Raw genomic sequence first — 72,089 nt, forward strand, 5'->3', positions numbered from 1 at the left:
GGTGCCATAATAATAGGGGCCGAGGTTAATTCATGTTTCAAAGTATTGAATGCATCCATACAAGCTTTATCAAAATGAAATACAACATCTTTAGCTAACAGATTGCATAATGGACGAGTGATCATTGAAAAGTTCTTAATGAAACGACAATAAAAACCCGCATGTCCCAAAAAACTTCTTACTCCCTTCACGGTTGTGGGAGCTGCCATATTGGTGATGATGTCAATTTTGGCTTTGTCCACCTCCATTCCTTGGCTAGAGATTACATGCCCCAACACAATTCCTTGTTTCACCATAAATTGGCACTTTTCCCAATTGAGAACCAAATTTGTTTCCTGACATCTTTGAAGTACTAAAGAGAGATGGTTAAGACATTCATCAAAAGAGGAACCAAACACTGAAAAGTCATCCATAAATACCTCAATGAATCTTTCTACCATGTCAGAAAAGATTGCCAACATGCATCTTTGGAATGTTGCTGGAGCATTGCAAAGTCCAAAAGGCATTCTCCTATATGCAAATGTGCCAAACGGGCAAGTAAAGGTAGTTTTCTCTTGATCCTCCGGAGCAATTGCAATTTGATTGTAACCTGAGTAACCATCAAGAAAACAATAGTGTGAGTAACCTGCCAATCTCTCAAGCATTTGATCTATGAAAGGCATAGGAAAGTAATCTTTTCTAGTGCTAGAATTCAACTTCCTGTAATCGGTGCAAACACGCCAACTAGCCGTGGGCTTTGTGGGCACAAGCTCTTTGTTTTCATTCTTCATCACCGTGATTCCCACCTTCTTAGGTACCACCTGAATAGCACTCACCCATTTGCTATCAGAAATGGGATATATGATCCCCACATCTAACAACTTCAACACTTCATTCCTCACAACTTCCTTCATGTGTGGATTGAGCCTCCTTTGTGGTTCACGGGTTGACTTTGCTCCTTCTTCCAAAAGAATCCTATGCATGCACATGGTAGGGCTTATTCCCTTGATATCTGCAATAGACCAACCAATAACTGATTTGAACTCTTTTAACACCCTAATTAGTTTATCTTCTTCATTTGGGGTGAGGTCAGAAGTTATGATAACTGGAAGAGTTTCAAATTCAGCTAGATATGCATACTTTAGATGTGGTGGAAGTGGTTTAAGTTCAAGTTTTGGTGCCTTAACAGTGGAAGGGGTTAAATGTGACCTCGATGGTTCTAAAGGCTCTAAAAGAGGTAAAATATTCAAAGGATACGGTGCCAATGCTTCCAAGGCAGCTACCTCTTCCATAAGTGCATCTTCTTCATCAAACTCATCTTGAGATTGACTCAAAACAGTTTGTAATGGTTCATTAGATTGTGCCTGCAAGAACTTAGAGAAAACAAGCGAATCAAGCACATCAATGGCATAACAATCAAGATATGAAGAAGGATGTGAAAGAGACTCAAACACTTTGAATTGAACGGTCTCTCCTAGCACTGTCATAGTGAGGAGTCCATTTTGCACATCAATGATGGTCTTGGCCGTGGCCATAAACGGTCTCCCAAGCAAAATAGGCAATTCTCGGTCATGTGTAGGAGCTTCTTCCATGTCCAACACTACAAAATCCGCAGGCAAGATTAGTTTATCAATTTGAACTAGAATATCCTCTACTATACCTCTTGGATATTTCACGGATCTGTCCGCAAGTTGTAATGAGATGGTGGTGGCTTTCAATTCCCCCAAACCTAGTTGAAGGTACACAGAATAAGGCATTAAGTTGATGCTAGCACCTAAGTCAAGTATCGCCTTCTCTACCTTCTTGTCCCCTATGGTGATGTTGATAGAAAAACTTCCTGGATCCTTGAGCTTTGGTGGAAGTTTTCTTTGCAACACGGCACTTACATTCTCGGACACCACTACCTTCTCATGTGGTCCATACTTCCTTTTGTAGTTGTTTAACTCTTTGAAGAACTTCCCATAAGCTGGCATGTTCCTAATGACATCAAGCAAAGGTAAGTTAACATTTACCTTACTTAGAATATCAAAAATCTCCTTAAATGACTTATCCTGCTTGCTCTTGGCAAGTCTTCCAGGGAATGGTATTGGTGGAGTGTAAGGTTTCTCGGCCTTGTGAAGATTTGGTGCTTCAAACGAGGGAGTAGCATGGCTTGGTTCCTCATTTGGTTTCTCATTTTCTCCTTGAGTAACCCCTGCATTCACATGATCAGATTCATTAGTAACTTCATTGCCAACTCTATTATTGATAACCTTACCACTTTTAAGTGTAGTGATTGCTTTGGCTTGCTCTTGGTTCCTTTGGAGTATCACGGGTTGGCTTGGAAACTTTCCAACCTCTCTTTGGCTCAAGGCATCTGCAATCTGCCCCAATTGTGTCTCCATTTTGGTTAGAGCCGCCGAATGTTGTTGAAGAGTGCTATTGGTGGTTTGTTGGAATTGCAAGGTATTTTGGGCTAACAATTTAACCGTATCCTCAAGAGTAGGTTTTGGTTGGAAGTTTTGGAATTGATTGTTGTTCTTCCACGAAAGATTGGGATGATCTCTCCAACTTGGGTTATATGTATTGGAATACACATCATTCCTTGGCCTTTGATTGTAAGAATTCATGAGGTTCACTTGCTCTTGGACATACTCGGGGTAAGCCTCCCTAGATGGACATTGATGAGTAAGGTGGCTTGGTATGTTGCAAATGGCACACACTTCACTTGCTTTTGGCACCATGTTGAGCACGGATTCAAGCTTCTTTTCTAGGTTAGCTACCTGCAAAGAAAGATCATGATTAGAGCTTGTTTCATATACTCCAACTCTCTTACCCCTTACATCTTTGTGTTGAGCATTAGATCCCAACATCTCATAAATGTTATATGACTCTTGAGCATTCTTTTTCTTCAAAGCTCCACCTGCTGCATTATCAACAGTTGATTGACATGTTTGGGTTAGTCCATCATAGAAAATTTGCATTTGTAAGTGAAGAGGTAACCCATGGTGTGGACATTGCAACAAAAGGCCTTTAAAGCGCTCCCAACACTCATTGAAAGGTTCTCCATCATCTTGTTTGAAGTTGAAGATTTGTCCCCTTAATGTGGCTGTCTTTTGAGTGGAAAAGAACTTTTCCAAAAACTTCTTAGCCACGGCATCCCATGTGGTGAGTGAACCAGGTACTAGAGTCATCAACCAACCCTTGGCCCTATCTTTCAAGGTGTAAGGGAACACTCTCATCCTCAGATTTGCTTCACTTACTCCCTGTAAAGGTAAACCAGTCACAACATTGTAAAATTCTTTAATATGAGCTAAAGGATCTTCATTAGGTAAGCCATAAAAAGAAGGAAACATATGGAAATGTGAAGATTTAAGATCATAGTTTCTAGCTTCTGTGGGCAGCAAGATGCATGAAGGTGAATTTGGTATGATTGGTTGAGCAAAATCCTCCAAAGCTCGAAGATCATCTTGGTCGCCCGCCATCTCTTCTTCTCTTTCCCAATTAAAGTGCTCCGATCCTTCACTTGTTGGACTAGACGGTTTCCCTTCCTCTTCTTCACGGACAATGGAGGAACTTGTTGGCACAAAGCTTTCCAAAGTGTTGCCCTTTAACCGTTCAATTCTTTGGCCTAATTCAGCAAGTCTATTTGACATATACTACCTGAAACAAGATAAAACAAGTTTGAATAAAAAAATCAGAAATCTACTTAAAATGAAAAGAACAAGGTTTAATATCAAAACAAGCAATTATAAGGGACTGAAATCAGTCCCCGGCAACGGCGCCATTTTGTTAAGGGTTTTCCTTCTTCGTGCTAGAATATGTTTAGTATAATGGCACAAGTAAGGGTGTCGAATCCACAGGGACTAATTGGACCTATATAATCACTTGTTTTGCAAGAACTCTATAAGAGAAATAAAACTAATCAACTTAGGCAGATTTGTTGTTGTAACTTGAAAGCACAAGAAAATGAAGTAGACACAAATAAATGAATCAACAACTAATAAAATGAGATAGCACAAATGGAGATGAAGCTAGGGATTCGGTTTCACCATTGCTAAGCCAAGTCCATGCTTGTTAAATCAGATTATACTCATCCATCTACCTATTTCTTGGGTTTGTTTCACTTAGATATGATCAACCATATGATGTGTGGACTTGATCAAATGTTCCTAATCATGAACCTAAGTGTGATGTGCAACTTTGGTCCCTAATCAAGAACATGACACGCACAAGAAACTTTCATAAAACCAAAGGAAACACTCGGCAGGTTGTTTGCAAAGCATTCCCTTCATTCATTCACATATCCACCAAGAGTATGCATGATGTGTGCTTTACTCTTGGCTAAACAACCTGTGGTTAAATCAAATGGTGATCAAACATTAAAATCAACACACAAAGTCACAATTAAATCAGAGAATGAAACAAGAAATAGATGGATCAACTGAGCATTCTGAAATAACTACATGGCAATCTTGCAAGGCTACATCGAATCCCTAGAAAGAAATTAGTTACACTTCATGTTTACAGAATGTTTGATATAAAAATATACAACATGAATGAACATAGAATTAAGGAGAAAGAACCCTTGAAGCAAAACTGATGTCGAAATCCCTTAAGAGTTGCCTTCGGTGTTGGTGCTCCAAGTGTGTTGTAAATGAAGGTGGAGCGGCTAAGGTTGAATGGTTTCTGCGAATGGGAGAGTGTATGGACAGTTTCTGCGAATGGGAGAGTGTATGGAATGGAATGAAGCCGAGAAGAGATTGTGTAGAAATGGAAGGGGATTTGCGGCAAAGGGGAAGTGTTTGTGGTATCTTGTGTATGAAAATGAGATGTGTTTAGGTAATGGGAATGCAAGGGTATTTATAGGAGGAGTGGAGGTGTATATGGCTGTTTGTTTAAGGTGTTTGTGTGTTGGTTTGAATGGTTTAATTAATGGGAGTGCATGTTTGAATGATTAAAGTGCATGTGGGTGAATATGTGGCTGATTTATGAAAGGAATGCATGTGTTGATGAAGTGGAATGACAACTAGGTTATGAGGGGAATGCATGTGATGCATGGCAAGGTTTTAGAATGGGCTTAAAATAGGGTTGTTTTTTATGGAATGGATGGTTCTTTGCATGGCTATAAGGGAGAAAATAAGAGAGAATGGGCTAGGCCCTTTGTTGTATGTCCTAAATTGCATAAATGGCCTTCAATTTCGTCCATCCTTTTGGCTCCATGGATAAGCTATCCAATCCATGCCCAAAAATGCTCCAAATAGCCTCAAAATGCACTTTCTTGCTCCCTAAGCCCTTAGAACCTGAAAACACACAAAAGAAGCATAAAGAACTAAAATAACTAAAGAAACATAACGTAAATGTACGAGAACAAGCCATTTAAGTCGCATGAATATGCTCCTATCATCCAACACCATAAACTATATCAGGTCTTGTGATTGTAAGGTACCTTAGGCTTCCAACCAAGCTTTTGTACACGGTTGAGTTTACAAACTCACCTTCTCCTTCCTTGGACAGCTTCAATCCAGTTGTAACTAGAGTGTTGACAATATTGCTCTTGTCCATATTGAATTTCTCCAATATATCTCTCATGTACTTTTGTTGAGAGATGTAGATACCGTCACTTTCTTGCTTCACCTCTATGCCAAGAAAGTATGACATTAATCCATTGTCAGTCATCTCGAATTCACTGAACATGGATTGCTTGAACTCATAGAACATTGCTTCATTGTTTCCTGTAAACAACAAGTCATCTACATAGAGACAAATAATTAAGAACTCCCCTTTTTCACCGTTCTTCATGTAAACTGAATGCTCGTATGGACATTTCTGAAATCGATTTTGGTGAAGGTAGTTGTTAATCCTTGAGTTCCAAGTTCGTGGTGCTTGCTTGAGGCCATACAAAGCTTTCTTCAAACGATACACCTTATCTTCTTTTCCTTGTACTTGGAAGCCTTCTGGTTGTTCCACGTACACTTCTTCCTCAAGAACTCCATTAAGGAAGGCTGACTTGACATCTAATTGATAAATTTTCCATTTATGCTAAGCGGCAAGAGAGATTAGTAATCTTACCGTGTCAAGTCTTGCAACTGGAGCATAGACTTCATCATAGTCCACTCCATACTTCTGTTTGTAGCCCTTTGCTACAAGCCTTGATTTGTATCGATCCACACTTCCATCTGCAATGCGTTTGATCTTGTAAACCCACTTGACACCAATAGCCTTCTGATTTGGTGGGAGCTTTGTCAGCTCCCAAGTGTCATTCTTCTCGATGGCATGGATCTCTTCTTCCATGGCTTTTTTCCAACAATTTTCTTCCACACCTTCATTGAATGAGAGAGGCTCATGGTCTGCATAGAAGCAGAAAAAATTGGTTTCTTCTTCTTCTTGTCCATAAATCTCTGTGAAACTCCTTAACCTCACTGGAGTTGAGGAGCTGCTTTCCTCACTAGATGTAGGACCACTCCTTGCAATTCTGTGCACTGGAGTTGTTGTGATTGTTTGAGTAGGTTGTTGCTCAATAGGTGGTACAACTTCTGGTTCTTCAAAATCAGTGGAGACGATCTTCTCTTTACTGACTTCTTTGTTGTTCCACTTCCATGTCTCTTCCTCACTGAAGATGACATCTCTACTAACCACTAGTTTGCCAGTTAGTGGGTTGTAGAGCTTGTATGCCTTGGACTCTTCACTATAGCCCACAAACACACACTTCTCACCTCTATCATCAAGTTTCCTCATCTTGGCTTCTGGAACTTGAGTATATGCAACACACCCAAAAATTCTTAGGTGTGTAACATTCGGCTTATATCCACTCCAAGCCTCTTGTGGTGTCATCCTCTTGACACTCTTTGTTGGACATCGATTCAACAAATAAATCGAACAAGTTACAGCTTCTGCCCATAACTCTTTTGGCAAATTCTTCTCCTTAAGCATGGACCTTGTCATGTCAAGGATGGTTCGATTCTTTCTTTCGGCTATCCCATTTTGTTGTGGGGTATAGGCAGCAGTAAGTTGATGCCTAATTCCTTGCTCCTTGCAGTATGCTTGGAAAGCATTGGAGGTGTACTCTCCACCTCTATCTGATCTCACAGCCACAAGCTTGTGGTTGCTTTCAGCCTCTGTGAGTGCCTTGAACTCCTTGAAAATTTTTAGGGCAGCTGACTTCTCCTTGAGAAAATAGACCCAAGTCTTTCTACTGAAATCATCAATGAAGGTAATAAAATACCTATTACCTCCATAAGACATGAGATCCAATGGACCACATATATTTGTGTGCACCAACTGCAGTGGTGCCTTTGCTCTCCATGTATCACCAACAGGGAACGATAATCGTGCTTGCTTGCCAAGCACACAACCTTCACATACTTGGCGTGTGGCTTCAATCTAGGGTAAACCACGAACCATTCCTCCACTTGACAGCAACTTTAGGCCATTGAAATGAAGATGGCCAAATCGAAGATGCCATTTCCATGACTCATCTTCCATTACACCGATGTTGCAGCTTCCAATCTTTGTGTTCAAATTCAACGGAAACATCCGGTTCTTTGACATTCGAACACGTGCAATAAGCTTTCTCCTTGCATTCCTGAGAGTGAGAAGCATGTTCTCCATATGTATAATGTACCCTTTCTGGAGCAGTTGACCAATGCTCAGAATGTTGCTCTTCATACCTGGTATGTAGTAGGTATCGGAGATGTATTCTTCTCTACCATCCTTCTGGATGATCTTGATCTTCCCTTTGCCTTCGACTGGCAACTTTGAGGAGTCACCAAGACTTACAGATCCATAGGCCCCATCTTTGAGTTCGGCAAAAAACTCCTTCTTTCCACACATGTGATTGCTTGCACCAGAGTCCAAATACCAAACATCTTGTTGGCTACTGGAATCATGGTGTGCTAGTAAGACTGTAAGTTCTTCATCAGTATTTCCACTTGATACTGCCATGTTGACATGCTCACCATTTTTATGTGAACATTCATTGGCATAATGTCCATATTGCTTACAGTTGTGACACTGGATATGCGCCTTTCCTCGAGTAGATCTCCACTCCTGAGACTGACCTTGATTTTGTGCATAGCCTCGACCTTTTCCTCGGGCTCGTCCTCGGCTACGGTTGGATGAACTCCCACGACGTGAGTTCCACTGCCCACGACCTCCATTTGGTTTGTCAATATTCAACTTTGACTCCAAAGCTTGCTCTAGCGTTGTGGGGCTTGCATTCTTCTGAATGCGTTGCTCGTGAAATAGGAGGGATCCTAGCAATTCCTCTGTGCTCATTGTCTCCAAATCCTTCGATTCCTCAATGGCAGTCACCACATGCTCAAAGTTGGATGTGAGTGATCGAAGGATTTTCTCCACAACTCGTACTTCATCGAGTTTCTCGCCATTTCTCCTCATCTAATTTACTATCGCAATGAGCCTTGTGTGATAGTCGGAGATGCTCTCTCTTTCATTCATGTGAGCAGTTTCAAAATCTGCTCGAAGTGACTGTAATCTCACTTTCTTGACTCGATCTACTCCTTTGTAGATTGTACTGAGTGTATCCCATACTTGCTTGCTCGTTGTTGCTTCTGCAACCTTCTCGAACGTTGAATCTTCCAAACCCTGGTATAGAAGATACAGCGCCTTTTGGTTCTTCTTTCGTAAGTCCTTGAGAGTGTTCCTTTGATCTGCAGTATATGTGGCTTCTTGCTCGGTAGTGGGTACAACATACCCATTACTGATAACTTCCCATAGCTCTTGTGATCCAAACAATGCTTTGAATTGGATGCACCATCTTTCATAATTTTCTTTCTTCAATGTGGGAATTTGGAGCTGCACTAAGTTGGATGCCATAACTGCTACACCTACCAGAATGGTATTCTGGCTCTGATACCAATTGTTGGTATTCACAAGAGTTTACTAACTCAATACCAAAATATGTGGGTGATAAGTTTACAAACTCTATCACACCTCTCACTTTCACTCTCAATAAAATTGGACAAAGAAATAGAGAAAGGAGGGAAGCAACAAGCTTTGAAAAACACTTGGACTTTGATATATGAAAAGAGAGTTTACAAACTCAATAGCTTACAAGCTGAAAATGAGAATGGGAAATGGGATTTGGATGATCTGCTCTAAGGCTTAGCAAGATGGCCTATTTATACAAAAACTGAAAAAATAAACAATCCAAGAATACATATAATGAATGATGGTGTTCCACATCTTTACACCCTTTCAAACACATGCAGCAACTTTGATAGTTGGCATACACATGCATTGCATCATGGCAGGTTGTAATACCTTCCTTTCGGCTAACACATGGAGGAAACTTTAGTCTTTAAAGTTGCAGCATGTGTGGATACAACCTGTAAAGAAATTAACAGCCATCAGCAACCTTTTACAGCCTGTTTTGAGTTGAATTTCCAACACTGTGAAGCTCAATTTGAGAAGAAATCATTAAAACCATCGTGTGCCATTGCAAGTTTTGTCTCCTAGACGTCGGATTTGGGATTGCCTGGCCGTACAATATGCATGTCGATGTTTGACTCTCGGTCGAGTAATTGGAGTGAATGTACGTAATAAGTATGTTAGTTTGTTTGAATTAAAGAAATTTCTATCTAAACTAGCACTACTGTACTATGGTCTGGTTGTATTCATCATCACTAGTATATCGTTGTATAGAAAAAGGAAGAGAAAGTCCATCCAAGGATCGAAACACTTTGACTGCACCAGTTGATAAATTTTGCAAGAACCTAGAAGCAAACATAAAACACGAGCAAAATTGAGCTTAGCCGGGTTCATTCAAACGATATCCTCTTTCTCTACGTCCAAATTCGAATATTTCATTATATTAACAGATTCTGCTATTAGTAACAATTTGCTAGGTAACAAAACATTTGTTAGACATTCTGATACAAAAGTTTTTATGTTTTGCGATGATAACAACAGATGGAAAAATCCCTCATAGTGAACACTCTTTGTAGGATAAGAACTTATACAATATGCATCACCCTAACAACTTCGTTTACAGTATATTCCTCAGATGCAATTATTGTGTCCCTCTCATATTGTCTATCAGTATGAAAGCGAACTTACCTTATCCTTACACCAAATTTCCTTTTCAAATCTATGCCATATAGACACCTCTTCATCAACTACTCCACCAGCACACATATCACACAGTTGTCTCGGACACACAAGAAACTCCTTGAGCCACAAGGCTTGTGCAACGATAGACTCACCAAGTTGTTCGAATCCATAAGAGTATCTGGGACGCTCAGAGTCGTCTATAAATGTGCAATGAGACACATTCAGCACTTCCAAATCCTACATTTCGCTCATTATAAAAACCAAAGCTTTCTTGTGCACCGTTGTGCACTGCAGACTTAAGATCTTGAGCTTGGGATTGTAGGCAACAATGGCCCTTGCGCATACTACGTCAAACTTAGAAGGGCACATAACTTTAAGCTGAGAGATGTTGCAGTAGCTTCCAACTAGCTTCATGATTTGAAAAGGAAAATCAATATATGCAACAACCAATGATTCAAGTCCTACCCAATTCCTGATAGCTGTTTCAAATCCAGTCAATGTCATCAGGTTCCAGGTTGGTAGAACCAGTTGTTTGAGCCTTGGGGTTCTGCAAGGAAGAGGATATCAGTATTAGTCCCGGATTCAACATTATCAGAAACTTTATGTTTCAAAACAAAACGTTTGTTATTATGAATGCAGGGAAATGGAAACCAATACCTTTCGGCTGCACATATCAAGTGGTCATCGTTTACGAATAAAGAGAAATGGAAAACCAAGGAAGATAAATTTCCACAACTGAGACGCAAAGCACTCTTCAATACTTTCAGTAGTCTTTCGCTTGATTTATTATCAGACCAAGTAGTCAATCTTCGAGGAGTATTACAGATGTTAAACTTGAGCAGAGTCAGGTCAAGCGTTTCCCAAGGGATTGGATTGCAGGAAGCTGCATTACAGGATTTACAAACGAAAGAAACAAATATCACATCCAGAAAATTCAAGGTCATAAATATCCTCACAAGGATATTGTAGTACATATCCGCCCAGTTTCTAACTTTGGATTCGTTGTTCCCTGCCATTGTAGAAGAGATTGTACCTACAACCATCAAAGATCAAAACCAGGTATAATGGAAAGGCATTGAACTCGTCTTCAAAATAGAACTTGAACAAACTATGGAATGCTGTAGCTTAGGAGACAAGTTTTAATACCATTACGATTTTCGGAATTTGACCTTCCTATACCAAAGTCAATATCTTACAGATTTTACTGATAATAAAATGCTAGGAAACTTAGGAAGTCAAAAGGTGTTTATGTGTACGGCATTCAGAGATGAAATTTTTATAAGAAATATCAGATATAGTAAAAAAAAATAGATCATAACCATTTAGTAATTTAGAATTAAGAGGTAATCTGGAACAGGAAAAGTTCTTAGCTAGTTTGAGTTAACGACGACACCTATGTGTTCAGTGTTTTTACTTGTGGGACAAAAATTAAAAAAATTAAAAAATTAAAAAATTAAAAAATTAAAAAATTAAAAAAAATAAAACTTTACATACAAAGTGGGGTTGGGTAGAAAAATGCAATGTTTCCATTTACCCGATTCCAGACTAGGAAACTTTTCTAACTTCAGAAGATTATGTTGAATGCCGACCACGGGCACTCCAAAATGAGCTTTCTGAGAAAACTATAATTTGAAATTGCTATTATAAATAAGGATGTCACAAAAATGATGCCCTCGCTAGTAACTCTTAACCTGAAGGTTCACTAAGCTAAACAAACAAAACATGCCTAAGGGATTGTACCCGAAATGTAGATGAATGCTCAAACCGATATTGATGACTTTGAAATGCACATATAATTCGCTAACCATTTAAAGCAAACAAGTTTCACTCAAAGCCCTAATAGTTTAAGTTACACGTTACACATAACGACATTCAGTATTCTTACACTTGACTTTAAAAAGCACATAGTATCTTTTGGAACAGTTAGGACAACTGTCAAACACTAGTACGTGGACTATTTCATTCAGTATTCATACAAATGATGTCCCCTAAAATGTCAACTATTATAAGGTCAACCATTAATCCGCCTACAAGAAAATCAGCAAAAATGCTGTAAGCATACACATGATTGAGGAGACAGTTTTCTAATCACTTTCTCTTTTCTTTGAAGAACAAAAATAAGAATATAAATAGAACCAAACCACGGATTTCACACTGTGACGCCATGTATGTAGCTATTCGTCAAACATTGTAACATATAAGTTGCCAACGATACTATCATTGTCAACAAACCTTCGAGAACATTCTAAACAAATCAAGATAGAGTTGGAATTTGGTAACAACATCATCTTATAAGATGCCATATTAATGTCTGAAACTTTCTGTTAGAAAATATCTGCATCTTTGTGGCCATTCAACGACTAAATTGAAAGTTTGATTCTTTCCTAAACCTACAAAGAAACTTCATTAGACGCCATCAATGAACTCTATTCAAATTTCAAATGCGACTACCCCAATTAGAAATTCGAATATTCACATTGACGTCACTCAAACAGTATATTCGAATCAAGAATCCGTTAAAACAAATCAACCCCTGGTTCATCCATTTTATGTTCATACATATGACTACTTTAGAGAAAATAAGCTAATTAATAAATTATTTATATCTACCTTATGTGATACTCATATAAGAATTTCGGACAAGCTAAAACTACAGGACTTTTCCTACGTCTAAGTCAGATAAAACTTAAGGTTTTGGATCGGGAAAATTGTGATCTTAATTTTTGATAAGCAAAAACAAAGGGCATCTGTCATTTATATTTCACGATAACCCTGCAATGTATGCAACCTTATAAATCTTAGTTTGTTTTTCCCTGCGAAAAATTTCCCTCTTCAAACTCTGATTTGCATGTAGATTGTGCTTTACCAAAGAGGATATTTAAAAATCTAACATGCAGATTTTGGTTAGTGAAGGAATTACAAAATACAAGAACCTTTTAACTTTTGATCAAATCTACACTGCATTTCATAAAATCAACCCCAAATGTATTTGAGCACAAATAAACACACAGAGAGAGAGAGAGAGAGCAGATGCTGCTTTACTCAACTAAACGATAGCTTGTAAATCCAGAGGTTGATCAATAGAAATGTATCTGCATCAAATTTCACATCTCTTTTCAGCTTAAATTTCAAATTTGCAAGAAACGAAGACCACCTTGTCAGAATATAAATCCAGTGATGCTCTGTGAGCTACGACTACATAGATATTCTAAGGAATTAGAAGAAATTCCAGTACAAAGGTGAAATTTCACCAAGATGAAATTTCACAAATTAATTCAAGTTCAGAGCTTACCTCGTCTCTTGTGCTGTTTGTTGTTGCTCTTAAAACTTTGTGGCGAGACAGGTTCTTATAGAAAACTCGTTTGCTTTGTAACGGCAAAAGTAAACTCACGCTTCCTTTCAAGTAACTTCTGTTGTACATGAAGTCTAACATCTGCATAGAAGAATCCATCTTTTTCACATGGGGCCCCACGGATTTTTGTAAGTTTCTTCCTACATTTAACACTTTTTTTTCTTTCTTTAATTACCATATCTGAGAGATTGAGATCAACCTTAAACATTTAAATAAACAAAATTAAACCATTCTCTCCCTCCCTCTCTCTCTCTCTCTCTCTCTCTCTCTCTCTCTCTCTCAGATATATATATATATATATATGTCAGTATGTTTTACATAAACATGATAAATCTCGTGTTGCTGAAATTAACCCAAAATTTGCCTTGCCATTGTCAAGTTTTGAAATCCCTCATTTGACAGGTTGTGCCATGGCTTTCTTCATGATCATTAGAGACATCCTATTGGCTCTATCCCATTTTTCAAATTTTAATCTTTCATTAGCTGTGCTCGCATCTGTTAAAGTTGCAGGTTGGTTTTCTCTCAATGCCATGTCAAGGTCCATCAGCCCCAAAACAATCTTTACATCCTCTTCCCACTTCTTAAAGTTGGAACCAGTAAGGTTTCGATGTTGTTGAAGTTAAGAGAGGTCATATGTAGAGCTACAAAATACAAAATTTTATATGTGTCAGTAGTTTCTATCAGCATCTTAACAAGTAGTGGGAAAACTTTCACATAATGTTTTCCTTTCTCATCAACAAGCATATGAACACAGCAACATCTTTAGACAGATGTTGTTCAAATTAATTTTGCATAGCTGGAAAATAAGATACAAGGTCAATTTACATGTTTTCAACACTTTTGAGCAGATGAATAATGTAATCTTGTCAATCTCATGGTCCACTGTACATTGAATCGTTAAACAAACTAAATGATAAACACTTTTGAGCAGATTATCATTCAAATACTTTAAACGAGTGACCATCTCAATATGTTTGATTCACAAGTCAAAACAATAAACTAAACTCTTTTGAGTAGAATAGGTATTGTTTTCTTGTTTTAGTTGTTCATGTGTTATCATGATGATAGCATGAACCCTATAGTCTTGCATATCTCCATTAATGTCTTCGAGTAGTCATCCTTGCCATTGTTAGAGAATATGTTCTTGATAAAACTTGAATAAACATATCATCCTGATATATATATATATATATATTGATAAGGAATTTAAAACTTTATTAGTTTTGATGAAAAGTTTGCAACAGAACGACCAAGATCTCAAAAATGTATTCAATAGCGTAAGATTTAGTATGAACCCTAATCATGTTAACTGGCTCTGATACCACATGTAAGCAGTTCAATAAAACTCACAAGCCAGAATTATATCAACTAGGTACTAGGATTACAATACAACTTACTCATACCAAGTGTAATACTATGTATATCAGAAACTGATCATATAAACACCGACTTGTATTCGACACCATGGTTGAGTTGCAAGTCAGTCTTCTACTCCCACTACTCAATAGCTCCGTAGTGTGTGAATAGGTCTCAGTAATATCTTAAGGTTTTTTGCGTATGGGAGTAGGGACTATAACTTCATATGTATATAGTCAAGGTTACACAACCGGCCTATTAACAGTTGTGTATCCTTATCACCTTAATAATGAATGAGTCCTATCATGATTCAATATCTTTGCATTCAATCCTTATCAGGATTTCTTTAAGTTAGCTGCATGGAGTTAAGATTCCATAGTCCATACGAAGTAAAGATTAACTATACCACTTGTATCACAAATAACTCGGGAATCAAGTTAGTTGTTATCCAAGTAATATCAACTAACACTCATTGTCATTCACTAGAACTTTACAATGATACCATGTTAATGTTTAATGTTTGATTTCAGCTATGGTGAAGGTATTTCCAGAAATGTATATGAACAAAAATAAAAGGATGAAAAATTCACATGAACATCTCCATTTTTGTGTAGATGATGATGATGCCAAAACGGCTACATTCATTGGTACCTTCAATAGGGCACATATCCAAACCTAAATACAAGACTCCATGAGATTGTGACACACGGTGATCCAATGGCATGCAAGCCATAAGCTAGGAAATAAACTAACTGGTGCACTTGGCATATGAGCTCAAGGTACAACCCTACACACTGCCACACAAGGAACTAAGGACAAAAGTTATAAAATTTAAACTTAGCTTCAGTACGCTAATTAACACCAACACTAACAACATGCACCAAGAAAAAGGACATTTGGGTACAAAACTAAGGACACAAATGAGATGTTTGTGTCCATTTGAACACCAATAGTGCCCATTCAATAATGGGCACCACATATTGTGCCCAATGTAAGTAATAATGAACACAAGCACATTATTGGGCATGACAACCATAAACTTTTGTGCCTTTAATGTCCATCCATCTTGCAAGTGTCCTTTTAATGTTAGAAATGATTTTTTTTTAATTAATTTTCAATGACACAATAATAACTTCGTGCTCTTAATTTAGTATATTTAAATATAAAAAAATAGGTTTTTGTGTCCTTTAGGTATTTAGCTTCCTCTTAACTCATCCACACCCCACTTTCTCTCTCCCCCCCCCCCCCCCCATAACCCTCTCCCCCCCCCCCCCCCAACCCTCCACCCACACCACACATTTCTCTTTCACGGGGAAGCATCACCTACTCCCTCTCTCCCTTGCCCACATCACCCTCTTACCCACCTATATAAATACAAAGTTTACCCCTAATTTTCAACTAGCCGTTCTCTATGGTACCGTTTGGTACGCAGAAGAGACAAAACGAGATGGAATGGACGGAACGAGATAGGACTAGACAGAACGGGATAGAACAAAGATTTCATGTCATGTTTGGTACGCGCAAGATAGAATGGGACAGAACAGGATTAAATGACTAACTTACCCTTTTTATTTGACTCTTTCTCCCCCGTCTCTCTACTTTCTCTTCTTCCATATGTTTCTTGTTCTTCGTATGCCCAGATTGATCCTAGTAAAAATCAAACTCAGTAAATCAAACCCATACTTTCTCTTCATTTCATTTTCTTTCTCTTCAATTCAAACCCATATTTCTCTTCTTTTAATTTCTGTCTCTTGCTCGCACACCTGCAACAGTAATGGCGAGAATCAAGGTACATGAGTTGAGGCGCAAAACAAAGCCTGACATTTTGGCCCAGCTCAAGGATCTCAAGGCGAAGCTTACCCTCCTTTGCATTTTGGCTTTGACACTACTACAAAAGGGGGCTATAGTGTCGGAGGGTGGTGTCGCTTTAATCTAATATAGTAGCAGATTAGGCAGTTGCGACACTAACTGAACATGACGTCGGATTTACTGTCGCTTATAAGCGTTATTAAATGTTTATGTCGCTTTTAAACCGACGTAAACATATATTTTAATAATTTTTAAATACTAGTGTCGCTTTTAAACCGACGTAAACATTATTTTAATAATTTTTAAATACTAGTGTCGCTTTTAAGCGACATAAAGTGTGTATATCTATATATTAAATTATATATATATTAAATTAAATTTTATATCCCTAAAAACTATAATAATTATATATATATATATATATAATTAAATTTTAAAAAATTGGTGATCATTGGATTGGCTTAAATATACATACGATTCAATTTCTTAAGTGTTATACATACAAAATAAATAAATTTAAATCTACTTAATATATATATATACACACACACCATTGAACTTGATTGGATACGAATTCTATGAAACTAATTTCGACAGTTATAAACGAAAAATCACGATTTAACGGTTATTTTAACTCCGATTTTGATGATTTTTTACAGCTACACTCCTGACCCTATATGAATACAATGAATGGATTCGATCTTCAAATTAAAATATTTACACAAGTGGATACCACAAAATCTTATGTTATACTTAATGAAAGTATAAATAAACTCTAAGTGTTAGTCAATCTATTGTTTTCATGGGATACGAATTCTCCGAAACTAATTTCAACGATCCCAACCGTCAAACTTGTTTGCATATGCTTCGAGATCACATCAGCAAAAAATCACAAAAAACAAACATTCAGAGATCAAGTAACGGGACAAAGCTTTTCGACGGTTATAAACGAAAAATCACGATTTAACGGTTATTTTAACTCCGATTTTGATGATTTTTTACAGCTACATTCCTTGACCCTATATGAATAGAATGAATGAATTCGATCTTCAATTTAAAATATTTACACAAGTGGATACCACAAAATCTTATGTTATGCTTAATGAAAGTATAAATAAACTCTAAGTGTTAGTCAATCTATTGTTTTGATGGGATACGAATTCTCCGAAACTAATTTCAACGATCCCAACCGTCAAACTTGTTTGCATATGCTTCGAGATCACGTCAGCAAAAAATCACAAAAAACAAACATTCAGAGATCAAGTAACGAGACAAAGGTTTTCGACGGTTATAAACGAAAAATCACGATTTAACGGTTATTTTAACTCCGATTTTGATGATTTTTTACAACTACACTCCTTGACCCTATATGAATACAATGAATGAATTCGATCTTCAAATTAAAATATTTACACAAGTAGATACCACAAAATCTTATGTTATACTTAATGAAAGTATAAATAAACTCTAAGTATTAGTCAATCTATTGTTTTGATGGGATACGAATTCTCCGAAACTAATTTCAACGATCCCAACCGTCAAACTTGTTTGCATATGCTTCGAGATCACATCAGCAAAAAATCACAAAAAACAAACATTCAGAGATCAAGTAACGGGACAAAGCTTTTCGACGGTTATAAACGAAAGATCACGATTTAACGGTTATTTTAACTCCGATTTTGATGATTTTTTACAGCTACATTCCTTGACCCTATATGAATAGAATGAATGAATTCGATCTTCAATTTAAAATATTTACACAAGTGGATACCACAAAATCTTATGTTATACTTAATGAAAGTATAAATAAACTCTAAGTGTTAGTCAATCTATTGTTTTGATGGGATACGAATTCTCCGAAACTAATTTCAACGATCCCAACCGTCAAACTTGTTTGCATATGCTTCGAGATCACATCAGCAAAAAATCACAAAAAACAAACATTCAGAGATCAAGTAACGGGACAAAGCTTTTCGACGGTTATAAACGAAAAATCACGATTTAACGGTTATTTTAACTCCGATTTTGATGATTTTTTACAGCTACATTCCTTGACCCTATATGAATAGAATGAATGAATTCGATCTTCAATTTAAAATATTTACACAAGTGGATACCACAAAATCTTATGTTATACTTAATGAAAGTATAAATAAACTCTAAGTGTTAGTCAATCTATTGTTTTGATGGGATACGAATTCTCCAAAACTAATTTCAACGATCCCAACCGTCAAACTTGTTTGCATATGCTTCGAGATCACGTCAGCAAAAAATCACAAAAAACAAACATTCAGAGATCAAGGAACGGGACAAAGCTTTTCGACGGTTATAAACGAAAAATCACGATTTAACGGTTATTTTAACTCCGATTTTGATGATTTTTTACAGCTACACTCCTTGACCCTATATGAATACAATGAATGAATTCGATCTTCAAATTAAAATATTTACACAAGTAGATACCACAAAATCTTATGTTATACTTAATGAAAGTATAAATAAACTCTAAGTATTAGTCAATCTATTGTTTTGATGGGATACGAATTCTCCGAAACTAATTTCAACGATCCCAACCGTCAAACTTGTTTGCATATGCTCCAAGATCACATCAGCAAAAAATCACAAAAAACAAACATTCAGAGATCAAGTAACGGGACAAAGCTTTTCGACGGTTATAAATGAAAAATCACGATTTAACGGTTATTTTAACTCCGATTTTGATGATTTTTTACAACTACATTCCTTGACCCTATATGAATAGAATGAATGAATTCGATCTTCAATTTAAAATATTTACACAAGTGGATACCACAAAATCTTATGTTATACTTAATGAAAGTATAAATAAACTCTAAGTGTTAGTCAATCTATTGTTTTGATGGGATACGAATTCTCCGAAACTAATTTCAACGATCCCAACCGTCAAACTTGTTTGTATATGCTTCGAGATCACATCAGCAAAAAATCACAAAAAACAAACATTCAGAGATCAAGTAACGGGACAAAGCTTTTCGACGGTTATAAACGAAAAATCACGATTTACGGTTATTTTAACTCCGATTTTGATGATTTTTTACAGCTACACTCATTGACCCTTTATGAATAGAATGAATGAATTCGATCTTCAAATTAAAATATTTACACAAGTGGATACCACAAAATCTTATGTTATACTTAATGAAAGTATAAATAAACTCTAAGTGTTAGTCAATCTATTGTTTTGATGGGATATGAATTCTCCGAAACTAATTTCAACGATCTCAACCGTCAAACTAATTTCACTATCAATTGATGGACAGAGTGTGGAGTGTGTGTGTTGTATAGCGCACAAATATGGCCCTCAACTTTTATTATTTTTTTGCTCTTGTGTAATACAAATTCTCAGAAGTATCCTTCCAATTAATTGAAGAGATCTTATTTTGGGACCAGGAGGTATTATACGGAATATATGTTTTCTTTTTTAGAAGAAAAAACCAGGTGGTTTGACTTGTGCAAAAATGGTGCTTTGCACACCCAAAAACCTACCCTTATATGAGTGTCGCTTATAACCGACACTAAATTATTTTTTTAAATATTTTGAAATCCAATGTCGCTTTAAATTAGTTTTTTTAAATATTTTGAAACCCAGTGTCGCTTTTAAGCGACATATTGATTTAAATTAGTTTTTCGTTTTATAACCATCGAAAAGTTCCATAGAATTTGTATCCCATCAAGTTCAATGGTGTGTGTATATATATATTTATTAAGTAGATTTAAATTTATTTATTTTGTATGTATAACACTTAAAGAAATTGAATGGTATGTATATTGAAACTGATCCAACAGTCACCAATTTTTAAAATTTAATTTAATATATATATATATAATTATTATAGTTTTTAGGGGTATAAAATTGTTACATTAATATATATAATTATTATAGTATTTTTTAGGGTTATAAAATTAATATATATAAAATTATAGTATTTGAAATATTAGGCGGGAAATTTCCCGCTTGTTTGAATGGATGGAGAGACTTAGTGTCGGTTTTAACCGACGCTAGTGTCATTAAAGCGACGCTATGTGAATTTCAAAAAGTGTGTCAGAAGTTGGCGTCGGTTAAAAGCGACGCTAGTTTCATTAAAGCGACGCTAGTTTCATTAAAGCGACGCAAGTTTCATTAAAGCGACGCTATGTGAATTTCAAAAAGTGTCAGAAGTTTGTGTCGGTTTAAAGCGACGCTAGTTTCATTAAAGCGACGTGAGTTTCATTAAAGCGACACTATGTGAATTTCAAAAAAAGTGTCAGACGTTTGCGTCGGTTTTAACGGACGCAAACTAAGTACCCATATTTAAACCCCTCTCTTTCCCATTTCAACCGTGCTTTCATTTCTCCCCCAATTTCAGACTTTCTTCTTCTCCTTCCCCATTTCATCTGTGCGTCCCCTTCTTCCTCCTTTTCATTTTTTCCTCAACTCCTTCCCCGTTTGCTTTGGATCACCAGTTTGAAGATCAACATTCTGAAGAACTCCAATTCGAGGAGGAAGAGCTTGAAGGTGGTTCATTTTTAAATTATTATGATTATTAATTTTAGTTTCTATTTTGTATTCTAAATAGTTTTATGCTTAAATTGAAAATTTATTTTTGTTTCTTGGTTTTTAATTGTTTTTTTTTGTATTTATGCATGTTGGATCTGAAGAGCAAGGACACTGGAAATCGCAGATCCATAATTTTTTAAAGGTATAAAACCTGAGTTTAATCTATAGAGATTAGAGCCTTAATGTTGAAGTAGTAAAGTATTGGAGCACTGATCTGATGGCAAGCATGGCAGCATGGAGTTGCTAGTATTATATATGGCACTATGGAGCTACAAAATATGTGGTCTTCGACAAAGGCAAGCACAGGAAAGCATGGAGGATGAATTTTTGTAAATTATATGGAATGTTAGATGTAAAACATTTGTATATTATGGCACTATTTTTCTTTTGAATTATTTTTATTATTGTTTGTTTTGGCCTAAAATTGAAATTTATTATTTCGATTATATAATTTTTTTGAGTTATAATTATTTGAGAACGAATACAGAAACAGATTTCGACTTTTTTTTAAATTATTATTATCAAAGGTGGTGTCGCTTTAAATCGTCACTAGTTTGCATATTTTATTTATTTAATTGTTCTCTAACGTCGCTTTAAACCGTCACTAGTTTGCATATTTTATTTAGTTAATTGTTGACTAGCGTCGCTTTAAACCGACGTTAACATCAGCGTCGCTTTAAACCGACGCTGCGTAGTGGCGGATTAAGCGAACAAAGCGACGCTGAAGCCCTTTAGTGACGGTAGCAATGGCGTCGCTATTCCAATCCGACATTGCAGTGTTTTATGTCGGATTTTTGCCAAATTTCCGACAGAAATCGGGGTTTCTTGTCGGTTTTTGGTCCGCCGGTGATAGCCTATATTGTTTAATTATACTCCTCTAGGTTTGGGCAGGCATGCCTCACCCAAATTGCCTTAAATTTTCTTCGGGTGCAATGATAGTTAAGATTCTGTTGAGGTTTTAAAAATAAAAATATAAAACCAAACACAGAAAAATCTCAAATTGGTTTTTTTTTTTTTTTTTTTTTTTTTTTTTCAATTTAGAGAGGCTTCGTTGGATCTGTAGATTCATTTCAATCAATTTCTGCAACATCGGAGAAGAAGGTGGAGCGCGAAGGGACTGAATCGGCGGCGGTGGAGGAGTTTCGGCATCGTCAACGACGGCCTTGGTCTCCTCTTTGCTATGCGAGTCCTGGGCGTCACTGGGAACGATCTCGTCATGGGACTAGCAGGGGGGAGATGGTGGAAAAAAGCTGGGTTTGGGTTAGCCATAGTTGGGTTGTTGGGTTTATGGTGGAGGAGGAGGAGACTACAGGAGAGAGGGAGGCTACGAGAGAAAGAGGGAGGGTAGACAGTGGAATTGATGAAAATGAGGAGGGTCTTGTTGTCCAAAAAATTATAAATTTGTGTCTCGTGGGCTGGAACAAGTCGTTTCAGGGGGGGGGGTAAGGTGGAACCAAAAAATGAAGAAAAAGCAAGAGATATGTGAATTGATCCATAAAATACGTAGTTTAATTTACATCGCTACTCATTAAGTCGTCATCAACTAGAAGCTTCACATCACAATAATTAACCACAATCCTCTGTTTTTGTAAGTGCAAAATGAAAAACGGAATCAAATATTAAACCCAATATCTTCACAGCACAATGATCAACCCAAAATCTTCACATTAGCTCAAGAACTATATTGTTTCCAGAGCTTTCCAATTTCCCAGCACGGAACGACAAACATAAAAGCATTAAAATAGCTCTAAATTAAAACAATAGGATGAACTACAAAACGATAGAGGAAAGATTAAGAGCTTACCCTCACAAAATCAAAGCTCACCAAAATGGTTACCCTAACCAGAGAATCGTAGAGAATAAATTTGCATCAACATGTAAATCATAGAAAAAAAATTAAAATTTATAAATACCATCATTTCACTACTAATTTGAATAAATCCAGAAACAATACATTGGAATAATCTTTTAGGTCTTCCAATATTAATAGGTTAGAAATTCAGAAGATAAAACACCACAATTCATTAAATTCAAAGTTGAACAATTCATTAAATTCAGAGCTTACCCCTTGTGTTAAAAGTCATGTGATGTGTGCATTTACAGACACCAAGATTTTACATGCCCAAGAAAGGGAATCACTCCATTAAAAAGAGAGGAACTACTGATACTGCAGGTACATTAACCAGACCACTAATTTTAAATGACAGCATATACTCGAGTAAGCGAAAGACTAAAAGACGAAAAGAAGAGGGTTATATACCCGTTTCAATGTCATTGTCAGGGGCCTCTTAAACCTGGTTCCAGAATGAGGATAGTCCAACACTCTCGTAGTGACTAATACTTATTGTGACCTTCACTCAGTTTGTGAATTAGAAGCTTGAAATACACCAAAAATTATATTAATAGCCATTCCCCTAATTTTAACTACTAACAGCGTAAAGAATTGGAAATTACAATTAAGACCAATGTTTTCCCCCTTTTTTTTCATTGCCATAAAAGGCAGAAAAACAAAGGCTTCTAAAACTCAAACCAACCGTCTCATTTCTTCCCAAAAATAAACACATTTTAATCCAACATTCATAAATGCGTGGTCAAACAGGGGAGAAAATTATGTTAATTTGGGCTTCAAATTTACAAACATAACTGTTTACAATAAACATATATAACATGATTTGGTCTGCAGTGCTTTCACCAATAGTTATAAAAAACAAAGATTCTAAAGATATGCATGCAATAGAATGACTATTACCTCCAAGTAAGCAATTGCATGGTTGCAATCTAAGTTGCACACATCATGTTCAATCTGATAGCTTCAGTATAGCACTTGACAACATTATTTCAGGCTTTTCCTTAAATGAAGTATTTCCCTGGGAAAAGATTAGCAAACATAGAAATTGAAACAATACACATAAGTACATTGGTATCCCAGTTCTTTGCTAATAGAAAATGAAATTAAGGGGATGGAGAGACCTAATTTCAACTTTTTGAAGGAGAACACCACACTTCATTCATATCAAAGAACAGCATGATTCCAATTTCAATTTTGAACATAATAAATCACATAGCATTCATATATTACTTCAACTTCTTTCAAATTTACTTTTGTATTTAAAGATTGTATATTTTAATGAGTCTAAATTGACTATATATAAATTATACCTTTTTATATTTAAATAATAATGTACATTGTATAATTACAGTTATAGTCCATGAATACAATTAGAGGCCTTTGAATTTCTTTGCAAGAGAAGATTTACACGGAAAAGCAACTGCAAATATACAGAAGGAGGGAATTTGAGTTTTGTAGTCCATCTACTCAGCAATTTCTTAATATAGATACAACTGAGCAGTGGGAGAGCTTTAGCTAATACTATTCAATTCCACATGTAATTATAAAAAAATAATCACATAATTTCTCACAATAAAAATCAATGTGACTAAAAACAAATGATATGTATCAACTTTGATGATTTCCCTTATTTTCCCTCTCCTTCCCAGCAACCAAACAGGGGCAAAAATTACCAAAAACTGAAAAGATTGAAGTACCTGAGCAAGTTGGAATGCCTGGGTTGCCATATACACTTGGTGTAAAAAAAATAAGGGTGGGCATTTTCAGAGCACCTAAACCCTTCATCCACAAACGTATGTAAAAAATCATACAAAATAATATTTTGAATGCATTAAAAGAGTTCATGAATTTCCATAGTGTACCAAGTTAGTAGAAATGTACTCCAAGATGACCAGGTCAAAAAGAGATTCCTTCACTCCCAATATGGTTTATCAAAAGTAATGTCTTATTTCTTCAAGACAAACATGCAGGACAACACCAATCACAACTACAAATACTAACAATTGTGCAAAAGAGTTATAAAAACACTCATGTACGATATAAGAACAAACCTCACAATTGGTCTTAAAAATTGTTTTTCCAAAGAGACCCATTACAATGCGATCTGAAAGAAAACAAAACATGAATAATATCAAGGAAAATACATTTTCTCTGTCAAGTAAAATCTACGGCAGGTAATGAACAAAATACAAAGTTCTCAGCTTTAATTTAATTATTATCAAATATTGAGGGAAATTAACAACTACCCAGAAATGTTTGCTCAAAATTAATTGATAATATGAATAATTAAATTACACAACATTTACAAAACCCAAAGTTCTTAGCTTAATTTGATCTTACCATTTAAGTGGAAGAAGTAAAAAATTACACATAAATGTTTGCACACAATTAATTGATGAAACAACCAATTGGGCAATCAAACCCCCTCTCTCATATCACCTGACGGCAAGATCTGAACCCTTGACGGGGTAGTGTGGTCATTTTGACTCCCAAACTGTAGTGATCCCCAGCAAAAGAAACTGGCAAACAAAGAAAAAAGAACAAACGATGAGCAATAAAACTCACAGACCATAATACACAAAATTCACTATAACGTAAATTGATAAAGCATTTTACCCAATCCAATTGAATTCCTGATCACAACACATAAGATAAACTAATAAACCATTTTATCCAAATAACCATTTAATTTTAAACATTTAAAACCGAAGAGAACCAAACGCGCATATTTGGAAAAAAAAAATGGAGTGTTTTGAGTATATAAATCTCACCCTCAACACTTTAAAAATGCAGCGGTCCCAATGGAAAGAGAACTTGCAAAACAGTGTCTCAGCACAAACACAACATATAAAACAAACAAACGAAGAAAAAAAAAATTTAAAAACCGATAATGAACGTTAAAATTCAAAAATCCTAGGACACAAAATCGCAAACGACATAAAAATTAATAATAAAAGTTATTAAAAAACAGACACCGCTTGACACCAAATGCTTGACGCCAACGACGACCCCAAAGGCAAGCAAAATCTCAAACCAGTTAAGAAAAAATTAAGAGTCCATTCCTCTGTCATATTCTTTTCCCCTGTTTTGCTACCCCTATTCCCAAATGTGTCTTCGATTCTCTTTGTTCCCTTTTTCTCTCACCCTAATATCTCACTTGCAAAATCTTAACGCTGCTGCCATCCCCCACCACCAAACCCTCAACACCCTGTAATGCTATTTTCTTCCATATCTATAACAAAAAATGCATGCATAAACACGGTAGAAATTTGCAAAAACCCACAACACAACCTAACTAAAAATCTCACGGATTAAAAGTTTCACCCAAAAGAATCCTCCATCTCTCTTATCAAATGAAAACTCCAAAAGCAATTCAATGGTTGATAACAACCCATTTAAAATTGAACCCAAAAAAATTAAAAGCTTCTCTCACATTGATTAGTTGTTCATTCTGCACCTGCATTTTACTAATTCTACGTTAAGAGTTCCATGTACAACTCAAAAAAGCAGATTTTAACAACTAAAAGAACGGACAGTAACACCATATGACCGTGTTATGATAAAAAATGATAAACAAAGATTCGCTCAAAAAGCAAAGCATAAAAAAACTCCCAAAAACAAAGATCGGGATCTCTTCATCTGAATTATAAGTATTGTATATAAGTCTTCAAATACAGGACTAATGTGTTATAAGTATGGTGTGAAAAGTATTTACAGAACGTTGTTCCAAATCAATAGTTGGACAGAATAAAGTATTTACATAACGTTGTTCCAAATCAATAGTTGGACAGCATAACATGATAAACTTATTTTGAGCAGGAAAGTGAAAAACTATCTAGCAACATAATCTATCAAGAGATGTAAGTTCTCTATATACACATATATTTATATCAACTTGTCATATTTTATAAAACTAAAAGCATGACAATAAAGGAACCTTGGGTGCCATAAGTCATATCCGGCAACTGCTTCAGCCACCCCCACTGGAATTTAGGGTTGAGTGCATTTCATTCGAAAATCCATCACTATGAAATATGAAAACAAAAAATCAATTCAAATCCAACATATCCAACAACCCAAATATTATAATAATCTAATCAGACAATAAACAATTAGAGATGAAGCTTAATTACCATAAAGAAATGAGGGGTTGTCTGGTAGAAGCTAGTTAAAGCTTCATCAAATATATATAGGATGATCAAACAATCAGAGACTAATCTCGATTACCTTTCCCGTTCCCGGAAAATCACTTCCAGGCCCACTATGAAATATTAGAAGGTCCGTAAACTCATAAGGCTAATATAGTAAATTAAGTCTCCTTCTATCCCTTGCAACGCAAAGCAAAAGAAAGCCCCTCCTTTTCATAATCCCATACAGGGTGAGGTTAACACTTGTAGAGAGGGAAAATGGCTTATCACTTATGCCATATCTATTGTCTAACATACCTTGAACTGCCAACTCCACCATTCCCTAGGCTAGCAGATGCCATACCGACGTCTAATCACTTCACTACTGCAACACAGCAGATGAGGCTACTACCTCCCCTCCTCGTAACACTTCCTGCTCCTACGTCCACTCCCATCCAAGCACCTACCTTTCTATTAAACAACATAAAAATTCAAATTCAAATTTCTTTCCACAAAAGCATTAATTAAAATTAAAATTCATAAAACATAGAAATTGAGCTGAAATTGCTGAAACAAAATTCAAATGAAAAAATTTTAAAATTGCAGAGTCAATTAATTACTTAATTTAGCTCGGATCCAAACCAAACTCACTCCAATTTTTTAAATTAAGCACCAAATACAAATACAAATTTAAAAACCACCGCCGATCATTCGAAATCAATCGGACTCCAACAAAACAATTAATTTTCGGCATTTTCAAACGCAATACATCCAAAATTCAGAAATCGGTTCGGACGACTGACCTGCAAGCGTTTCGGGGAGGCCTGGAAGCAGAGCTCGCGCATTTTCAATTCCGCTCCGCTCCTGGAATTTTTTAGATTTGAGTAGAAAATTTGGGAAGGAGAAGAATTTAATCGAGAGAGTGAAAATTCAATCTACTTCAGGATCAAACACTAAAGTACGAAACTTTACCTTTTCCCTTCTCAAATCTGACATCTTCGAGAGCTCCGCCCTACTTTTGATGGTCGTATCTGAGTTCATTTGTGGGTGTCGGCGACTTGCAACGAAGGTGGATCCACGAAATGGAGGTTGGTTCGTGGGCAGGAGGAAAATTCGATATGGGTTCGTGTGGAGGTGCATCGGTGATTGTTGAACGTATTTAACTGAGATGATGAAGAGGAATGGGGTGAGCAGCGCTGGGGCTAGGTTGAGAGAAATGGGAGAGAGAAGTCTCTCGAATTTGAGAGAAATAAGAGAGAAACAGTGCTAGGGTTGTAGGAAATGAGCTCATAGAGTGAGAAAAGGAAAGGATGGGCGATTTGATGGATGGTTATCGACAGAGTCGGGAGAGAGAAAGAGGGAGAGAAAAGGCGGTGGCAATTTTGTAAATAAAGTGAAATTCGGCTCAAACACACGGACATAATTACCCCCTAACTTTTAAGAATTACCTTCCCAACCCAGCCTAGATCTGATGGTTTTTGTTGTAAATAGCGTGAAATCGAGGGGCAAAAAATTAACTGTAGCCCAATGAACAGTCAATTGCTCCCTAGTTTTAGAATAGATAATAGTGGCTTACGATACAGAAGAGAAAACTTGTGTAATTAATTGTCCAAACAAAATATATTCTTTTAATTTTTCATTATATGAATACAAATGTTATTTCTTATCCATATTTCCCTCATTTTAATATTCTCAATATATAGTAATTCGGTTGTAAGAATATGAACTTATGCTGCAATGTAGTTATTTAGTTGATGCTGTATTTCATGAATATAGGTCTTTTTGACCTCAGTGACATGCCGACTTATTTTTTCATATCAAACATGCTTCTGAAATGTCTACATGAGAATAACCTTTGTTCTGTGCGTGCAGGCCATTGTTGCCAAGCTGGAAACTTCTGTCTCTGTGTTCAGTGACAAACTGGAGCTGAAGGTCTATGGATTTAACGATAAACTTCCAGCTCTCTTGTCAAAAGTGTTGGCAACTGCCAAAAGTTTCATGCCAACAGATGATCATTTTAAGGTACATGTGTTGCCTTTTGTTTCCATCACTCCACTCTTATGTCTGGTTTAAGTTTGATTTTGCATACCTTGCTTGTTTCTTTTGGCTTGTCCATTGCTAATTGACACTTTAACAGGTCGTTAAAGAAGATATGACATGAAGGTTAAGGAACACCAATATGAAGCCTCTGAGTCACTCATCATACTTAAGACTGCAAGTTTTGTGTCATATTTTTATGATGCAGATGAGAAGTTGCATGTTTTGGATGAATTGTCTATTTCTGATTTGAAGTCATTCATTCCCGAGCTTTGTTCCCAGGTACACTACGCAAATGTACCTATATTTGTTATAGGTTACTGCTGTCAATTTGTGAAACTCAAGTTCTTAACATCATCCTCCAGCCGGGTATATTTTCATGAGAAATCCGTGCGGTTCAGGCTTCTTGACCTCATATTCTTTCACTTTGACATGTAACTTGATAAGTGCAGAGTAGTATGTTCAAGTGAGAGAATCGGAGAGTTGCCCAATAGTTACTTTTGACTTTTATTTAAAAATAATTTTTTATATTTGATTCTACACCTCCATGGCTTGGAGGTTCTGTTTTCTGTATGTGGTGGAGATCAGAATATGTTGTTGTAACTACTTTGTAGGTGATTATTTTTTCCATAACGCATGATATGAATTTTCATGCCAGAAAGTAAATAAGGGAACTTGAGTAAATTTGTTTTCTCTATTAGGTTGGAAGTCTGTACTAAACATTTTTATAATTTCTTTATTTTTAGGTTGAAAGTAAATTTGGGTTTATTTTTTAATTTTTAATTTGTTTATTTTTTTTTAAATATTGAAATGATAGGGCACGATTACAAAATTGTGTCATCATGTATGGAAAAAGTGATATGACAACCTTGTCAGAGAAAAGGCACAAAAAGACCCTTATTTGTGCTCACCTCTCTGAGAACAAAAAGCTATATGATGTCCATTGATCAAGGGCAACGCCTTTAGAGGGCACAAATATAAATATAGTTGATGTACTGTTGCTATTGGTCTATGGGCACCATTGTTGGTACTCTGTGGCCTCAAAGGGCACAGATAATTTATTATGTGCAGTGCCCATATTTTTTGTAGTGACAGTGAACCTGAGGCCAACCAAACCCCCCTCTCTGACACTGGCAACGGCCGCCATGGACTTTGGGCTGCATTGGAACACCTTTCGGATTCGAGACCAAAGATCAAGATATTCTCGAATCCATTGTATTTGAAAATTCCTTCCACTGTTTGATGCTTGATTGATAGAATAACTTACTTGTAATCATTCAAATGGAACAGCGTACGCGATATAGACTTGACTATATATTTCTCCGGTAGCCAACAATATTGACTAGGCGGTCGGAGTGAATGAGTCAACTCGTTGGATAAGTATATATTTGGTGGACGACGTTGAAATATATTCACTTGTATTACTTTGATAAATCCTGGGTTAAACTGATTGAGAGAAAAACGATAGATTTAGCTACATTCATCTGCCTTGTTCATATTGCTATAATATGGCACTATCCTTCTCCATTAAGAATGCGACCACCACGACATACAGAACTTTCATAGAAGCTCTGCGAGCCCAAGTAACAGCCGGAGGATCCACATCACATGGGATACCGGTGCTGCGTCGGAGACAAGATGTGACGGATGACCAGCGCTTTGTTCTTGTTAATCTCACCAACTACGACAGTTATACAATAACTGTCGCAATCGATGTGGTGAACGCTTACGTGGTGGGTTATTGTGCCGGTACTCGTTCCTACTTTCTTCGAGATCCTGCAACTCATCCGCCTCCACTCCATGGATTATTCCCTGGCACCACGCGGACTATGCTGCCCTTCGCCGGGGACTACCTCGGGCTTGGCAGAGCTGCTGCCCAGGAGGGACTACAACAGAATACAAACCATAACCGGGCAGCAGGGTCACGTATACATGAGAACATACCTATGCGTGAGCGGATCCCGCTGGGGCCCGGAGAACTAGATAACGCCATCAGCCAGTTGCGCTACGCAGAATCTGCATCCTCCCAAGCCGCCGCGTTTATTGTGATTATTCAAATAGTCTCTGAAGCCGCAAGGTTCCGGTACATTCAGGGACAAGTCCGCGACCGCATACGTGACGGAACTTCCGCTGTGCCGGACCCTGCAATGCTCAGCCTCGAAAACAGTTGGTCTAATCTTTCCGAGCAGATCCAGATGGTACCGGCCAATCAATTACTCTTCATCAATAATGGGTCTGTTCAGATCCGAAAAGCCGACAATAGTATTGTCCTAGTAAAGAGTGTTGACTCAGACGCCGTTCGCGGTGTCGCGTTTCTGCTTTACTGCGGAGGCAACCCTCCTGCACCGAACAGTGAGAGTGCCCGGACGTCCAAGAAGAAGAGATAGACGGCTCACTGATCTATCATGTTATGGTGGACTTTTCTTTTTTAATTGAATGGATTTTTCTTGCTTTTAAGTTGGTCAGCTTGTGGTGACCGTTAGGAAAATATATTTTCATTTTCACAAATGAATAGAGTTACACTTTGGTGTATATACAAATTGTGTAGACTAAGTCATAACAACTTTCAAACTAAGAGGAATCATATCATAACAAACTAACAGTTTTCTTAACTTCTAAGTATTATCACTAGAAAATGAATTTACATTATTACCCTTAATATCCCCCCTCAAACGAAACTGGGGAACTCGAAGTTGAAGTTTGTCTCGTAGAAGCAGAAATCTGGACTTGGACAGAGACTTAGTACATATATCTGCCACTTGATCTTAGGTGCAGATGAAGTGAAGAGAGACTTGTTTGGCCAAGATGTGATATCCTGTCCCCAAAATTAGTATTTTATTTTATTATTGACGTATTTCGAAGATTTAATTGAAACTAGTTTGTTAATTCTCAAAATTTGAGAAAATCAAAGTGAGGGGTATCTTAGTCATTTCTAATTTTCTCAACCTTTTCAGTCAACTCTTGAGTTGGTTAGGTAGAGTTCGATTCCATAAGCATGTAGGCGTAAACGGATCTTAATTCCCAATCAGAACGGAGAAGTTAGAGTCGTTTGAAGTTGGTGGCATTTTGGTAATTTATCAAAATGCTATAATTGGAGTGAAACCTCCAGAAAATGGGGAGGGTTTTCTGAAAAAAAAAAGAAAAAAAAAAGGAGGGGGTCTGATTTTGACCCGTTTGGTGGGTGAATTGGACCCGTTAACCCGCAAACTTGACCCACTCATATCTTCTTCATCGAAACTCCGTTTTGGGTGATTTTGGTGTCCATGGAAAGAACTTGACGAGCCCTACATCTTTGTAGTGTTCTATTTTCCCTTTTCTTATGCATTTTTCCAGTTCAAAGCCACAAAGCCATGAGTTTTCTGGTGATTCCGGCAACTGTTTCCTTCGAGGGAGGTATGAAACTTCATCTACTCTTCATAATCTTCAAGTTGGTATGCTTGGTTTGTGTTTTTGTAGTTGTTTTAGTGTTATGTGTTTAGAACCCTAGAAACCCAGTTTTCCCCTGTGAAATTGGATGGTTTACGGCTTGATTTTGTCGTTGGCCTAGTTGTAAAAAGTGTTTCCCTTGTTGAGTTATAGCTACCTCGTAAATTTGAGCCCTTTTGGTTAAGTTTGAAATTTTGGGTTTTCTAAACCCTCCACATTGGTTACCATCACATGTGGTGGTTCGTGAGATTGCCCACAAGTGTTGTCTAACTACCAAAGACCTTGTAGTGACCCTGTGAACCTATGTCTAGCCTGCTTTCCCAAAATTCAATTGTTTGGTGTGGTGATCAAATTGGACCGCCACTTGTTTGGGTGATTGACGATAATCCGACCGTTGGATCGTCACCAAACCTCAATGCATTATAGAACATAATATTTAGTTAAAATTAGTATTAATGGAGGCTCTGTGAGGCTTTGCGGCTTATCTTGGTGAGTGACTTTAATATATGTGATATTGGTGATTACCTTGTTTTCGTAATTGTTATCCTGTGTGAATATGACTTGGTGTTATAAATATGTTTCCTATTGAATTGTTATTTTTTTATGCTTAGCCTTTGATTTAAGTTTATGAAATGAGATTTGATGTATATATATATATATATATATATATATATATATATTGAAATATGGTTTAATTTGTTTGATTGGCATGATGTGATGAAATGATGAGGGCTAGTGGTGGGCCGTTAACCCATTGTGATGGGGATTTGTTGCTTCGATGTTGTTTCATTTCCGCTTCGTTGATCCGTTCTAAATTTAGTATTTGTGTCTTATTTCCCTTGGTTGAGCCTTTGTAAATTAAGTAACTTGTGCTGGTCTTATTCCTTTGAGCTGTTGTACATTATGGTTGTTCGCCTTCCGCGATTCCGTTGAGAGATGGTCTCGAATCCCTTATACTTTACGATTCCATTGAGTGATGGTCTGGAATCGTATCAATTCGGATTTTGTTAAGAGATTGTCCGAAATTCCTCCTACTCCATGATTCTGTTGAGTGATGGTCCGGAATCATATCCACTTGGATTCTATTGAGTGATGGTCTGGAATCATATCCACTCGGATTCCGTTGAGTGATGGTTTGGAATCGGTCTTACTCCGTGATTCCGTTGAGTGATGGTTCGGGATCGTATCCACCTTGGGTTTCATTGAGTTTGGATTGAGATAGCTTCAAAGATGTAGGCTTCGGCCGAACTGCATTCCTCTAGCCTAGTTTTTAATGTACATATGAACAATGGTTTTTTTTAAGAATCTTGTGGTTTGAATTAGAAAAATTAGTGGATGTCAGGGTGACTCCTACGAAGTTTTCAATGACTTGATTATGATTCAATAAAGCATGATTCTATACTTGATGTTTATAGATTGTGATCGATGATCTATTTTAATTGAATATCACATGCTTATATTATTGTCACTCACCCAAGCCTTGTAGCTTATCTGAGTGCCTGATTTGCCAGTGTACCAATCCCATAACGTAGGCATTGACTTTATATGTGACAGGTCTGGGTAGATTACGTGAAACCGCTTGATATTTTGGTTCCGTTGAGTGGTCTGGAACCCGATATTGTTGGATTCCGTTAAGTGGTCCGGCCTTGCTCTTGTTCATTTTCGTAAGGTTATCTTAGAATCCTAAATTTGAGTGGATGGAAATTACCCACAATAGATATTGTGAATATAAATTAGAATTACCATGTTTATTACTTATAATCCAAGTGGGGAATTATATAGAGTTCCTTGGTTAAATTCGTGAAATGTTTTGTTATCGCATTGTTTGAATAGCGTAATTAAATGCTAAGATTGTGCATCTTTGATTCACGAATTGATTAATTGATGGGATTGTGGAATGACATTGGATATGAGTGTTGTTATTATGATTATTTTAGTTGATTAATGTTTCTAGAGAATAATATTGTGCATTGTTAATTCTTTATTTTGTTACACGCTATGAATTGTGATTTTATGTGGGAAACGTGATGATTTATGTGATGGAGGAAGTGGAAATGTTATTCGTCATGTGGGATTATTATGTTGGATATCATTGTTATTGTTATGATTAGAGTTGTTGATAAATATGGCGAGAGAATATGATTGTGCTTCGTCGTTTGTTCTTTGACATATTGCATGATATGCATTGTGGTAGTTTGTTGGGACATAACGACTTATGTGATGAATGTTCGAGTGTAGTGAAGTAATGAACTATGAATGGCTTGATCCCTATTTAGGGTACGTAGACAGTCTAACGAGGATGTTAGATGCAGCCATAAAGTCTACGAAGAATTATTACGCAGTTGGATCTTAAGTTATGTTTTGCCTTTTTCCAGAGGCGAGGTATGTTAGAGACAGGTATTTGGTGACGCCATGTGTCGACCCTGGACGTATGTCGGGATTGGGGTGTGACACAAGACCTTTTCCCAAATGTAATGATAGTCAATCTCCACATGTTTCATCCGAGCGTGAAAGATAGGATTCTTGGCAAGAGATATAGCAGAGACATTGTCACACCAAAGTTAAGGAGAACAAGGTAGACAATAGCCTATATCAACAAGCAGTTTACAAATCCAAGTGATTTCAGAGGTTGTGTTTGCAAGGGATCGATATTCGGCCTCTGTTGAAGATCAACTACAGTTGGTTCCTTTTTAGCACTCCAACTGATTATAGAATTGCCCAGAAAGATGCAATAACCCCTAGTAATTGCCTATCCAAAGCATAACCGGCCCAATCAGCATCTGAGAAAGCCTTGATATAGGGAGGGGAGGAACATTTAGAAAACCAGAGGCCAAGATGAATGGTTCCTTTGAGATACCTAAGTATTCTCTTAACAACTTGTAGACGAGAGACTTTGGGAGTGTGCATGAACTGACACACAAGATTGACAGCAAAACTGAGATCTGGGCGTGTCCAAGTTAGGTATTGAAGAGCACCAACCAAAGATCGATATTCAGAAGCATTCTCAAGAAGAGGAGAATCATGATCAAGATTTGAGGTGCTAAGTGATGTGTTGCAAGGTTTGGCTCCAACCATTTTGGCTTTAGTTAACAGATCTGAAATGTATTTAGTCTGAGATAGGAAAATTCCAGAAGAATACCTCTTAACCTCTACACCAAGAAAATAGTGCAAAGCTGTAAGATCTTTAATATGAAACAGTGTACTGAGCTGTTTGATCATAGTTTGACAAGCTGCAGAGGAAGGATTAGTGACTAGAATATCATCCACATAAACAAGAATAAAAGCCAAGGAATGATTATTTTTCACAAGAGAGAGTGATCACTCTGAGAGCCAACAAATCCAAGAGAAAGAAGTGCATCATGTAACTTATCATACTAGGCTCGGGGAACTTGTTTCAGGCCATATAATGATTTATGGAGCTGACATATATGAGTTGGCTTGGTAAAGTCTTCAAAGCCAGGAGGTTGCTGCATAAAAACAGATTCAGAGAGAGTGTCATGCAAGAATGCATTGCTGACATCGAGTTGGTTAAAAAACCAATCAAATTAAGTAGCCATGGTGAGTAAGATTTTGATTGGCATATGTTTAGCCATATTGCTAAATGTTTCAGTGTAATCGAGACCTTTCTGTTGGTGAAAGCCTTTGGCAACTAGCCAAGCCTTGTATCGATCTATCGAACCATCAAGTTTTCGTTTGATTTGGAAAATCCATTTGCAGCCTACTATGTTCTGAGAATAGTGCTGTGGGACAAGGGACCATGTTCCAGTATTAAGGAGAGCATTAAACTCCTCCTGCATTGCATGGCGCCAATGTGGGTGTTTGGAGGCTTGGAGATAGGTTGTAGGAATGTAATCCGGTGACAAATGAGAGGGGATAGGATGTTTAGTTGCAGTGAGAGCTTTAGGCTTGTAGATACCGGACTTAGATCGGGTTTGCATAGGATGAATGTTAAGTAGTGGTGGGAAAAGATCACTAGGTAAAGAACCTGAGGAAGATATTAGTGATGAAGTGGGATTAGATCGAGGCATAGATTGAGAGGAGGGTAAGGATGCAGTATATAGGATAGGTGGTGAAGATATGTTAGGAATGAAGGTAAAGGTTAAGGTGGATGGTATGGAAGGAGATGAGATGGGAGAATAAGGTTGTGACGTAGAAGAGTGATGGTAAGGTTGATGAAATGGAAAAGTGCACTCATCAAAAAGCACATGCTGAGAGATATAAATTCTCTCTGTGATAGGATCAAGACATTTGTACCCCTTATGGTTGAGACTGTAGCCCAAGGAAACACAAGATTTATTTTTGGGATCCAATTTGGATAAGGTATAAGGCTTCAACCATAGGAAACAAAGGCATCCAAAGACTTTCAGTGTGTTATAAGTAGGCACTTTGTTGAAGAGAGACTCCCATGGTGAACATCGAGAAAGAGTAGGCAACTTGTTGATAAGATAGATAACAGTTGCAAATGCTTCAACCCAATATCGGTGAGGAACTTTAGATTCTGCCAAAAGAGTCCGTGCAGTTTCCATAAGATGTTTGTGTTTACGTTCTGCACACCCATTTTGTTCTGGGGTGTGTGGATAAGATAGTTGATGTTGGATACCATGCTTTGCCAAGAAATTAGAAAAGAAAGTGCTCATGAATTCACGACCAGAATCAGATCGTAAAGCAATAATCTTTGTGCACATAACATTTTTAACCAAAGATTTATATTGCATGAAGATTGAGAGTACACCAGACTTATATCTCAGAGGATAAAACCAACAATATCTGGTAAAATCATCCACAAATATGACTTAATACCTGAAACCATCATGAGACACTACAGGAGAGGGACCCCAAACATCTATATGGATGAGTTCTAATGGTTTCCTTGTGGTAAAGGTAATGGATGCAAAGGGTAGTCTAGAACATTTTCTTAATGCACAATCTGAGCAAAAGGATTTATTTGCATTCTATACAACTGAGATGCAAGACTGAGAAGCTAGTTTATTTATAATCTTGACTGAAGGGTGACCCAATTGACTGTGCCAAAGATTCCTTGAAGTTTTTGTAGTAGTAGTGAGTGCTTGCTATTTGTCATTAGTTCGAGAAGAGTGCTGAAATGGATAGAAACCATGTTGGATAGGACCTTTAAAATGCATCCTCCCTGAAGAAAGATCCTTCATAGTGAAGTGAGAGGGATAAAGATGCATGGAACATTAATTATCAATTAGGAATTGATTTGCAAAGAGTAGATTTTGTTTTAAATCAGGCACATATAACACATGCTTGAGTGCAAAATTGCTATGTGAAGTAGTAATAGTAGAAGAGCCAGAATGAGTGATAGGCAAACCCTTGCCATCACCAATGTACACTTGTTCAGGGCCTGTGTAAGAATCAGGATTCTGGAGATTGGCATAATTGTTGGTTATGTGAGATGTAGCACCGGAGTCAACAATCCATATAGGAGACGAAGCAGAGGCACTAGCAACCAAGGCCGATTGAGATGACTTGCCATTGTAGTGAGGATCCATGCTATGAAGACAATCGCAAGCTTTATGGTCAAGTTGACGACATATTTGACAAGAGAGTTTTCTATTGGATGAAAACTTAGACCGAGCTCCACGATTGTAACGTTGATTGTTACCTCGATTGAAATTATTGAATCACTGATTATTATTTTGCCTGAAGTTTCTACGATTGTTATTGTTGCTGCGAGTGAAATTTTGATCCATTCCACGACTTGAAGTGTTGAAGGAAGATGTATTCTGAGCAACATATCCTTGAGAGGTGGTGTGAACAAGCAAAGGAAGAACACCAATGGAGGTGTTGTAAGCCTAAAATGATGACACCGGTGCACTCTGCTTGTGATTATTCAGTTGGATTTCTTTGCTAAGAAGCAAACCATGTAACTCATCAATTGTTGTGGAACCAAGGGGAAACTGAATGGCATCCACAAAGGAATCAAATTATGGAGGTAAGCCGTGAATAATCATAAAAATTAATTCAGAGTCTTCAACCGGAGCACCAACACTGGCTAGAGCATCAGCAATTTCCTCAGTGCGTTGAAGGTATAGAGCAGTAGTGAGATCGCCTTTGGTGAGACTGCGAAGGCGAGATTGGAGTTCGTGGATGTGAGAGTGTGAGGCGACGGCAAGACGCGACCCCAATTTGGCCCATAGTTATCAAGTTGAGGAAACTCTAACAGTGCAGGAATTAGGGATTCAGAGAGTTGAGTTGATCCAGATGAGAATGTTTTGATCATTCTCAAACCAAGCAACATACTCCGGATTTTGACTGCGATTTCCTGAATAATCAGTAAGAAATGAGGTAGCGCCAGCAAAGAGCCATCAATCAATCCTGTGAGATTATACCGACAAAAAATTGGAGCAAAGAGAGCACTCCATGTTAGGTAATTGGTAGTGGTGAGCTTAATTGGAACCATCAAGCCGATGTTCTGAATTGTAATTGAAGCAGAATTCGAAGAATTAGGATTTGAGGATGCAGTCAAAGGAAGAATCTGAGAATCCGATGCCGAGGAAGGAAAGACAGAGGTCGCCATGGTCGGAAAGGGAGAGAGGAAAAGAACGTAGAGACGATCAATCTGCAAGAAAGCATAAAGAAAAGCTCGTAGAGAGAAGTGGGAAAATTGGGGATCGAAGAGAGAAGTCGTGAGACGTCGATGGGTGATACCATATTAGGAAAATATATTTTCATTTTCACAAATGCATAAAGTTACACTTTGGTATATATACAAATTGTGTAGACTAAGTCATAACAACTTTCTAACTAAGAGGAATAGTTTTCTTAACCTTTAAGTATAATCCCTAGAAGATGAATTTACATTATTGCCCTTAATAGTGACAAAAACCTACTAGAACATAAAGTCCTAATTATGCTAGGAAGCTAACTAATAATAAAATATATTAGAACATAAAGTCCTAATTATGCTAAGAGAATCTGCCAAATACTTGTCCATCCACGTTTTAGCCTCAAATATCCTCCAAAACTAGCTCATGATAGCTTGTTTTGAAGATCAGGACGTTCTGAACATATCTCCAGAAGGCCACGAACCCATCCGAGGTCATTTTAGGCTCCAAAAACGCAATTCAAGCCCAAAACGTCACTATTCCAACACTGCGCATCACTCCTTTATTTTATTATCAGAAAATCACTGCTAGGTAGACAAATTCCAAATTTTGACACGATCACGCCAAGTAACTCACAAATGTCCTTCAACTAGAATTACTCCAAAATTCGTCCATTTGATTATGTTTTGCTCCATATGAAGTTGAAAGTCCTATATTGAAAATACAATTCAAAGTATCAAAATTTTTTCAAAATAATAACCAAAATATACTAAGAATATGGTTAAATATATAATATAAAATCTACTCATCATATCCCATCTATAATAATACGCTAATACAGACAAAGATGTCTCATTTCGTTGCAATTTCAATTAGGATTTTTTTCTTTCTTGGATTTTATACGAAAACTACCCTAAAAAAGGATTGATCGAAAATAATTGATGAGTTTGGAACAAAAAAATAATTGATAAGTTGGTGGACAAAATATTCTCGTTGATACCTTTAAAAAAATGTTATCAAATCAATTTTGTTTTTCTTAATTATCACCCTTGGATCCATTTGAATTTGAAATCCAACAGCCCATAATACGTTAGTTAAGAAGTTAGTTGGATCACAAGAGGGCCCAATGACAGAAGATCTTATCAAATCACTCTCCACCTTGTGTGTATATTACACGTGCAAGACACACAAAAACAATTGAAAACATGGATAACATCAACCTTGCGTCATGTGCTTCTTGGGTAGCTACTTGGGCTAGATCTACCTCGATAACTACTTACCTGGGCTTTGGGGGTTTCACCACCTACCTAGGTTCTTGTCCACTGGTGGAGCTGGGTTTTGAAGAAAATTGTTCCTTTGCCCAAGCATTTGGACACCGGTGGAGTTGGTCTAATTCTCATATTTAATATTTTGATATGAGGGAATCCCTCTTTGTAACCATCTATGGTGCATTTCCTAATCCTCTTATCCAATTATACGTGATACTTTTCTTTATAATTTGGTTTTCAATTGCACAACTTGGAAATCTCTCACTCCAAATGTTACTACCAGTCCATAATTTTGTTGTAATTTATTTTTTGAAATTGTAAAATGACAAAAAAGCTCTTGATGGGCTAAATGGAATCCTGCGTGAACATTTAAGCTTACTTCATATTTTGTCTCATTTCTTACCATATTCTTGTGTTCTTGTAGTAATTGTCACTACGAATGCGTGACAGCAAACAAGACATAAATCAAACTTGTAATGAAGAAGTTGGGCTTGTTTTAAGGACAAAGACAACTTGGTAATTTTGCAGTCAAGGGGCTATTCTACACATGAACTTTGCATATTGTTGGTATTTTAGCCTCCTAAACCACCGCATCTTAACCCTTTCACCACCTTGAACTCTAACATGAGTTATGTTTTGCAAAAATTCAAACCCAAACCATCAAACCAAAGAACCCGACGTGGAGTGGTTTTCTAACAAGATTCTCTTCATTTCCGGTTAAGATTAGCTCCATCACATTCACCAATCGATTTATCACGTCGAGTAGTGTAAGATTTGCGTCTTATTTTCTATAAATGGTGATGGTATTGCTCTTGAAACACTTGAAAAATACCATGGCTACAACAAAACAAACAAGGCAACATAAGCAAGAGTAGGGCACGGCAAGAAAAGAAAAGAAAAAACATTTATCTTTGCTTCGCCAAAACAAAAGACATGCGAAACTAACCTCGTGAGCGTCAAGGGATGATGTTGATGAAGTCGTAGCAATGAAAGAAATCAGCCACAAAGCTTGATCAAGCACAGCAAAGTGAGCAGCTCCAAGCAACGACAAGGGGCATGCCAATGTCACCAATGAGGAAAGTTGTGACCAAAAGGCACTACACAGCGTAAAAATGCTGCAGTCTTTTGCACAACCCCACATGGTAATAGTGACGCACTGCAACAAGCTCCAAGCAACAACTATAGGGCACGGCAGCGACAGCAGCAGCAAGAGGCACGACTACGTCATCACCGAGGAAAGTTATGACCAAAATGCACTTCATAGCGTAAAAACGCTGCAGTCTTTTGCACTACCCCACATGGTAAAAGTGACACACAGTAACAACCTCGAAATAGCAACAATAGGCATGGCAAACATAGTAGCAAAGAAAACCCACAACTCCAAGCAGCTACAAAGTGCACGGCAAATATACACCCAATTGCCCTATATATAGGGGTCAATTGCTTCCTAATGCTTTAAGGGAAACACATACCCAAATAGAAAAAGAAAAATCAAAACAAGAAAGCACATTCCCGCCAAAGGAAGGAATCAAACTCCATGCAAAAAAATGGCAAGTTTCAACCAATCTGCGCAGGTAAGACGTTTTTGGTGACAACTTAATTTTCCTGAAGGGTTTTGATGCAAGGCCAATTGGAGAAGGGAGCTAAGTGGCTAAGGATCATTGTATCCAAATTTCATAATTTTCCCTAAAGCCAAACTTTCCATTTTTCAAAGTCATTCCTGTAGAAATTGCTTTCTCGCAGAAATTGCTTTCCCATCAGGAATTGCGTAGCTATATGAAAATGCAAAGTTGAAGACTTTCCCGATTTTTTCCTAGTTATGTGCGATATATTCCTGAAAAGATAAGGGATAAAGCTACGTTTCTCATATTTTTTCAGAATTTACGAAGAAAGAAATCGACCTCAAATTGGGCATGCAAATTAGAGGACATGTTTCCCAAAACAAAAAAAGAGAAAGTAAAAAAACCTCCTTGCCATGGGAAAATCAAAACAAGGAAGGAAAACCTCCTTCCTTGCTATGGAATCAAAAGAAGAAAGGAAAAAGATCCCTCCTTCATGCCATGGGAAATCAAAACAAGAAACAGAAAAAAATTTCCCCTTTGCCGTGGGAAGAATAAAAAAGGGAAATCACAAAATCTTTCCAACATTTTGAAGTCACCTTCGTTACCAAAGTTGAAGAGGATTCCTATCGAAGGAAGAAAAATATTTTTTTCCTACAACCACAAGGAAAAATTTTAAATGCGCCAAATGTATTTTGTCAAAGATTATGGGAAATCAAATATGCATAATAAGTGCTGATTTATCCATTTTCAAAATTTCTTTCAAGATCAAGCCTCTATGGCCCTTGAAGAAACAAATTTCATTTCTTTCAAGATCAAGCCTCTACAACCCTTGAAGAAAAGTTTCATTTCATTCAAGACCAAGCCTCAACAGCCCTTAAAGAAATATTTCGTTCAAGAAATACACATCAACGGCCCTTGACGAAATTCATCACCTCTATTCAAGATCAAGCCTCAACGGCCCTTGAAGAAATGCTTCCTTCAATAAATACGCCTCTACGACCCTTGAAGAAGCAAACTAATTCAAGATCAAGTCTCGACGACCCTTGAGTTAGAGCATTCACATTGCAGGACTTCAAAACATGTTTCTTACATGTGACAAGCACATGTTTACAATGCGCCTTGAAGTGGTGGCATTTGTAGACATGTAAGTTTTGTTGCATACAAATGATGCATCGTAAAGCTCCACGTGACATATGACTCATCACAAGTGGACAAGTCATCAATGACATGTGGCACAAGACAAGCAAAGGAAGTATAAAACTTCCCAAAATTTGGCAATAAGGGAGAATCCCCCTTAAATTCAGCTAGGGAATCCTAATTGATCTTAAAACTAGAAAGAAAGCTAAAGCATCTTCATAAAACAAGTAAGAATTGAAGATTGCTCTCAAAATAGGCAACAAGATCATTAAATTTGGCCAAGGGAGTAAAGTGGATAAAATTAAGACACAAAACATGCCTAAAATCATCCCAAAGGCAAGCCTTGAGAAGTCTATAAATACAAGGTCCTCCCACAAGCATAAGGGTTGAAAAAAAAAATCTCTACACAAAAGAACCTTTGCCAAACCTTTGAAGACTAATACGCTACCAAAGCTCTCTTTGAAGAACATTCAACTAAAGCCGAAGCTTTCTCTCAACCAAAGCCGAAGCACTTCCTTGAGAATTAACAAGTGCTCGCGCCAATTCCTTCAAGACTTTGTTGCATGCTTATAAACTTGTAGCAACGTTCGTTTCAAGATCAAGTCTTCAAGACCCTTGAAGCAACGAAATCCCGCATCAACATCCCTTTGCCACACCTTGAGGTGAAGACCATCCAAGCATCATTTCAAGCTCAAAACTTGAAGCAATTGTTCAACTGTTCTTCCGAGATCAAGTCATCGCGATCCTTGGATCAACAATCACGCATCTACATCAAATTTGAAGACTGAATCAGAGGAAAAGTTGTAAATAGAGATTGTAACCTACAAATTCAAATCAATACAAATCTATTTTGTACACGTGTTCTTGTTTCATTCTTTACATGAATTTTTGTGTTTACAAGGTTCTTTGATTCATCCAGAAAACCTGCAAATTTTCCTAGTAAGGCAATTGAGTTGCCATTTCTAGAGGTAATAGCTTCATCACTCCCAGAGACTTCCTTCTTCATTTGTAAATACGCAACAAACTCATTTATGAGTGCAGTGGGATTGGAAGTAAAGTTTAGAAGAGCCTCTAAGCCTCTAGTTGAAGAGGATGAAGCATGGTTAGCTTTGTAACTAGAGAACTGAGATTTCTTCTAAAAAAACTTTTCGTTTTTCATGAAGTCAGGTTTGAGCTTAGGGTGAAAAATCTAACAACTATCATTCACGTGTCTGGTGGCATCACAATGTTGGCATTTGAGATGGGGATTTCTTCCCTTGTACTTCTTATCTCTAGAAAAGTATGCCCTGATTTCCAAGGCAGTCGTTGTGGTACCAGCATTCATAACCTTTTTTCTCACTTCTTCCCTTTGTATTATTGCGCAGACACTGGCAAATGTGGGAAGTTCTGGATTCATGAGGATGTGGCTCCGCAGATCCTCATATTCAGACCCCAGATTAGATAAGAGCTAAAATTTTTTGTCTTCTTCAGCCTTTTTGAGAAGCATGGTTGCATCAATTATGTGTGGACGACATACCTCCAACTCGTTCCACATACTCTTTAGACTTCCAAGGAACTAAACAAATGGATTCCCATCATGTTGCATGCTTGCAATATCCTTTTTTAGTTGGAACACAAGGGCTGCATTGTTCTGATTTCCATACATCTCTTGTATGAATTTCCATAGCTGGAAGGATGACTCAGAATAACTGAATATCTCAGCTAGCTTTCGCTCTATAGAGTTGAGAAGCTAAGACATGACCAACTGATCTTTGCTGAGCCAAGATTCATATGTGGGAAAGGAAGCATTAGGGGTTTCAACACTTCCATTTATGAACCCTAGCTTTGATCTCCCTCCTAAGGTAAGTGAAATTGCTCTTGACCATGGTGTGTAGTTGAACACATTTAAGAGCATATAACTCAACCCTTAATTTGGATTTGCATCTATCTTAGATTGATTTTGATAAGAGGCTCTGAACGAACTTTCAGCCTCAGACTTCGGGTTCAAGTTTTTGTCGACTATGGTTGAATGGTTGAATTACAAAGCAACGAGTATCACAGAGACGTGTTATTTCTCTTTCTCTAATACCATGTTAACTTTTAAGTGAATGTTTTGTATTACCATTCATAAGGAAACAACAACCCAAAGATACAAACTATATAGGAGAAGGCGTGATCAACACACTGATCACCCTTGATTGACGCTTACTAGATATCTTCATAAAAAAACAAGAAGCAAAAAATAAGGGAAAAGAAAGCTAATAGGTCCACTCTATCTTTACAAGCTAGTAGCCACCCATCGACTCTATCTTTACAAGCTTGTAGCCACCCATAAAACAAGGAGCAGAAAATAAAGGAAAAAGAAAGCTAATAGGTCCACTCTTGACTTTCAATACTATCCGACAAACTCGGGATGAATTCTACAAGATACATCAACTTCACACTTGCTCGAATGGATCAAGCAACACGTAGCATCAAAGGACACATGGCACAGTCGGAGGTGGAGGAGTTCGTGGTCCATCTGGAAAAGTTAATGGATCTAACAACAATGGAACGTGGGGTGAAGCTAGTAAGGGCTACTTTGACCAACAAACCTCTGAATAAATAGGGGGTCAGGAATATCCTTAGGTCGTCATGGAAGGAAATGGGTGAAATTGAAGTCAAATAAGTCCACGATAATACTTTATCATTATAGTACAGAATGAAAGCACTGTTGTCAGGATCCTGAACCAGGTGCATTGGGCTGACATGAAATAGAATTTTTCTGTCAAAAGGTGGCCACTAGAGTTAGCAATTAAGGAGATTTAGATGGAGTTGGTCCCGTTTTGGGTCCAAATCAGAGGGTTTCCACTATCTCTTAACACAAAAACAAATGTGAGGTTCCTTGCAAAAGAAATCAAGGACTTCTTGGAAATGAAGGATCCTGCAAAAGCACGGGGCTTTCTTCGGGTTAAGGTAATAGTCAACACTACAAATCCTCTAACTACAGGATGCTGGATCCTAAGGGAAAACAACAAAGATACATGGATCGAATTTCGATACGAGACACTACAAGATTTTTTCTATCACTGTGGGAGGATTGGACATGCCAACAACGAATGCTCTTTCGAGCCTGGGAGGGGTGATGCTGCTGAGTATGGTGAATGAACTAAAACTGGTCCAATCCGAAAGGAATTCGAAACAACAAGACCTTTGGCTATCAATATTGGTACGAGGAGACTAACTAGAACCACTAAATGTGGTGCAATGACTAACCCCCAACGACGTGTAAGGGCCATGGAGGAAGCTGAAAGTGAGAATACAGTTGGCTATTCCATAGGCCCCTCGCACCATGCTGAGGCGCACAACTCAAAGAAAGGGCAGAGAATGTGGCATAGGGTGAGGAACATAATGGATGGTTAGAAAAGTGATACTATGCAGTGGATAACAGAATGAAATGTCCCTCACGTGATCCATTATGTAGTTATGGGATATGGGTCATTGGGCCCTCAGCCCACCCATCTATTGGACCTTCAAAGCCTAAGGTCTATAAACCAGGCATTGCGGATCCATGAGATTCATGAGAAATGTGATAACATAGATAACGGGTCTGGAGTTGAGTCAAGTCTACAAATCAATACCCCTAATTTGGAGCACCCCGCAACTAGTGAACGAAACAAGTATGTGATCCTCAGGTAGACCTTCAAATGAAAGGGATTATGCAGATTTCTGAGCCTCACTCGCAACGGAAAACTAGAAATAGCAGCACTAAAAGGGGTTCGAAACGGGATATAATGAAGATTGCCCAATCATCCCAAAAGAAGACTAAGGTGGGAGATTGCAGTTCTGAGCGCAAAAAAAGGCAATCACAAGACTCCTGAATATGACTGTGAAGGAGAGATGCTTTGAGATAGAAAGAGTAATATACGTTGAGAATGAGTTGTAAGAAGTTCCTATAGCTTACCAGCAGTTGTGGGAATATTTGGAAGAAATCACGTTGATGGATAAAATATCAATGATGGCAAAATGTAAGGGCGATTCTTCACAGGGTGGTGGCGGCTGGCCTTCAACAGCCGCTAGAGCACCATGATACACCTACTATGGAACTATTATGGTCTAGGGTCGGACACGGTAGTTCGGGCCCTTTATGGGCTAATCCAGAAATACAGACCCTTTATGATCTTTCTCTCTGAAAAAAAAACGAAGGATCATAGAATTGAAGGTATGAGAAGACGAATGGGTTACCCAATGGGATTTTATGTTTCTACAACTAGGAGAACATGTGGTTTAAGTATGTGGTGGAATGACTCTTTTAAGGTCAAAGTTGGGTTCTCCTCAAAGCATATTATTAATCCTCAGATTAGATTGGTGGGCTTTGAGTACTGGGCTCGGGTCACATTGATTTACGGAACATCCTATTGGGTTGAGAAGACTGAATTTTGGAGGTGGATGAACACTTGGTTTGGCCCATCCAATATCCCCTTGCTTTGTGGAGGAGATTTTAATGATTTTCTATGGGACTTAGAAAAGTCTGGGGGATCGAAAGTGTTATACAACCGCCCGAGGTTATTGGAGGAGTTTATGAATACTACAGAGCTGATGGATTTGGATTTTAATGGGCCTAGCTTCACCTGGCGAGGTGTTAGAATGGGCAGCTAATGGAGGAAAGATTAAATAGAGGTCTATCCAACAAGCTCTGGCAGGAAAAATGGCCTAACACATCGGTTACACACGGCAATGTAATTGGCTCGAATCATTGCCCTCTAATAATTCAATGTCAACCAAGGTTTAGAATAATGAATAAGCTTTTTCAATTTGAAGCATTTGGGTCCCAGGATGATCGTTGCAAGGAGATTAGGGAAAGATGTTGGGGGAGCCAGTGTGAAGGTGACGGGACAACGAGGTGGCAAAAAAAAATTGAATGACTATCGTTCATAACTAATTTATTGGAGTCGGAAGGAATTCAAGTCGAGGGGAAGAGAAATTGAAAGCCTTGTGTATCAACAGGGGGAATCTCAACATAACTGGGGTCAAAATTTGGAAGAAATCAAATCAATGTCTATGCGAATTGACAGGCTTTGAGAGATGGAATAACGCTGTTGGCAACAACGCTCTAAGGTAAAGTGGCTCCGGGAAGGGGATGCAAATATTACTTTCTTCCGCCAATCCACACTTCAGTGACGTAGGAGAAATAGTGTGGTAAAAATCAAAGATAACAATGATGCTTAGGTTAATAACAAGGGAGCAGTTCAAAACCTAGTTGAAGAGCACTTTGTCAATCTTTTTACTTCCTCGGGGCAAAGGGACTGGGGTTAGATTCTGCATTACATTTAATAAACTATGAGCGAAGATATGAATGTGGCCTTCATGAGTCTGGTTCTTGAGAGGAAATTAAAACCACTGCTCACCAGATGGGTGGAATGAAGGCCTAGGGGTCGAATAGTTTTCGGGGACTATTCTACCATACATTTTGGAACCCTAGTTGAGGAGGTCAATGGCGTAGTTTGGGACATATGAATGGGGTTAGTTCTCCTCAAGGACTTAACTCTACCCATATTGTGTTCGTCCCGAAAGTAAAAAATCCAGAATTTGTAGGGCAATTCAGGCCTATCATCTTATGCAACTATTCCTACAAGATATTATCAAAAGTTCCAGCTAACCAACTCAAGTCCCTCCTACCAGATCTTAGTTCTCCTATGCAAAATGCTTTTGTGGCTGGGCGACAAATACAAGATAATATTGGAATAGCTCATGAGATGTTCCATTTCCTGAAGCTCTAGAAAACGAAACAAAAATTTAAGTTGGGAATCAAGCTTGATATGTACAAGGCTTACGATAGAGTGGAGTGAGACTTTCTGGAGGCGGTAATGGAAAATATGGGATTTTGTACTTGGTAGAGAAATCTTGTAATGAGGGTGTGTCAAATCGGTGGATTTTGCGATGATTGTGAATAGGCAGCCAGGAAATAAGTTTGTCCCATCAAGGGGTATCCGTCAAGGAGACCCGTTATCCCCGTATCTTTTCCTCCTCATAAGCAAGGTCCTCTTTAAACTCATTTAAATGACGGTCGATAGGCGGCAGCTCATGGGCATTTGCATGAATCCTGGTGGTCCAATCATCTCACATATGTTCTTCGCGGATGACACTTTGCTCTTTCTACAACCTGATAAACAAAATTGTTGCAACTTGGTAAAAATCATTGATGCCTATTGTGCTGCATCTGGACAGCAGGTGAACTTGTAAAAATCCAGTGTTTTCTTTGGTGCTAATATTTTTGGATGTCTCAGGTGCTTGGTATGCCTACTGTAGGTGACCCAAGGAATTATTTGGGCCTTTCATCAATCTGGGGCTGATAAAAAAAGCAAGGCCTCACTTATGTTAAAGGAAGGATATTGGAAAAAAATCAAGGTTGGAAACAATGCACTCTTTCACAAACTGGGAAATAGATTATGATAAAGGTTGTGATACAAGCAATCCCTGCATACCCAATGAAAATTTTCAAATTTCCAACTACTCTGTGCTTGAAATTTGACTTGCTAATTGTAGATTTCTGGTGGGGTCAGAAGGGAAGGGATTAGCGGATTCACTAGGTATCCCGAGAGCTTATGGGACTACTGAAACATATTGGGGGTATGGGCTTTGGCAATTTTTGAGATTTTAATGATGCCCTTCTTGCTAAACAGTGATGGTGGCTAATCCAGGAACCAAACTCGTTATGGGCACAAGTTCTCAAAGCCTAATATTTCCCACATTATTCCTTTCTTGAGGCCAAACGAGGAGGCAGGGCTTCATAGGGTTGGACGAGTCTTTTGGTTAGGTGTGATATTCTACTTCAAGGGGCCCATTGGCAAATTATGAATGGAAGTAATGTTCGGATTTAGTAGGATAGATGGATCCCTTCTCTTCATCTTGGGACCCTTTACCTAAAATTCACAATTTTATTTGAAGGGCTTTGAATCGGGACCATGGAGGATCTTTTTAAGTGATGATGCTCCCCCTCTCCTCTATGCCTTATCTGTAATGTACATTATGAATTTGTGGAACACCTACTCCTATTGTGCCCGTGGGTTAAGACTATATGGTTTGGTGGATTATTAAATTACAAAGTGAATCGGGCTGGATTCTCTACATTGGCAGACTAGTTATCTTCTCTCATTAACTCTAATATGGGTTCGAATGAAGATATCAAATGGTTCTTGTCATATGCTGCTTTCACTTGTTAGCATATTTGGAAAGCTAAGAATAATTACCTCTTCAACCAGAAGGTTATCTCACTACAACAAGCCATTATGTCTATATCTACTTTGGTTGGAGCTTTTTTGGAGGCATCTCCTGGCTCTATGGGATTACTCAGCATGTGCAGTCGGCTCCTGCCTGCCTAGTTTAGTGGTCTCCTCCTTGTTCTCTTTTCACAAAGTTGAATGTGGATGAAAGCTGGGCTGCTGCCACTGGCAACGGGTATATTGGGGTCATTGCAAGGAATGATGAGGGTCAGTTTTTGGCAGCCAGAAAGCTGATGATCAAAGCTCTGAGTATTGCAGTGACGGAAGCTCTTCCAATTTTGTGTAGCTGCAAATTGGCTAGTTCGTTGGGTTTGGAAATGATTATCGTGGAGTCTGACTCGAAGGAGAATATTTCCTGCTTATTGAATGCCTCATCTACTGGCAGTTGGGAGACTTTCCCTAACCTTGGCCAAAATCTTGCGGCTTGGGGAATCCTTTCAGGCTTATCGCTGGTCTTGGGTTTAGAGATCGGCCAACATGGCAGCGGATCGGTTGGCGTCGAGAAGCAGTACGAAGATGTGTGGTTCCACTTGGGTTAACCATCCCCCATCTTTGTTGGTTCATGTTCTAAACAAAGATGGACTACCTTGTTCCCCGTAATTTTTTGTATTTGGTAGTGGAGAGGGCAACGTCTTTACACTTGGTGCAGCGTCTTACGCCTCTGTACCCTCCTTCACTGCTTTATGTATGTTTTTATTTTATGTTGCTTGCCTCTCTGTGGGCTTCCTTGTACTCTTGGCTCCAGCCCTGGTTATGAAATATTTCTAGTTCACCAAAAAAAACAATAAAAACTAACAAGACGTGTCGAATTCAAATATTTTTGTCTTTTCTTAATGTAGTATAAAATAACAACCTGAACCATGTTCTAAATCAAATTCAAGTCATTTGTACAAAACTTATCATATCTAGATATTTATAGCACATTCAATGCTTATAAACTTACGATCAGAAATTATATATTCATACATAAGTAACATACTTTTTTGTGCCCCAATCATATTAATGGATAAAAACAAATTCAAAATTTAAATTTTTATACATAAAAATTTAACAAATAAATAACAATTTATAAAAAACTCATAGGTTAAAAGGTATTAGTCCATAAGTTTCCTTATCAATGTATTGTTACATAAGCCTCAGTATGAAGGTATCGGTAAATAAGTTTCAGTACGAATATATTGGTGCATAAATTTAACGAATGTATTAGTATTTAACTCAATATCTAAACATACATAAGTACGTAATATGCAAATGCATATATAGAGAAATTTATGCACAAGGAAGAATAGATGAAAGTATATGACTTGTTTTATTAACTTAAAAACACTTGTTCGGGCAAAGATTTTTCTGGAGAAGGTCTCTGGACCTCATCACAGCTCCCCAAGGGATTGGCACTTTAGGCATGTATGCTTGGTAGTTGGGCTCTTGCTTGTTTTGTGTGCTTCAATAAAAGCTCAAAGTTAGTTCTAAAAGGTGCCCTTGTGGGGCCTTAAGTGTAGGCCTTGAGGTTCGCAACCAAAACTAACTAAATGCTTAGGCGTGCCACTACTATATCAATATAGCAGATGTAGAACAAGTGTGTTTTACGTTGATTACTTGCGCCCCAAGGTACTCAAACTTCTTGTTATCAAAGGATTGTCACAGATGGGTTAAGTCTGTATTAAGTTCTTGTTCTTGCCTTGTAAACAAGGACTTTTAGTTCATGGTCTTTTATGTTTAAATGGAAGGATTCCAAAGCTCTTTAAGTTATTTGTTTAATTCCATGTTATTCTTAGTGAAAACAGATCTATTAAGTTAACCAGATCCAAATACAAATGGGACTCTTAAAATAGAAACACAGGTGGAAATGACTTGAATACATGCTGAAAAGTGTATTAAGTAATATATCTACTAATTTAGAGAACAAACAAAGAAACTCGGGCAAGATTTTACCTTGTCTGGCAAGGATAAACTTCTTACAGCCACTTCTCTTTGGTTTTATAGAGGTTGTATACTAAAAGGGATGGATGGCAAACGGGCTTACACGAGAAGATCGATACTACATCATTGGGAATGGTAGCAGAGCTTTTTATACTAGACAAAAGATAGCTTTACTAAGGAAACTATTGCTTAAAATGACTGAATCTGGATATATTTCAGGCTTTGAAGAGTACAAATTGGTTTGAGAGCAGAGTTTCTAAGTTTGTTTGTTTGATTGGTTAAGTGTCCTTATCTCTGGGGTCTGTCTTCTCTTTTATAGGCAGTTTGGCCTGGGTACTGTAGCTTTTGCTTTTGCTCGAAAACATTGGGAGGGTAGTGAGTCACCAACTTTTTACTTGTAATGCCACTAGAAAATGCTCTTTGGCAAATAGTAGGTTAGTCTCCATCACTTATCACTTCAGTTATAGAAACGTGGCTTGTGTCTTGGTTGAGAAGGCTTCAATTGGGTTTGGGCTCGATGCCGGGCTTTGGGCAAGTCTTCATTTACTTTGGTATCCATAGGCTTTCCTTCATTCAAACCCATTATTCAAATATTAACCCAAACAGTGCCCCATTAATCATTGTTGAGTCTGCAATCCGAGGCGTCAATGATGATTAAACAGCCGCTGCATACTTTTACTCAGGAATTACACCATTTTAAACAGCCGCTTTAACTAACATTTGCACTAACCCATAATCTCCAATATTAACTAATTGTCTTACTATATAATCTTCACTTAAACCTCTCGGCCAAATACCTTAGTAATTATAATCTTTCGAATTTCCAAAATCCCCAGAATTTCCTTACTCTCTGGTCTTTCTTGCTTTCTACCTTTAAATTCCTTCTGTCTTCTTTCTAAAATCATTCAATGGCACCCAAAGCTGCTCAATCTTCCTGTGAATCTGATAAAGGCATTGTCACCATACGTCGCTCGCTCAATGGCCTTTATCGCCGTCGGGCTGGCCTGGATACTTCTCTTTTCTTAGAGGAAGGGGGAGTACACTCTTTAGGACCTGCATGGACCTCTAAGGTCCTAATTGCTATATAGAACAACATGCCCAAGGCAAATTGGTTCACCCCCAACCCGTACTCGGCCGAGTCGAGCATTTCTTCTTCTAAGTGGTCAACTTATCACCGAGGCTTTCCTCTGATGAAGGATAAGGCCTGGTCACAATGGGTAAGTGAGCTCAAACCCTGGATGGACAAGGGTATCTACAAGCTTATCATGCTCTCGAAGGTCACGGTGGTCGCCAAACACGAGCTTTTGACTACAGCTCTTCTCTTCTGGAATTCGGGGACCAACACCTTCGATTTCAGGATGAGTCCCATGTCCTCGACCATTCTCGACATAGCTCAAGCCTTCAGGCTAAGGCCTTTGGGTAGAGTCGTGGATATTACTCATGATTGGTTTTCCTCCTCTCACCTGACAACTGAAGGTTCGGGCAATTATGAGTCTTTTACCCAATTGTAGTACAACTCTTCTACTTTTAAGAGTTATGGTACTTCATTCACGGGCTTTATCCCATTTGTTAAGAAGAACTTTGGCCCCTCCTCTTCTAATGACAACAGAGATGAAAAGCATATGTACTTTCTGTTATACTGCTTAACAAACACATATTTCCCAACAAGTCTAAGGGAGTAAAAGTTAAGTGGATCCCATTGGTGGAAGCCCTCCATTCATTTGATGACGTAGCTATGAGGCTATTCCTTCTCACACACCCTTACCACCTCATATATGAGATGACTATGGGTGAACCTTTCGAGACCAACCTCAACAGGCCAACTTGGATAGTCTAGTTGTGGTTACAATGGTACTTTCACGAGCTTCGGGCACCAAACCTAGAATTCCCCGAAGACATGGCTCCTGCCCGTATCTTAGCTTAAGCTTCTCCCACCAACCATTCCATATTTTCCTGCCTTTATTTCTTCAGAATTTGCTGAACTTGGGCGGACTTGGAATGGGGAACTTCAGTACTTAGGAGGTATCCATGGTTCTCGAACCAACTTCTCTAAGATGCCTTTGAAGAAGATGTCAACGCATTCTGCAATGAGGAGTGACCGTTATGAACGTGGGCTGGAGATTTACCATCCGAACTTCTGCAGCAGGCAGCTCAGCTTCAGGCAAGCCATCCCAATTCCCCGGGGCTCTTAATTTCTAATGCACTCCCTCTTTTTCCACTTGGGGAGAAGCTAAGTGGACCAAGAAGTATGGGGAAGACTTGTTGAAGGCCCATGACCGTCTCTTCAGGCAGTTAACCATCAAGTCTTATCCTAAGCCTGATGAACTTGAAAACTAGAAGGAGATGGTTCACCAAAAGAACCAACTCTTTTTATAGGTACATTTTATTACTTAGGTTCCAAAACTTCCAAATCTTCCACTGCTTCTCCAGTTGAAGCGAGCAGAAGAATCAGAAATCTTCCAGTAAGTGAAATTTATTTTCATCTTTCTTTTCTTAACTGCAACTTCATCCCTTAGGCGTTGAGATGTAACAAAAGGACAGGAAGCTTCTTGATGCTATTCTTAATGAGCTGCAGGTATGGCTTGCAACCTAAGTCACCCCTTTGAAGTTCACCCTTCCTTTTCTTTTGCATTAAGCCTTTGCCCGATTGCTTAAAACAGGACACCAGGGAAGAAGGGATCTCTCAACCCGAAGCTTCTTCTCGTCTAACCTGAACAGTACGTGCTTCTCCTTCTCAGGGTCAAATCTTCAAAGGTATACTTTTCGTACTCTTGGCTTTAAGCTTGTAACTTTATGACTTTTGAAATTAATGATTGACTCCTATTCTTCTATAAGCTAAGGTTGGGGAACCTGCACCTTCAATCGGGCAAAGCGTTGCTCCTATTCCCTCGACTTCTCCTCCTACACTGGTGGTGACTTCAACTTCCCAGTTCAACCGAAAAACTAAAGAGATATTACACTTTGTGGAGGATAATAGTAACTCGGTGAACAACCTTAGATTGAGCCTTTTATGCTTAAAGTTTTCTATTTATACTTATACCTTGTTCTTTTTTTCAGTCCTTCCTAGTGCAGGAGACTAATCAGTCATCAATCACTTCATTTGAGGAACCAATAGTCCTTGAGATCCCAGTGGTCTCAGAGGTAACCAGTCTGGGGGCTTCCTAGGCTGCTATGGTAACAGAAGTGCCTCATCAATCCTCTCAAGTCCTATCTTAGGTATACCAGTACTTAGACTTCTATTTTCTATTTTGTACAAACAAACTTACTAACACTTGTCTTTTCTCTTAATGTTTATAGGTCTCTGGTGAAGGCTCGGGCATCATTCCTCATTCTTTAGCAAGTGAGAATGATCTTCTATAGCCATCAAGGGAAACAACTCCTCTTCCACCTTCTTCCAAAGCTCCAGGCTCAATTCAGGTATACCAACTTCCTTCTCTAGCTTTCTTTAACTTCAATCGAGGGCTACCTTCTTGACTCATTTTTCCTTGGTTTGCAACAGGGTATTGGCGAGGGCTTGGGTTAGTCTCATCCACCTCTAGTGCGCAAGGCAAATCTTCCTAGGCCTCTCTTGGCTTCTGGGATTTCAGGGATACCCATCCCATGGCCGAAAAAAAAAAAAAAAAAAAATTACTACTATCACTTCCACTCCAGCTCCTGAGTCCTTTCCTTCTCTGCCAACCAAGGCTGTCTTTTTTGCTACCACTAAATGTGTTAGAGAGATGCCTCCTCCTTTAGCATCTATTCCTTCAACAGCATCTTTGCCGGAGCTAGTCAGGAAATTCAGGCAGATCAAGACCAAGCTGATGTCTCATCTACCTTCCTCTAAGTCTCCTCTTCTCCAAAATGCTCGCCAAATCTTCAAGGATTGGATGAGGAAGGACTTTACTGCTTCTTTCAGCCTTAAGACCATCCATGATGCTGAGGAGGCCTTGATTGAGCTTTACAAGGCTCAATTACTATCAAAGGCTTAGTATGAGTCCTTTCTTAGTTTCTTTGAGAACCTTTGGGCACTGAGATAGGGATCAACACCAGCGGGTGGAGCGAGCATTTAATAGAGTAAAGTGCTATCAGGAAAAACATACTTAGACTTCTACCATACTACAGCAGCTAGTAGAGGAAGGATCAGTCATGGTGGACAGGATTGTAGTAGTAGATTCTGAAATTTAAAGACTGGAGGAGCAACTTTCTTCGTTGAAGGCTGAGAAGATGACCTTAGCCAACCATCTTTTCAAGAAGGTAGAAGAAATGGAGAAGATTACCCAGAAAATTGAAGACCTAAAAGCCCTACTTGCCAATAGCAACATGTACCTAGAAGAGCCATACAAAACCTTTACCATTATGCAAACTTATTATTCTAGGATAGCTGCCTTGGCCTAAGATGCAAAGTTGTTAGGCTAGGATATTTGTCATCTTCTTATGAAATGAAATGAGTCTCTTCTTCATCTTTACTTGTCTTATTTTCCTTTGAATTTTTAACCGTAGTAAACTAACTTCAACTTTTCTCAATTTGCTTAAATCTCCTCAACATAACAATCTCTTGCATCCCATAAAGTTAGATGATATTTCTTCAAAAACTTAGCATTGATTGGATGCCTTTGCAAGTTCCCTTCTAAATCTGCCAAGTAATATCCTCTTCTATCCAGTGCTTGGTTAATAATGAAGGGGCCTTCCCAAGTAGGACTCCGCTTCCCAAAGCCTTTGACTTGAGCTCCTAAGGGCAAAATTGCCTTCCATACTAACTCTCCTTCCTTGATGGTCTTCAATTTCACATTCTTATTGTATGCTCGAGTAACAGCTCTCTTCCCCTCTTGAACCTTATTTAAAGCTTCAATTCGGGCTACATCTAAATCTTCAACCCCTTGACACATAGCTTGAATGTACTTTTCACTGTGCAGCCCAAACTGGTTTTGAATTCTAGCACTGCTCACATTAATTTCCATAGGTAGTACAACATCTTGTCCGAAGGTCAGGGCATAAGGAGTAGTTCCAGTTCTTGCCCTCTTGGAGGTTCAACAAAAGTCCATCTGGAGTTTTTCTTAGCATAGACTCATCCCACATGACATACTTAGTTGCTTGTTGTCTATTCCTCTTACTTATGGGGAAAGAATGATCTTTCAAGTACTGAGTAATAGGTGTTCTCTAGTCTTCTATTTCTAGTTTTTTTAGTCATCACATATAAGCTGAATCCTTTTTCAAAGATAGAAGGGAGGTTTCTCCTTTAAACCTCCATATTTACTTTGAACCTTTTTTCTTGGATCTATACTCTAAAAGCTAATTGTGCCATCTCACTCGTAATTGAGTTTGATTCTCTGGGGATATGGTTAACTGATATTTTAATTCCCCAATAACTCAACAATTGAGTATCTGCCAAATAATAACCAGCCATGGCGATATGCCTGTACTTGTATTCTCCATTCAACTGATTGATTACTAATTCTGAATCACCAAACACCTCAACTTCAGTTGCCCTCAACTCTATCAAGATTTTCAGGCCAACTATCAATGTCTCATACTCTGCCTGATTGTTAGTAGTATCTTGATAATCCAGAAGGAATGAATAACAGTGTCGAACACCCTTGGGATTAATTATGACGATCCCAACTCTAACAGCATTTTGAGTATAGGATCCATCAAAATACAACCTCTAAGGAGTGATCCAGAGGCTGGTTATTCTCTTTATCTCTTGTTAAACCCATTCCTCATTGCCCAAGAAAACTCTGCTTGGTGGGATCCAGAGACTGGCCACTTCTAGGGTTCGTGGGACGTTGACTAATTCATCATGTGGTTCTTGGTGCTCTGCCAAGAAGTTTGCAATTGCCTGTCCCTTTATTGCTCTTTAAGGCACATATTAAAAGCTGAATTCTGATAGTGTTAGAATCCATTTCCCAATCATTCCAGCTAGCATTGGTTTTGACAGCATGTATTTGATTACATCTGTCTTGGCAATAATGTGGATGTGGCAAGGCAACATATAATGCCTTAGCTTGCAAGCAGTGAAGTACATGACTAAACACAACTTCTCCACTGATGTATATCTTGTCTCTACCTCAATAAGGATTCTACTGAGGTAGTATATTGCTTGCTCCTTCCCACCTTCATGGTTTTAGGCTAACAAGCTTCCTATCAACTTATCAGAGGCAGAAATATAAAGCTTTAGAGGTTTCCCTCTCTGAGGTAGCATGAGCACCGGAGGAGAGGCTAAGTAAGTCTTTATTTTGTCAAAGGGCTCTTGGTGTGGTGGACCCCACTCGAACTCTTCTTTATCTTTCAATCTTAACAGCGGAGTTAACGGCTGAATCTTGCCTGCCAAATTAGCAATAAATCTCCTTAGGAAGTTGATTTTTGCCAATAGCCTTTACAATTGTACTTTATTAGTGGAATGAGGTGATTCCATTATTGCCTGAGCCTTCTTTTTGTCGACTTCCACCTCTCTTTGATGAATAAGGAATCCCAAGCAGTTGCTCGATTTTACCCCAAAAACACATTTCTTAGGATTCATTTTCAACTTATAGGTCTTCATTCTCGCCAAGGCTCATCTAAGATCTACTAAGTGATGTTCTTCAGTTTTAGATTTCAACATAATGTCATCAATGTATACTTTCATGCTATGGCCAATTAAGTTATGAAAAATGGCATTTATTGCTCTTTGATAAGTTGCACCAGCATTTTTTAGCCCAAATAGCATTACCAAGTATTCATATGCTCCAACATATCCCAGGCATCTAAAAGATGTCTTATGTATATCTTCTTTTGCCATTTGTATCTGATTATAACCAGCATTCCCATCCATGAAAGATAGAACTTTGTGTTTTACAATTGCATCTATAGATAGGTCGGCCATTGGCATGGGGTATTCATCTTTAGGCATGGCTCCATTAATGTTTCTATAGTCAACACAACATCAAATTGCATTAGTTATAACTTTTAATACAAGTACAATGTTGGCCAACCACTCGACATACTTGGCAGACCTAATAAATCCAGCATTTACCAGCCTTTCAATCTCTTCTTTGACCTTTTCTTCTATCTCTTTAGACATCATTTATGGTGCTTGCTTTACAAGTTTATATCCTTCCTTGATAAGCATCATGTGTTCCACTAAGGTTGAATCTAAACCTGTCATTTCAGTGTAATGCCAAGCAAAACAATCAACACTCGTGCAGAAAGCTAACTAAACATTGCCCGATCTTCAGCTTCCAACAGGCCACTGATATGTATAGGTCTTGGATCCTCCTTAGTTCCAAACTCAATGGTTTCTAAAGGGTTTTGTACTTCTAGTGCTGGCTTATCAGGTTCTGTACACAAAAATTCAACTGACTCTAGGCCCTCGGGCATGTCATTGGGCCAATCCAAGTCATTTATGCACTCAGCCATGTGTATTGCTGCCTCTATCTCCTTCTCAAAAAAACTCTTCTTCTTCTCTGTTCTGGCTGCTTAAAGCTTCTTTCTTGGTTAAGCTCTTATTTTCTTGCTTTCTCTCTCTCTCATACACCAACAGTCTCTTAATTAAGGACCTGACTGTAACTACTTAGTCCTTCCTTCTTTGTTCTGACATTACTGGTGTTAGGGAACTGGGACAATATGAGGCCTATCTCATTCTTCCCTGGTGAGAAACAATCCTTATTCTAAGAGCTTTTGGGCCATCGCCTTAGTCGAGTGGCCGTTCTCACCAGCTCCTAGGTACTGGAAAATCCAAACACTGGGATTGTAAAAGCTAGCTTCTGCAACATTGGTTGTAGGAAGGAATGGCCATGACTCGGCCTCTACCAACTCCCAAAATCCTGGTCTCGTGGCCCCTGCTTCATGGTAAATAGCTACTTGTTGATGTAGGGTGGAGGGCACAGAAAAACATTGGTGAATCCAATCTCTACCAAGCAAGGCTCCATAAGTGGAGCTACTGTCTATTACAAAGAAGGCTAACATGACTTGCTTGGATCCCAAGTCAACTTCCAAGGGCAATATTCCATGTGTTCTAGTATGGCTCCAGAAAAACTAGAAATCGTTAGGTCAGTAGGAATAAGATCTTCCTTACTTTTTCCCAACTTCTTCATTTGTTTCAATGGTATCACATTCACCACAGCTCCTCTATCAATCAAAATCCTTTTGAAGGGTACTCCTTATAAATGAGCAATTACGTATATGGGCTTAAGATGGTTAGCTAGGGACATACTCAGGTGGCTGAAGACCATTCTGTCAAAATACACTCTCTCGGGCTCCTTCCTTGAGAGTTCAGGCAAACCCGTCTGGCTAGATTCTTCTTTTCCTACTTCTTCAACACTAACATATGCCATCATAGGTTATGTTGCCAAGTAATCACCCTCCATTGTGCTAGGCTGATCAAGTTCGGCGCAAAACATGGCAGATAATACATATGTCCTATTTACGTGGAAGTTGCTAGGTCCAGGTAAATCCTCATTTTTTTTCCTCTAATACGATCTATAAACTCATCTAACCAGGCCTGTGCTTTTTTTGGCAACATTAGTTCGGGCAATTATTCCTCCCTAGTTATACCAAAGTTTGGCACTTGCCCTAAAATCTCACAAAGGGTTTCAAACAACAAAGGTGAGGGTATTCCTCTCTCAGGTGAAATAGTCCCAAAACATATTGGTTTTGGACTTCATCTTAGGGTTAGTATCATTATCATATCTTCTTAAGCTCTCCTCAAAATTATGTACTCTCCAGGATGAAGGTTTTGTGGCATATGATCTCCCTCTCCCTCCGTCTTGTTATTGGCTCTTTCTATCTCCTTTTTACTTCTCCATTGAAGTTGATTTCTTCCCTTGTGAGGCACTTTTACAAACTTCATATTTTCAGAAGTTTCTGATGTAGCAGGGACTTTTAATGATTTCATATGGGCTTTGTGTTGCCTTTGGACTCTCCTGATCCTAGAAGCTTCCATTTCTTTTACTGGTTTTCCATCCTTCCCTACTACATACCATTTCCGCCCGAGTCGGGCAGAATCTTTCTTAGTGACTAGGGTTACTGGGTTCTTTGTTCTTCTTTTCATTCTGACATCATTATAACTTGGTTAGGGAGGCCTTACATCCATCCATCTTGGTATTTTGGCCTTTTTATCCTCTACTTCTTCTGAGGCTTCATAGTTTCTAAATACCTCGGACAGTCCTTTTGGATCAGAGTCTCCTCTCAACCTTTGAAAGACATTTCTAGAGGTTTCTTTCTCAGATACCCGCATGATGCTCCTAAGGGCTTCATGCCCTTCTTTCTCTCTTCTTCTGATCAATTCTTGATCAATAATAGCTCCTGATGCTTGCAATTCTAGCTCACATTCACATTGGCACTCGCTACACAACACCAGCCTTTTAACTATGGTTGTTTTGGGTCTTTCGGGCAATTTGATAGCTCCTTTTGTAGGTCTGTCAACTTGCCTTCTTTCTGTTTTCACTTCCCATATGGCTTTTCCCTTCCCTCTCTCAGCCCAAGTCAGATGATCATGTTTATTGGGGCCTCTGGGAAGGGATCTGTATCAATCATCATATTGGCCTGGGGTTTCTCCAAGAGCAATTTTCCCTTGACTATGAGGTCTTGTATCCAGTCCCTGAACTGGACATAATTGATTATGTGTAGCTTGCAATACTTCTTTCCTCTTAATTCTTCGGGCTTAGGCATCTTTTTAGTGTTGTCGGGCAAAATCACTCTTGCCCGCACCAACTCTTCATAAATCTCCAAGGCTTTGGTTAAATAAAAAGAATAACTCTGGTATTTAGGGAGCTTCATAGGGACAAATCCACCATCATTCATCACTACTTTTTGATCTTTGACTGGCTGGACTAAACCTTTCACCATTAAAGGTTTGAAGGGAGTAGTCATCTCTGCTACACACATCTTAATTCCATCTCCTCCAAGTTGGAATTGTGCCATAAAGCCAATCATATGATGATACTTTACAGACATTTCACATGTTAGACTAATCTAGTTTAATATAAATGGCAAAGATTATTGCTTAAAACCGTCTCATATAAATGTTATATGCTTAAACGATAAGTCCAAGAAATATGTAATTGGGAGAATGTGACCTAAAGAAGTTAGATTCATAAGACCATTCTCTTTCGTATACATTTCCTAAACATTCCTGATTATAAGATTGCCAATTAAGCATTGACAGTCCGTTAAGATCAGTACGTGCTATGTCTTCTCTTAGGGAGAGCGATTGGTCTCGAGTCATTGGTGTGACTGACACCAAGACAAGCATGTAGGTGCTCAATAGAGAATGAGTCCATTGAATATGATCAACAAGGAGTTCTCATACTCATGTCACAAGAGAACTCATGGTTAGGATAATGCAAAGTAGTCCTTTGACCTGAGGTATTATAGTTGTCTTGTGGTTAGGTCCTTGATCTTTGACTATGTCAAAGTCACTCCATCAAAGGGTGTCCATGGCATAGTTGGGGTTAAGCCACTTAGTCATGGAGACAAGTGAATGCGCAACAAAGGATCTCTAACCTTCAGACCGTTTGAGGGAGAATACTCTATGATATGATTAAGAATCTCTGGCCAGAGTATGAATGAGATTTAGGAAGTTGTTCCAAATCACATTCAAGGTAATCATATAAGTAAAAGAATCACATTGGGTAGTAGACATGAATAAACTATCAAACTAAGCAATGTGGTCACGAGTATTGTATTAGAGAAAGACCGTCTTGCATTGTAATCCTAAACTGAATAGGTTCTCCAGGGAGAATTGAAAGTATGTTTCAATTCACAATCGATTTGAAGAGTTGTATGTGTACCTAAGTAGTCTCATCTTCACAATCTTCCTATTGATAATGTATCATTAAAAGAACATGTTAGATAAGTTTATCATAAAGAGGACACTTTTAGTGTCATAATTCTTCCATTACAAATCGTTGTATGAAGAAATAAGAGTTGCTTTGAACAATCCTTAGTTAACGCTGCTTGTTTCTTTGTTAAATGAACAAGGAACTTGAGAAGTAAGCACAAAGGCATGGACACTTTATGTGGAATGATTCTTCACTTACAAATTGTTGTATGAAGAAATGAAAGTTGCCTTGAACAAATCTTGAAAGTTTGTAATCATGTTTAGAGCATAATGGTTGATTGATAAAAATAGTCCATCAACATGGACTTATGATGATTTTGAATCATTGAGTGTTGAAGTGTTAAACCACTTCAAGAGATGGAAACTAGGCAAAGACTTCACCTTTGAGTCCCTATCCAAATGGTTCACTAAGTTTATTGTAAACTATATAGTAAACAATAACCGCACACTCTCCAAATCGTTTGATGTGTATAACACAATTGAAATAAGTTTCAAGAGAGATAATGGGAGTTTAGGGGCCATGACTATTGTAGTCAAGGGAGAAGTCAAATGAAGAAAGCGAAATAACTCCAAGGGAACAAACTTTCTTCATGAAAGGATGGACATTGGAAGGGGTATTTGCAAGAAATGTCTTGCAAGTGTCAAGAACACACCTTTCGAAAGTGTTGTAAATTGTTCTTGAATAAGTTCAAAACAGTTGGTTCTTCTACTTGAATGCTTGATTCCGTATTAGTAACTATGTTTTACAATCATTGTAAAACTGTGGCTAATAAGAAGTAGAAGATTAATGAGAGAAGAAAAAGTACTTCACATTTGAAACGTGAATAAAATATAGATCTCTGTGAAAGCAGATAGTACTTATTTCCTCATATGAACTACCAAAGAAATTGGAAAAATAAAGATTGCCTCTACATTCCAATTTGAATAAACTTAATTCCATCACTATAATTTTAGAGATGGATGAATGTTTTGTTTGACAAAACATTGTTCTTTATTAATGAATGATTGGATTATTGTAATTTGATTGATTGTCTCTATAGTAGAGATGATATGGTAGTGTTAATTGTTTAGAATATAACGATGCTTAAAGCCCAAAAGGTTGCAAGGTAGAGACCAATCCCACTGAGTTGTGACACCTCTAAAACATAAATTACAAGTTGGTCATAGATGGATGCTATGGATCCTTAGATCTGGATCCAATGCCTTCTTGTTAAAATTGTATAGAGGTGAAATGTTCAAATCTTTATTCTTTTGAAAAGAAGAAAGAATCACAAAGTTGTTGAGGTTAATTCACTTAGATGTTAGTGGCACTTGTCCACAACATAATACTACTCATGTTGCATGACATTCACGAAAGATCGCTCTCGATTGGACTATCGTTTATTTTGAATAAACACAAGTCCGAATACTTTGCAAAAGGTTTCAAAGAATTCAAGAATGTAAGTTGATGAGTAATACGTCTAAAGTATTTACCTCCTTAGATTTGATCCAAGGAAAAATAACATTTTAGAAAAGTTTCCTTGAAAGATATCAAGGAAAGTAGCATCAAATGCCCATATATAGGATATATACTTCTAAGACAATATGATTGTCAATTAGAAGATCTTCCAAAATTTTCATGACTCCATAGGACGTAGTTGGAAAGAAAGACAAGTCTTAAGCGTGTTAAGATTTGGGGTTGTGTGCTAATAAGTAATATTTGTTTGAGAACAATCTTGTGGGATATCCTTAAATTAACCTTTGGATATCACTTCTATAAACCAACTAACAAATGTTATTTGTTGGGCAGTTCATTGTAATCCTACAATAGGATTTTCCTAAGATAGAGCAAATGAACGAGACATAGAACTCGAAGAATGGGTTCTTTGAGAGACAAGATGATAATCTACAAATATAAACAACCTAGTTCCTACACCACTAACTCCAAGGTAGTCGAGAAGGATTTATAAACAGTCTCAGTTGAATGGTTTGAACTTTATGACTATGTCATAGAGTTACACATCTTAATTCGAAAGAAATAAGAATGAAAATCCTTATGACTACATTGAGTGTATATACGACATATACTCAAGGAAATGGTATAATACCATTTGACCCGAAATAGTGAAACCTTCATGGCTAATTGGTAGCTTAAGGTGACTACAATCAACGAGATTGGTTGACTTGGAAGAAACCATCTTTGACGTAGTCTTGGTTTTTGTTAATTCGAAGATTGCTAGCTACAACTGAACGGTGATTCAATGTTTCGACATAATATGGGTTTCTAAAACCATTATCAAGATAGTCTTGATAATATATGTCTAAGACTAAGAATCACAAGACATGTAAGTTGTAGAGATCCATCCATCATGAATCTTAGCAAGCTAGTGGGAGCTATAACCGTCTTGTGAGAGAAAGATCAGATCGTTTGATTTCTCATAAAGATGTAAATGAATCTTTTGTTTACTAGGTTTACAAAAGATTAGTGGGAGTTAATCATATTCCTAAATTTGAACATATATATGATATATTAATTTTAGAAATGAAAGGAATTCTTCTTCTTTAAAGTTATGACTTTAAACATTCTATAACAATAGAATGTATATGGGAGACATAGACTATATACATGGGATGGAAATCTATAATGATAGATTTCAAGATTTAATTGGATTATCTCAATCCCTATTGATAGACAATAGATGTAGGAAGTTTCTCGAATGATAAACTTCACACGAAGGAACTCTCAATTTGGTTCCAACTAGAAAGTGTGTGTACCCACACTACGACACTAATGGGGTGATCACTCAAGCCAGGGAATCAAGGTCTTATCAAGATCCGAACTCAAATGATAAACTGAACCATATGGTTGAGAATCCTGTATAATGGTAACGTCGTTATTCTCAAGGTTGCTTCTATGGTTAACATATAGATATCCATTGTCTAGGTCTACTACTCAGCCGTTTTTGAAATGAATTCAGAAGAGGTGCCCTAAAGCCAATCATATGATGATACTTTACAGACATTTCACATGCTAAACTAATCTAGTTTAATATAAATGGCAAAGATTATTGTTTAAAGCCATCTCATATAAATGTTATATGCTTAAACGATAAGTCCAAGGAATATGTAATTGTTTGAATGTGATCTAAAGAAATTAGATTTATGAGACCATTCTCTTTCATATACATATTCTAAATGTTCCTGATCATAGGATTGCCAATTGGGCATTGACAGTCCGTTAAGATCAGTACGTGCTATGTCTTGTCTTTGGGAGAGTGACTAGTCTCGAGTCATTGGTGTGACTGACACCAAGACAAGCATATAGGTGCTCAATAGAGAATGAGTCAACTGAACGCGATCAACAAGGAGTTCTCATACTCATGTCACATGAGAACTCATGGTTGGGACAATGCAAAGTAGTCATTTGACCTGAGGCATCATAGTTGTCTTCTGGTTAGGTCCTTGATCTTTGACTATGTCAAAGTCACTCCATCAAATGGTGTTCACAACATAGTTGGGGTTAAGCCACTTAGTCATGCAGGCAAGTGAATGCACAACAAGGGATCTCTAACCTTCAAACCGTTTGAGGGAGAATACTCTATGATATGATTAAGAATCTCTGGCCAAATTATAAATGAGAATTAGGAAGTCGTTCCAAATCGCATTCAAGTTAATCATATAAGTAAAAGAATCACATTGGATAGTAGACATGAATAAACTGTCAAACCAAACAATGTGGTCAAGAGTATTGTATTTGAGAAAGACTGTATTGCATTGTAATCCTAAACTAAATAGGTTCTCCACCTCTTCTGATTAGCTTGGGTAGCCATGATATACTGCTAGGTGTCACTCATGGTTTGTAGAAGCCCTAAAGGTGTATAATCACTAAAGGGAGAATTGAAAGTTTGTTTCAATTCACAATCGATTTGAAGAGTTCTAATCGCCCACTGCCTAGCTAAAAGGAACCTAATGGATCGTATACCGTGTAAGGTAGAGATTGAAGAAACAATGGAGATGAGTAAGAATAATTAAATGGTTTAATTATTTATGGCTAGGATTAATTACTATGTTAATTAATCAAACAAATAAGTGCTTATTAGACCTCAGGTTAGTTTTGGGCCTCAAGGTCCAATGGGATTTGAATGTCAAGTCCAATAACTCAAGTTGTATGACAACTTGAAAACATGAAGGGCTTGAAGCCCAATAAACCCATCAAGGCCGGCCATAAGAGTGAGGGGTAGTGAACTTGGCTTAATTGCAAGTTTGCCACTCAAATATGAGGTGGTATAAATGCATCTTTATAGCCATTTCATCATTAGGGTTTTCTTTAAGGAAATTAGAGAGAACGCAAGCTCTCATTTTCTCTCTAAAAGGCCGGCCACCCTAGAGGAAAATAGCTAACAATCTTTCTTCCTCTAGGTCACTCATCTCTTCCTTAATGCTCTCCTTGGTGTGGAGATTTAAGGGTTCCCTATTTTGGGAACTTAGAGAATCAATTCCTTTATCCATCCAAGAAGTTATGGAGCCAAGAAGCAAAGTTCCTCCATCCACATCCATGGAGTCAAGGAGCAAGGAGACTAAGGAAAGAAGGCCTTCACATGGGTGAATATCCTTTACTAAGCAAAGAGGTGCTTCAAAGGTATAAAAGTTTCTGAACTCCTTTCTCTAAGATTTGAGTTGAATCTTGGTTCACCACAACTACTAGGCCTTGAATTTCATGGGTAAAGTTTTGTTTTTGAGTGCATATAAGCATGATTCCACCTTTTAATTGTTAATTGCATGCATAGATGTTGCTCAAATGAACTAGTTTTCACAAATATTTCCTTCACTCCATGACCATTACTTTCTTCTAGCTCTGCTCCTTCAAACTCTACTTGGTGAATTGCAGCTTTATTCTTGTAGAAATGAGGCACCTTGGATAAGTGTTTCACTTGTTCTTCAATCAACAACTTCTCATACTTTGTGGCAGCAATTACCAGCTCTTGCAACTCATTGAATTGTACATCATAAAACTTCTTTCTCAAGGGCAGCCTCAATGCCTTCTAAGCAATAGATATAAGTTGGGCATGGTTGATAGGAAATTGGCACCTCATCCTTGTCCTCCTAAATTTATCGTGAAGTCCTCTGTGGACTTATGCTCATATTACTTCACCTCAACTAGATCGTTGATAGTCATCTCGGGCTTCACTATAATTGTTCATGAAAGGCCATCTCCATTTGCCCCAAGTTAGCAATAGAATTGGGGGGGCGGGGGGGGGGGGGGGGGGGGCGCAATAGAGAATACCATTGAGATGCTAGGCCAACCAACGAGTTCCTAAACAATCTTAACTTATAGTTAAGACTGTCTTCAAATGCCATACAGTAATTGGAAAACTTGAAGATGTGATCTCTAGAGGACACACTGCCATCTTCTCCACTAAAAGTTGGAAACGCGGGCATCTTGAAGTTGAAGGGAAAAGGATTTTGCTCATTAATGTACTCAGGGTAGAGTTTCTGGTAGGTGATCCTGAACAGTGGGCAAGCTTGGGGTTAAGCATTTTGGACCACCATTCTTCTTAACTCAGCTAACTCATCTCTAAGTTGCTGGTTGGCTGTATTATTATGTGGGGTGTAAGGAGGTTCCCATTTCGGGCTACGTTCATTGCTTGAGAAAGCCTCCTTCTTTGGTTCAGGCTGTCTCCATCTGGCTCAACCTCCCTTATTAGCCAGTGGTGGTGACATATAAGGAAGAGGCTTGCCCACAGTTGTGGATACAGCTTTTCCATTGGATTCTCCAACTTGTTGGTTCATTCTGTACTTCTTCTTGTCTTGCCCAACCTGCCTCTTACTATCTAGTGAGAATAGTAGTGGGTCGGGCAAATCTGTCTCCAGGATTTCTTCTAATATTGGCTAGCTAGGCCCATGCCCTACTTTCTCCTTTCCTCTTTCCTTTTCTTCCTCGAGCAAGGGAAATAGGGGAATAACTGGTTCTTTTTCAGGGCTTGCCTCTCTCATTACCTCTCTAGCATAACTATCTTTTGGGGTAGAGTACTCTAGATCTAGTCTTCTCTGTAAACTTCCTATTAAGGAACATAGTCTGCTCACTTTTCCTCTGGTCTCCAGAGAGATTTTTTCCATACTTTTCAACACTTGCACCATGGTGGTTTGCAAGTCTTCACTGGTCACCTTTCCTCTCGACTTCTCAGATGAAGTCGAGCTTTCCAAAACAGCAGGTCCTCGTAAGGAAGGGAAATCTTCAGGATGGTCTGTCATTTCAGATCTTGGTAGATACTAGGGTGGCCCGTATTCTGTATTCCACCTGAAGGTTCGCTCTTTCCTCTTCCTTCTTGGCATACAAGACTAAATAAATCCCACTGGGCATGCCAAAACTATGTTTGGGCAAACATTTTTCTGGAGAATGTCTCTGGACCTCAGCACAGCTCCCTAAGGGATTGGCACCTTGGATGTGTATGTTTGGTAGTCGGGCTCTTGCTTGTCTTGTGTGCTTCAATAAGAGCTCGAAGTTAGTTTTGAAAGGTGCCTTTGTGGGGCCTTAGGTGTAGGCCTTGAGGCTCGTAATCAAAATTAACTAAATGCTTAGGAATGCCACTACTATCTCAGTATAGCAGATGTAGAACAAGTGTGTTTTAAGTTGATTACTTGAGTCTTAAGTTGCTCAAACTTCTTGTTATCAAATGATTGTCACAGATGGGTTAAGTCTATATTAAGTTCTTTTTCTTGCCTTGTAAAATAGGACTTTTAGTTCATGGTCTTATATGTTCAAATGGATGGAGTCCAGAGCTCTTTAAGTCATTTGATTGATTCCAAGTTATTCCTAGTGAAAACAGATCTATTAAGTTAACAAGATCCAGATGCAAATGGGACTCTTAAAATAGAAACACGGGTGGAAATGACTTGAATACATGTTGAAAAGTGTATTAAGCAATAGATCTACTAATTTAGAGAACAAACAAAGAGACTCGGGCAAGATTTCACCTTGTCTGGCAAGGTTGAACTTCTTGCAGCCACTTCTCTTTGGTTTTATAGAGGCTGTATACTAAAAGGGATGGATGGTAAATAAGTTTACACGAGAGGATCGATACTCCAGCATTGGGAATGGTAGCAGAGCTTTTTATACTAGACAAAAGATAGCTTTTCTAAGGAAACTATTGCTTAAAAGGACTGAATCTAGGTAGATTTCAGACTTTGAAGAGTACGAACTGGCTTGAGAGCAGAGTTTGTAAGTTTGTTTGTTTGATTGGTTGAGTGTCCTTGTCTCTAGGGTCTGTCTTCTCTTTTATAGGCAGTTTGGCCTAGCGACCGTAGCCTTTGCTTTTACCCGAAAGCACTGGGTAGGTAGTGAGTCATCAGTTTTTTACTTGTAATGCCACTAGAAAGTGCTTTTGGCTGATAGTATGTTGGTCTCCATCACTTGTCACTTCAGTTATAGATATGTGGCTTGTGTCTTGGCTGAGAAGCCTTTAATTGGCTTTAGGCTCGATGCTAGGCTTCGAGCAAGTCTTCATTTAATTTGGTATCCTGGGGCTTTCCTTCGTTCAATCCCATTATTCAAATATTAACTATCAATGATAAATAACATTTCTAGTCTATGGGATTCAATATATAACCTACTCATAAAAAAACTCAATAATTATTCTAAACCTAATTAATATTCAAAAATTAAAATTAAAAGCCAAAGACTAGAGTTAGTTTTTTATCTTATACACATGATTTTTTTTTTCTAGAAGTAAAGGATTGGAGGAGTGCAGCAGACATGGCTTGTCAAGCATTATCATAGTCTGATGCTCGCAAATTTATTAGGATGATAAGGAAGGAATTCGGTGTTGATGCTGAGGTGGAAAGCATAGTGCATGACATTTGGGCTATTATAAATGATGTGGGGACTGTTTCGTTGGAGTTTGTTCGTCAACAAGGCAACGCAGCGACACATTCTGTGCAGCATTTATTCAAAAAAATAAAAGTTTTTTCAGATGAAATTGTATCAATCCCAAATGGATGTAAACATTTCAATTAAAATTTAATAAAGTTTATTTTCGAAGAAAAAAAAAAAAAAAAAAAAAACCGGATTGGAATAGAATTTTTTAATTAAAAAACCCGATGTCAAAATAGTGCTGTCAGCCAAAGGTTACGTGTTAGAAAGATTTTGTTTTGGCGGTATCAAAATAAAGATATTTTGTGTTGACACATCCCTTTAAAAAGTTTAGAACCGGAAAGAAAAAAATCGGATTGGAATAGAATTTTTTAATTAAAAAATCCGATGTGAAAATAGTGCTGTCAGCCAAAGGTTACGTGTTAGAAAGATAATTTTGTATTGGCGGTATCAAAATAAAGATATTTTGTGTTGAGACATCCTTTTAAAAGGTTTAGAACCGGATTCGAACCTAGGATCATATGCTGAGCTACTAACCTGATTTGTGTTGAGACATGCTTTTAAAAAGTTTAGAACCGGATTCGAACCTAGGATCATATGCTGAGCTACTGTTGAGACATCCTTTTAAAAAGTTTAGAACCGGATTCGAACCTAGGATCATATGCTGAGCTACTAACCTGATTTGTGTTGAGACATCCTTTTAAAAAGTTTAGAACCGGATTCGAACCTAGGATCATATGCTGAGCTACTAACCTGATTCACACACGCACATATGTATACGTATACTAGCCATATGTATATATGTACTAACCTTCATGGACGCTCACGTGCGTGCATAAGGTATTTTTTGAATCACAGCATGCTACTTGTGATTTACACGTGTTAAATGTATTTATATGTGTAAATTGACAAAAGAAAAGTCAAATATTTGAAGTAAATGAATAATCTTAGACATGCTAAAAGAAACCCCTCATAAACCAATTAAAGTAGCTGTATTCACATAATAAAATCGGTCTCTATAGAATTTACATTAAGAATAGGGAAAATCATATTTAATAAACAACTGATTAAATCATATGATTGCTAACCCATTGTGAGGCTAAACTCATCTCATCCCCCTTAGTGTATATAATATCGTTTGTTAAAAAAAAAAAAAAAAAAAAAAAAAAAAAAAAAAAAAAAAC

The 72,089-nt window shown here is 37.9% G+C and overlaps 1 protein-coding gene, 1 long non-coding RNA gene and 1 other non-coding gene across 7 annotated transcripts; 2 read left to right on the forward strand and 1 right to left on the reverse strand.

Annotated features, from left to right (window-relative positions):
• Window positions 1–2,958: 2,958 nt before the first annotated feature.
• On the forward strand, window positions 2,959–3,069 carry LOC137711775 (small nucleolar RNA R71). The gene has a single exon (XR_011065122.1). It is a non-coding gene; the product is annotated as a small nucleolar RNA R71 (small nucleolar RNA).
• A 19,592-nt stretch (window positions 3,070–22,661) lies between these two features.
• On the reverse strand, window positions 22,662–28,540 carry LOC137709818 (uncharacterized). 5 transcript variants are annotated; one of them, XR_011064933.1, is made up of 7 exons: window positions 28,071–28,540; window positions 27,902–27,962; window positions 27,417–27,569; window positions 26,909–26,996; window positions 25,411–25,465; window positions 25,023–25,075; window positions 23,297–24,922 (listed from the first exon to the last, which is right to left on the reverse strand). It is a non-coding gene; the product is annotated as an uncharacterized lncRNA (long non-coding RNA). The 5 variants fall into 5 exon arrangements; XR_011064930.1 differs by adding an exon at window positions 22,662–23,289 and having other exon boundaries at window positions 23,383–25,465; window positions 28,071–28,529; XR_011064931.1 differs by having other exon boundaries at window positions 25,023–25,465.
• A 2,103-nt stretch (window positions 28,541–30,643) lies between these two features.
• Window positions 30,644–31,522, forward strand: LOC137710043 (ribosome-inactivating protein bryodin II-like). Its single transcript, XM_068449003.1, has one exon. It carries the CDS (start codon window positions 30,644–30,646, stop codon window positions 31,520–31,522), a length of 879 nt encoding a protein of 292 aa, XP_068305104.1.
• The last annotated feature ends 40,567 nt before the right edge of the window (window positions 31,523–72,089 follow it).

Source organism: Pyrus communis, chromosome 12, assembly GCF_963583255.1.
Source record: "Pyrus communis chromosome 12, drPyrComm1.1, whole genome shotgun sequence".
In the NCBI taxonomy this organism is placed as follows: Eukaryota; Viridiplantae; Streptophyta; class Magnoliopsida; order Rosales; family Rosaceae; genus Pyrus; species Pyrus communis.

Coding starts and splice junctions, on each gene's coding strand:
- LOC137710043 (XM_068449003.1), top strand. CDS start 30,644: ATGGCACTATCCTTCTCCATTAAGAATGCGACCACCACGACATACAGA.